Consider the following 72,089-nt stretch of genomic DNA (forward strand, 5'->3'; position numbering starts at 1 on the left):
CGTTTATCGGGGTTTGCGCTGTTGGTACAATTTTAGCCTTAATGTCCATATGATGCAGTTGCGCCTACGTCACGTGTAGTCACCGATTTTACGACGGTGCAAGTCCAACAATATATTATATTATATTATTATCATACAGCGAAAACTGACAGCCCGTGAGAAAGAGGGCGTATGGGTATAGGTACGGAGTTATATTATGTATACCAGCACTGCGAAATATACCCATATTATATACAGACGCGTTATAAAATAAAACATGTTAGCTTGCAGGCGAAGCGGAGGAGAGCGAAATGTCCATTGAATTAAATGCGTACACCCAATATTATAATGCTTACTGCGCATGTGTGTGTGTGTGTGTGTGTGGTGTGTGTGTGTGTGCGTGTGTAGTATACACAATGAAATATAAACGTCGACGGTCCACTCAATCAACCGAAAATCATTTCTCGACGTTCATCATAACACACACACGCACACTGCAATATATACCTATATAATGTATGTCTCTCTCTCTCTATATATATATATATATATATATATATATGGCCTATGGGTACCCAAGTGCCGGCGTATATCCGATACTTAGGTACACACCTTTCACTAATGGTGAGTGATTTTTGTTTTCCCCGTAATACGACAATGATTACTTTTTAAATAGCATACCGCGTCGTCTCTCCGCCCCCGACGGTCACCGCGAGCGTGCGTGTTTTCGCGGTCCGTTAGAAAGCCAGCTTTCGAAGCCGACTCGCGGGAAGTGTACAAGATGATATTACATTACCGGCCCTTAAATGTATTACATTTTTAATTTTAAAGCAAGCCATGAGCATTTTAAAACGCACAGACAATTTACGTATGAAAATATTCGTAACTCGCTTTAAAATTAAAATATAAAAAAAAAACCACCCGATGATAGGTTCGCTAGACAATATTCTCAGTTTTAAATTCGATAATAGGTCAATTCGTATCAATTTTAATCAGGGCTGGGCATTAACGAGTTAAAAAGTTAAAGTTAAGTTTAAAAGATAATTTTATGTTAACTTTTTAACTTAACTAGTTACTTTTGGCTTTTCATTAACTTAACTGTTAACTTACTAAATTTCTTTTTTAATTGACGTGTAATTAACGAATTCATTTTTCATTTTAGAAAGTAAGTTAAGTTCATTTATTTTGTTTTTAATTTAATTATATTTCACTATTTCAGTCAACTTCGTTTTCATGTCAAAAATATTTACCGTGAATCGTTTAAAGTTAAAAATGTATATCATTCGAATCTAACTGTATAAAGTATAAACACTATAGTCTACAGTTTAGTTTTGGGTTGGAAAAAAAATAAGTACGCTAGTGTTGTATAAACAAATTATTTTTTTTAACTTGATAAAAAATGTGTCTTAACTTTTAAATTATTTATTTAACTTATAGTTAAATTAACTTTTAAATTTTAACTTTTTGTTTATTGGTGCATATTTACTTAACTTAACTGAGTTAAAAAAAATATTAATTTGCCCATTCTTGATATTAATCGTAACAAAGTTAAATGGTTTGTTCAGAACGTACAATTTACCAATTTACCAATTTACATGTTACGCGTCTGGAAGACGGAAACAGCGCATGCGGGTGCGTTTTCGTAACACCGTTTTTGGGTCCATCGGCTAACGAAAGTTGTAGTAGGACACCGTAGACAAATTGTTCACATTTTTATTTCAACCTGTTTACTGTTATCACAAGTCTAACGAATGACAGAACAATTTTAAACGTCTTAGGTATATGTACCTATTTACGATTTCATTTGTTTCACTAATATCATAGCATTAGCTAATAATAATTAAACTATTTAAATATAATTTTTTCGTATTATACATATTACATAATATATTCTATAGAACTACAACATACGTATTAATTTTACTCTATTTTTTGTAATTTAATTTTTGTGATTTATATTCCAGATTTTTTAGAGCACTGAATAATTTACGTCAGTATACCCACAATTAAAAATATTTGGTACAAAAATATAAGTTATATAACAATATGTCCAAACCGGTTATTTTTGCCAAATGTTAACTAATATTTAATTAATGAATTAATGATTTAGACAACGTTATTCAAATTTTCATCAAAAACTTAGCGTAGCATTAGTATCCCAAAACTAAGCTATTCCTCCGTACAATCTAAAATAATTATAATAACACACACGCCTTACAAGTTCATAGGTACCAAAATAACAAAATAATTAATTATATTTTAATTGATCGGGAAAATGTCATGATCTACCTATACTGCCTATATACTTATATAGTTATATATTATCCATAATGTAACATAACAAGCTGTGATTAGTATGGGAGTTTATGATGATTGATTAGGCGATGATGAGGGGATATTATTAAAATACGATATCCCACAAAGTTGAAAAATTAAAAACAACTATCTCGACAAATCCGGCGTTTGTGGGTTCTATGACTTTTGGCCTCTTGTAACGACCGTCGATATTATATTAAACATACTGTTAACCGTATAGTTTCGTATATCGCACATGGTGATCGCTGCTGGCGATGACTGGGAAAACAAGACGTTTTTCTTCACGTTATACTTCTCGCAGTACGAATTTCCGCCGATGATAATAATAATACGGCACGTGTGGGCTCCGGGCGAGACGATTTTTTTTTTCATTAAAAAAGTAGCTGTCCGTTCGGATTTACGTCTTCTCCTCGGACGTTTGAAATCCACACCGGTGTCAGCGTCGAACGAATCCAGCGAAGAGTGCGCGCGTGTGTGTGTGTTTATTCGTGGTATACTCACATCATATTATACACTGCAACCAGCCAATTATAATAATATAATAATATGAGGAATTGAGGACGCGTCGACAGAATTTTTTCCTCTCATTCGATTCGTATTGCATACCGTGTCGTGGAGGGGTGATGGCGGTGCCGTACAGGTGGTCAATTGCTGCAGTGCGAATCCGCGAGATTTCCGCATACTCGATCGGATTAAAAAACTGAATCCGAGGCATGCTTACAGGTGTCGGTCGTATATAAAACGTCGACCGTGCTACTATCCCACGATATTTAGCCTATATATTATTGTTATGATATTATGGTAATGGACGCGTCGTGCACGAGATCAACTATAAAACATTTTCATGGATATATTTTAATTATTTAACGTATTTAATACCTACGTCTTAAAAAATTCGAGGATATAATATATAGGTTTATAGGTATTATAGGCATAGGTATGCACACAAAAATGTAAAATAACAGTCCTAATGTGTCACTTGTGTGTGTGTGTCTTAGACCAGGGATTAGTATAATTTCAAGGCGTTTAGAAATGTTCACCGAAATACTGTGTTCTACTGCTGGTGCACTGCTGCACGGTGATACAATAATATAATATACGAATTGAAATGCTATACCAGTATTAGCTTTTATTCCAGAAGCAGATGTAATAAAATGTTATAATGCATTACTATAGCTACAAGTTATTACACATGAAGATCTACTGGCGCCGCTGTTGGATTATTTCGAAAATACATGGGTAGGAAAATTAGATAGGAGAGGAAAAAGAAAACCACCAAAGTATATATGCGTTATAAATACCTATTGTTTACGGTCACTCAGTAGGTACTCTTTCTGAATTGCAAAAAAAAAGAAACCAAATCGTTTTTGTCAAAAACTTGTGTCGCGTAAAACACCTGCCCCTCCCTCAGTTTTTTCATAATAAGTTATTCTCAATTAATAACGAGAATGAGAAAAGTGTTCATTGCATGGATTTTCTATTTTTACTCTATAGTGTTTGGTTTTGTATACGTATACGATCATGACGTGTTGACCATTCGATATTACACCTATAATAATTACTGGTATAATATACCAGTATAATTTATAATCAATATTATAATATATTTATGAGGCTTGCTGTTATTACTGCTTATATAAATAATAAAAAAAAAATCACACGCACAATGTTCGTTAACATTTTTATTGTTTCTAGATGATTATTTAGGTCGTAACACAACCAGTTGTTAGCTAATAAAGCTCAAATCTCTATAATCTACAAGTCATATGGGTTATATACTTCTACAAATTTTCGTAGGTACTTAGCTCCACGCAGAATATTAAATTATTAGATTGTTAGGATAAAAAACACGTATGGTTGATTAAAATATTATGTAACAAAATAAAAATATATAATGCAACATTTACATTGTGCCCTTGTCTTGAAAATCCAAACTTATAATAGTCCTAAATTTAGTATCATAATATATATCATCATCGTGTTGCTATTTTACTTTTTAAACTAATTACTACTGAAATATGATTCATTATTTTTATCTTGTTTTTATTTTAAAGATTAATTATAACGGACAACTTTTTTCTTTTATTTTTATATAAAAAAAAAAAAAAAACTCCGTTTAGATAATAAACCAGAGAAGTTTCTATAACATTCTTAGTCATTTATATTAATATCGATAAATTAACTACAAATGTATATCATTAAAACTATAGTTACATATTTTTTTTTATCTCAATACATTTTTTTATATATATGTAATTTTTTTTTTTATTATCATCATTATTAAAGTAATAAAAAATATATAAAACGCTTATTTTTGTTTTAAGTTCAAATGTTAATAAATAATGTCTAAGTTGGTAAAGCCTAGTTAGCCAGATATCTAGAAATATAGAAAATCATAAATACAATCAACTTGTAAGTAAGTAGATTATTGTTGATGGATGATAAAATATAAAAGTCAGTATTTGCTGAGATCTCATATAGTGAGATGAATATTTTTTATTATATTTTAATGGCTACATTTTTATACATTTTATGTCATATTATAAATCATTCATATTAGTCTTGAAAGTACTATAACATTGATTGATTTTTTTATATTATTTTTTCACGCTGAAAAAAAAACTTAAAAGAAACCAAGTGCACAATATTATTGTACTACTCATTTGTTATAAAATTCGGATGCCATACGTTACGTTTGACATAAAATCGAAATGCTTAGGTACCTACCTGTTGTTTCGATTTCCATTCAAATTAATATAGGTAGTATCATTATTAATTATAGCATAAATAGTAATTATTACACGGAAAAGTAAAATACAGAAAATACATACATATAGGTGTAGGTACTCCAAAGACAAGAACATTATTACTTTGTTATTATCATTATTATAATACTATTGTAAGAGATATTATTTTGTACTACTTATATATATAGGTACCTAGCATTTTATAAAGTCTGTATAAGCTCTCAAGGCGCTTTAGCCTGTCCGTCTGCATAAATTAATTCATTACCGCGTGGTATATATCACTACAGCGGAAGTACAAATCTTCATACAGACTCAAAATAGCTGAGGCACAATATTATACTATCCTATGATAATTTTAACAACCATAGTCAATCCGTCAATACGTCACTCATGCGCTCCTTGACACTCAAAAAAAACGAATTTATAATTCAGAGTTATAATCAAACAATGTAATTGTAAGAATAAAAATGTATAGGCGATAATCCTCTAGGCTCTAGTCGGTAGTGTGTCGCTGCAGTGGCGTGCTCACAGGAGGGATGAGTGTTTAATATCTCCCATTTGGATTATTTTTTTTTATACAGAATATACGATAAAGCAATAAAAGTATAATATTTATATAAGTCCGTGATAGCACATATTATAATATCACAGAATATATGATTATATGAAACATAGGTATATATGTTTCATATTATTACACAAAGGTATTGGCAAGGCTGGACAAGTTAATGATTTTTTTTAACTCAGTTAAGTTAAGTTAATATGCACAAATAACAAAATGTTAAAAGTTAAAAGTTAATTTAACTATATAAGTTAACTCAGTTCAGTTAAAAGTTAATACACACTTTTTGTTAACTTTTCATTAAGTTAAAAAAAAGTTAATTTGTTTATAAAACGCTAGCGTACTTAATTTTTTTCCAACCCAAAACTAAATTATAGACTATAGTGTTTATACGTTCTATACAGTATTTCCATACAAGTTAAATTCGAATGATATAATTTTTTAACTTTAATAACAATTCATGGTAAATATTTTTTAACATGAAAACGAAATATTGAAATAAAATAAAATAAAAAACAAAATAAATTAACTTAACTTACTTCTTAAAATGAAAAATTAATTCATGTTTAGGAAACAAACAGTCCTAATTTCTCTGTTATCAAACTTGCCCAACGTTTACCGCTTTAGAATTTTCTCTAGGATTGGATTTTACTTTCTGGTATCTGCAATATAAGTTATAGCGCGTAGTATTTACTTGTATAAATTGTGGTTAACCACTATAGGTAAACACAAGATTCAGCCAATCACAGCTTAGATTGAAAGCGTTACATTTGTCAGTGGCGATGATATTTTCAAGCGTTTACTCGCACGATTCAAGCGGAGAGCAGAGCCTCCCAATAGGAGTTTTCACTTCAAAAATGCATATCCCCCCCCCCTTTCAAAAAAGCTGAGGACGACACACGATGCGTTTTTCAGTCGATTTAACCTTGGTGGATTTACAAAGTATTTATTCTTTATTACATAATTGTGCAAATGCATATTAAATGGGTGGATTATGTAATAATACTCTTATTGCTTAAATATATATATAATCTAAATTAATTGTATTTTTAACATGATATTCATTATTATTAAGTAGTATACGTAATAGTATTCTTAATCAATACATACCTATGCTTTAAAAAATCATAGTTTTAGGTTATTATATTTGTATATCATACTATGAATATAATCTATAGCATTCAACGACAGATTAAAATATACGAGCTTCGGTTATTATAATAAAAGCGATAAAATTCAAATTTCGCATTATATAAAATAGTCACGGTTGATCGGGTAATGAAGACCTTTAGTTGGCCATGACTCGACATGTTATACGGTATTAAACATTAAAATGCTTAGTTCGTAATTCATTAGTCATTGACATTTATATTCTATAGTGGACGAATACGAAAATATTGTTTATTTCATAATGTCAAATGTAATTTACTGCAAGAACGTCATGTTTTAAAAAAATGCATTTCGTTCATTAACATATTTTTGTACGTTTCGTGATAATAATATATGCAATATTTACAATAGTCGAAGTGCACTCATGGGTTAAGGGGCGTATATACTAGAAGGACCAAATCTCTTACTCCGCTGCCTTTTTTTTAGTATGATTTTATTAAAAACCCTTTAAATTATAAAATAACCAACAATAGGTACATAAAATATTACATAATGCTCATTATTGTAGCTCGTATTATACTCATTGCATAATAATTATTAATTACTGCATCATACAATTAAAAACAAAAATTAAAATCTGGAAAAGTCACTCTGGGACTGCTGTACAGAAGATTGATTCAAGTGTGTATCGTCGTCATTTGAGCATGTCACCGTAATGGATGTGTAACACTTGAAATCATTGCGAACGAAAAATGATTCTGAGCTGAGACGGTGTATCGTCCTTTTGTCCCCTACAGGGATATTATACAATATTTTTTTTTCTATTAAAGTAGTACCTATAATGTCCTATACCTACCTATACAGTAAGAACTAATTTTTACTGAACACAGAGAATATTATAAATTATAATATTATAATAAATAGCTTTAAAGTCGACTAAATATTTTTAAAATGTCATAATCTTTGGAAAACTTTAACTGAAGTAATGGAATATTTCAAGTTTCAATAATTTCAAAAAGAGTTAAAATATTTTCAAATTGTATAATGTCTAGATAATGCTGAAATAAACATTTTGTAAAAATATCAACTATTTAAGGACACTATTCATAGTGGCGAAGCATCTAATTAGGGCTTTAAATCGATATTGGATACCGATTTTGAATACGGGTTAAAACCAGGGCTTCAAAACGTTTTTATAAAGTTACCAGTACAACGTTACACAATTCAAAAAACGATTGAAATCGATAACGGATAACATATTGTTAAACGATAAACAATTTAAAGGTATAACGAATAACATACCGGTTAATGATAAACGATTGAAAACAGATAACGGATAGCGAAACAGAAACGATAAACGATTATAATTAATATCAAATAACGCAACAAAAAAATATTAATGATTGAAACATAACATTGCCAAAAAAAAAAAAAATTATAAAATTATAGCTACAAGTAAAATATATATAATTATTAAGGGTATTCTTGTAGTATTATATTTTTCAATCACTCTGGATCCATAAGATAACCCTAAACACTTCTTAACGTTTAAATTTACAAAACGTTTAAACGCATAAGTTGAATAACTTTTAAATTGTTACAACGTTTAAACGCATAAGTTGAATAACGTTTACATTTTTATAACGGTTGAACGCATAAATTGAATAACGTGAAAACTGAAAAACTGAAATCGAAAATAATCAAAACCGAAACTGAAATCGGAAAAAATAAAAACAGATATTCAAAACCAAAAACGAAATCGGAAAAAAACCAATAACCGAAACGGAAATCGAAATAGGAAAAACTTTTGTCTGTTTCCAGCATTGCATCTTAATGATAATGCGCCTTTAAAATAGAAAATAATATCATTTACTTAAAAAAAATCTTAATATTTTGTTTTAGATTATGCCATAATATTATGTTTAAAGGAAATCTTTTAATAAGCCATCGTTTCAACTTTGTGCATATTTCCCATACAAAATAACTTCGATGTTTCACGACGACTCACTTTTTTAATCTTATATCAATAAATTGTTTTGTTTTTACTGACCGGACGACACGCATAACCTATCCGTTGTTGTTCACCTGTAATCTATAATACGAGCCATTCGCTGTACAAATGTCTCATTAAAAAATATAGGCATTCTTTATTTTGTGAAAAAAAAACCAGACATTAATCAGACATAGTCCCGAGAGAGATTGTGCGATCGCGTAAAGTCCAAAAGCGCCACGTGATATGCGGCTGGACTTTGGAAAACTGTCTCGTGATCAAATCAATAATAAATAAAAAAAATATTAATCAAATTAGTGTAATATATTAATAATAATATATGATGGCGGCGGTGATATTAATATATTAATATTATTATAATAATCATAATTAGACTAAACTACGAGTGCAACTCCTCCGCTCCGCGGGTGATATTATAATTAATTGCTGTTGTTGTTGTTTTTAAAATTCGTTATCGCCACAACTTTGAAACTGAATATTTTATAACATTCAATATAAAGAAATATTTCAAATATAACACATTACCATGGATGACCTCATCGTTTAGGACGAATATTTGCGCAGGCACTTATCACAGGTAATATTATTACCGTATCCACACAATAAGCTGGTTTACTACACCTGTAGGTAAGTAACACCTGTAGGTAAGTACTATAGTGTACCACGACTGTACTTCTGTGGTAAGCCAAAAAAAGGCCTGATTCCAAAATATCGCATTTCTACTCAATTTCGGTTTAAAACACACGTTTAAAATAGTATAGTGTCCAAGAATTTTTATACAACCGAACTACCGTAGCATTTTCACTGTAAATCTAAATATATAATATAGAGGGAAAAAATAGGTGTAGAATAAACGTTAATGGGATGAAAACGCACGACATAGCAAATATTCGTTTACAGGTTCAATGGTGTGCTGTTAGTGATGATATTAAAGTGAATCGACCTATTATAAAACTTTTAGGTAAGAACATTTTATATATATTGTGCATGTGCGTCGGCGATTTTTCAATATTTTCATTTTCAAGCAAGATACGGGTATGTGAAATATCACGAATTGGAAATAATCGTATCTCGCTTAAAAATTAAAATATCGAATAAAAGCTGACGTCGAACCGCGGACAATGTTCTTGCCTAAAAGTTTGATAATAAGTCAATTCACTCTAATATCAAAACTTTCAGCACACTATTGAAACTAGTGAACGAAATTTTTTGTAAGTCACACGTGTGTAATACAGAAACGGAAAATGTGTATGGGTAGCGTCTTCTTAATTATACGTTCAAATACGATTGTGCAGGTGTTTCGCTTAAATATAACTCCCCCGCCCCCTCCACCATTTGGACGGAGAATTGTAAATTCCGCCCGAAAAAATTACAGGTACAAAAATGGATTTGTAAATTAAAATACATATTAAATAAATATTTTTAAACTATGCGTTTCGACCGTGGCGTGTTATAGAATTTGGAAATTACAAAATGTTCGAACAATCGTATATCAGACGACAATCGTCAATCATTTCTATTTTACGATTTTCATTAATAATTTATTATATATGACTCATATATTATTGATTATGATTATATTTTGACTCGTCTTTATTATAAATATTAGGTACTTTTTTTACGATTTTTATTAATTTTATTATATAAAGTGGCAATGTTATTGACTTAATATGTTAAATATATATTAATTTAAATACTTATAACGATTAATCTATGTTATTCCTCATATCATCATTATTAAAAACCAGGTACCTTTATTAAGTAATAAGAACTTTTTACTCATAGGCAGGATGTGATTATTAATTATAATTTTTTTACAGGGCGGAATTTACATGCGCTTATTAGGAATAGAATAATACAAAGAAACATTGCAATGCCTTATTAAACATTTTAATTATTTTTTTCATTGATATAAATATGACACAAATATAGTCCAACCTGTACAATTTTATAATTGTATTATTTTATCAAGAAGTACATCATTTTTTATTTCAAAATAAATTGTTTTTTTTTTTTTTTAATCCGTGCATGTCATTGTCATTTCAATTGATTAAAATAGGATAATTATTCTTTATTATAATTTATAATGTAGAATAAAAAACCGTTTGCGATAATTACTAGAACTTCTCATTGGTAGAAAGTGCTTGCCATTGATTGCAAATACTATATTATATACCTACAATTTCCTATTCGTTGTATAAGTACCCATAACACGGAACTCAACAAACTATTGATTGCGAGTAATTATTACCATTGATAGCGAGTACTTACCATTTATTGCAAGTACTTGCCTATATTATATACCTACAATTTCCTATTTATTGTATAAGTACCCATAACACGAAACTCAGCAAACTACAAATAGAATTTTTTGTTTTCCAACAAAAACGCTTATTCCAACTTACAATGTCTGACGATGTATAATATGAACATCAGACATGATACCACACAGTGGTATAAAACAACGACCGCTACGTATAAAATAATTATTGTAGTATGGTATCCAGATGTATATAGACGGATAAATATTTGTTCTTCCGTTTTGGTTTACACAACGACGAATTCTATTGTCCGTCTTATCGCAATGCATCGTCGTCCTGTTAAATAAATACGTTTCTAAATCTGTGTTAAAGAAGCGTGCGTATTGTTCCGCCTCAATGGTCAATATTGTAAGCACGACGGATCGAGCGACATACGTGCGCAGTGTGACTTTAGTGACATTCAACGAAGGCGGACAAAATAATTTTTTCAACAAAAATTCGTTTTAACTTAATTTTTTACTGTTATATAATATTATTATTGTATGCCCATAATAATGCTAAATTTAATATTTTACTTGTGAAATCTATAGAGTTATAGGTACCTATACTTATTTTTTTTTTTTATTAATAAGCATGTAAATAAAAATTATATCAAGTGTATGGTATTGGTATAGTTTTGGTTTAATTGATGTATTCGTTCTATTCATATTAATATCGTGTTTCACTTTCATTTTCAAAGTTATTATTAATAATTTATTACATCGTTATCTAATATTAAACTATAAGTATTCGAATAATTATCATCAATTCTCGATTGATGGATTTTTTTTTTTTACGTTACCTCTGGTCTCTGGATAATTTTCAAAAGAACAGACGCAAATCGACGCAAAGTAAATTGTGGAATCTTACTTGTCTTATGGGTACAGTAAAACAAATTGAACTAAATTAGATTTGGATGTTTTTTATTATTATTTCTGGTCGTTTTTCATTTACTTACATAACACGTCATAATATTGGTATTTAGATTAATTTGTAGTTATACTTACAGTATTAAAATTCGTATACACTATGTATACTCTGTTCAGGGAGGGTACACGAAAATTGGTTCTTCTGCGCATCCCCACGCGAAACATCTTGTCGTGGGGCACTGGTTTTGATAGCAGCGTTACGCGGAGGGGGAACCCCGCGTAGAAGAACCGATTTTTGTTGGTCTGGTATAGTAGGTATTTAAATAAATACTCAAGTTGAGATTTATTTATTTATCTTAATATTTCTCAATAAAAATTGAAATACTGGCTAGATTTTTTTAATCCATTTCTGAATACAAAAAGAACTAAACGAACGCATAAAGTTGAATGAAAAATATCATGTATTCGATAAAGTAAAATAAATAATATAATATTAATATTACTAATAATATTTATATATTTCTTTAATTTTATTTTTAGTTATTTTTAAATAAAAAATTCTTGTAGCGAAAACGGGTTCGCACGCGATATCGGAAGGGTAATCATAAAAAAATAATAATACACAATAGTATTCAAATGTGAGATCTGTTACAACAACGGGGTAATATTTTCAAATCAACTACAGCAGCAGCAGTAGTACACTTTAAAAAAATTGCACATAATAGTAAACTGCCTAACTGGACCACACCGGTTATAATGTATTATCATGTACATAAATTATAACATTATGTATAATGTAAATAAAATCATTTGATTATCGATTGTCTGTGCTGTACCTACACTTATTGCACCGTTCACGAGATCTCACATGGTTTTAGTTTATACTCAAAGAGATTACATTTTTCGGTCTAAATTGGATTTCACGAAGCACAGACGTGAAAAACTATAGCCTAAAAACCTAACCTAACCTTTTTTTTATAATACGCTTACCGTCAGCCACACACGCACGCACATAAATAATATGTTAAGACATTATATAAGTAGGTATGCCATTGCGATTACGAATCACAATGATATATCGATAGCCGATAAAATATAATATGTTTATAATAACATATTATAATTATTTTACGATCTCACGCCGTCGCTTCGAATGCGTTACAATTCAATAATAATATGTGTTCAGACGGTTTACAATAATATGATCATAGCCGGCGTGGACTGTGGACAACACACAAACGCGCGTGCACGCGGCCGAGTACATATTATTATTATTATTATCATTATTACGATAGGTATACAGGGCGATTCTCTTAATATCGAAGGTAAACATCGATAAGGCGTAGGTATCGGGGAGTATTTTTTTTGGATAATTTAAAAAATACATTTTTTGGAAAAAATATCATATTGCATTTTAACCGTCGTTGTACCTATAATGATATTTGAAAAAAAAAAAAAAAGACGTTAATACCATTTCGATAAATTGAGTGTTTGTCTTCAAGACAATCGCCGCGTATACATGACGTGTACTTGACTTTGGGTATGCGCGCGCCGCCCGATCACAGTTTCCCCGTGCGTGGTTTATTTATTGTTATTCTTTTTTCATATTTTTTTTTTTTTTTCGTTTTTTTGTTGAACCGCAACCTATCAATTATGAGCACGGGTGTACTATATTATACACAGAGATAAGGAAAGTGGTAGCGGTAACACTTATAACTATTATTATTACCTTATGCGTGTGTGTGTGACCGCAGCTCGTCCGAACCGAGATTAGAGGGACCGGGGATAAATATAATAGCCGGGGAACATCGGACCGAGACGACCAGTCATCTTGCGGACACGAAACACGCGGTCCACAGCATCCAACATCCATTATTCTGCAACAGCTGGACACACATTGTCGTGGTTTTCACCCGCACCCCTGTGGCAACGATCACTCGACAACAGTCCGTTTTCGGCCGCACTCGTCGTCGATACCATAGCATTTCATTTGCAAAGGACCGAATAGCCCACACGAGAAAATGTCGGAAGACGCATTCATCGTATCGCCAACCAAAAAACACACGGGCACCGTGAGTAACATAACATACAATATAATATTATAATAACAACAATAACTATTATGACATGATGTGTATTTGGATGCAACAGTATTATGCCGTCGCCAAAATCGACGAGAGCAATGATTAACATACTTGTTTATTATACACCTAAATTATAGTAATCGATTCGATTTTATGTTTTCAGATCATATTCTTGCACGGACTCGGCGAAAATGGGTACGTAAAAACACCGCTGAAATTTATATAGTATAATTTTTATAAAACCATCACAATAAATTTAAACACTTTTAAGGGCACTTATAGTGGCGTAATTTTGGTTTTTATTAAGAAGGGGCAAAATACGTATTGACCAGCCCATATTATGGTCTAAACAGCTCACTAGCTAATTTCCGAGGCAAAAATAGCCTAATTTATATAGCAAAAAAGACGTCGGATAATGATGGTACCTATACCGGCTGTCTCAGTCCAGTGGCATCATTTAGATTTTTCTAGAGGGGTCGAACAAAATATTAAATTAGGTACTGTAAAAATTAATTGAAAAATCAGAAAATTTTAAATAGGTACCTTCTATTATAGAGGCTTCTTAGAAATCGTGTATATACATTTAACTTAGATTGTTTTATTTTTAGAATTTATATTGTATCAGAAGACTAACGCGTCTATATTTTGAACTAAAAACTATAGTCGATATTAATTACTGTCTTGACAATATTTTTCTATAGTATCCTCACAATATTATGTTTCGTCAGTATTAAAATGATTGTTATGTTTTTTCACCAACAATTTGGCTGTTCTTAAAATCAGACGGGAGCAAATGCCCACCTTGCCCCCCTCAAATTACGCCACTGAGTCTTAAAGAGCCGAAGCCCACACGTAACCCTGTTATATGTACTTGCCTATAGTTATTAATACGGTCCGGAAGTTTATGCACTAAAAACTACCGAAATATGTATGCACTTATGCGCTTAATAAATATTTATTTTTTTAATTTATAAATATGAGGAAAAAACATTTTTATTTCAATTTCGTTGACTAGTGATTAAAAACATTATTTCATTAATTGATAGACATTTTAATTTTTCTTGTTGGCGTAGTGGTAATTAGCTGTTGAGTTGTATTTTTATTTTGACGATCAAAGGCTCCAACTTATATGTTTTTCAGTACTTAAGTGCTGAGTGACACTGAAACGTTTTTCGTTCTTTACCATTACCTCGCATATCTTACAAAATAATACACTCCCGTCGAACGCGAAAATATGTTCACCGAACTCACTAACGTAGTTTTTACCTCTACAAGTAGCTGATGTTTTTACTTTCGGCATTTTAACACAATTTAATCAAAAAAGACGGACACTCGATATTACCTCACGGAACACGTCAAACAATATAAACGAGAAATCAAGAACTGACTAGGTACATTTTATAATTTTACAAGAGGACGAAAGAATCGTTATCGGCGATACAGATAACAGATCTATATTACGATATTCGATAACTTATCGTAATGGAATATTATATTGAGCAAGTTAAACACGTTAAACGCCGACATCGATTCAGCAAGGGCGCGCCCGTCGATCGACGTAATAAGATAAAGCCAATAAAGCTAGCTGTAGTTAAAACTTATAAATATATAATATATTATATTAACCAATTGGGAAAAAATATTGTTTTTAATGTCAAATGGAAATATGAAAAATACGATATAAGAATATCTAGTAAGTTCTCTCAATATAAGTGTATTTATTTTTTTACTTGCGAATTTTCATACTGTATCCTGATAAATTATAAAATATGCTCTAAAAAATTGTAAAATTAAGAAATATGCTCTGAAATTTCAAAAACCACTAAATACGCAAAAATATGCACTATACATTTTTGATATGTTTTCCGTAGTGTCTTGGAATGCATTTCTAGCTCACTTGGCAATAAATCTAATGGTTCAAAAAAAACGTGCAAATGCATAAACTTCCGGGCCCCAGACTTATTATTATTGATAAGCGCGACGAGTTTTCGTCCGTCAAAACTCGTTGGTAACGCATTCGAACAATTTTTTTTCCTCTACGTTTCTACAACATACAATATTACAATAATATATAATATTATAATACAGGTACACCTATTTATTATGTTTTTTTTTAAGTTTTTAAACTTGTTTGTTTAGTTACCGTAAAATGTTCATTAATATTGTCTAAAGAGGTTTACACATTATATTAATATGTTACAAACCGGTAAATGTGCTTATAAAACGCTCACCGTAGTTCGTTTGTGGTTAAATAAATCGCAGTAATTATAATAATATGTATTATATACTTTTACTCACACACATACACTGCAACTCCATACATATTTATATATTGTGATTGCAACAGAGAAGATTAATCCTCGTGTGTAAATTATTTTTAAAAATATACACTTCATTTTTTATTTATTTTAATTGGGTCCAAGTGTTCTTTTTACTCATGTTGCTTTTTTTGCTGCGTTTATACAATAATGATTTATTTAAATCCCGAGGAGAAAAATTCAGAAATTAATGTGTTTTTTTTTTAAAAAAAAAATTATACTTAATTTATGTTTTTTAACAATATTATTATTAAATTCAATCCAGTATTTAAAACGTAATCGTGAAAAAAAACTGTTAGGCTCGTATGCCTAAGTACATATTATTATCATGATTTTTGAATTTAATTTCGCAAACTGTGCGCATTAATAATTTAATGAAATTCTAGAACAAGTTATGACAATATTATTATTGTACGACAATATGACATAATACATTGTATTATTTCTGTTTCGCGATGTTCACATAATATTATCATGATCAGACCAACGACGATGAAAATAAACACAACATATAGGGTAACCTTCTGTTCGTATAACGAATACTTACCGTTCTCTTGTTATAATGGTATAATAATTGAATGCTGCATACGAAAATATAGGTGACTATGTACTTTCGTTTAGTTTTACAAAATGTATTTCAAGTCACTTCAAGAAAAAGTGTTCAGAAATTATATTTCCATGATAAAGACTCTTATAATATAGTGCTTACGTTCAGTAACGTTGTTAGAACAATTTTTTATGCTCGAGCTATTTAACGACAATAATATTGACAAACCTCTGTTAATCCCTGCACAATTATTCGCTAAGTTCTCATACATTTGTGACTTATTTACCTTGACCAGACATTCGTGATTTCGATTATATCAAATTAACAAATTATAAAATGGCACAAAACAATAATACGCGTTACGTACACGTACTCGTAAATTATAATAGTATATAATATACGTGCATTTATAGCACCTACATATTGTGTTTTATTCAAATAAATCGAAAAACAACATTACCAATAATGTTATTATATTCTGTGATATTGCTGTGAAACTTCCACAGCTTAATTATATTTCAAATTAAATTAATCGGTTCTAATTTGGTTTCGTTTTCAAAAATGTTTTGTTAAACAGAACATTTTGCTGTACATTCATATGGTAGTTTCGCTGTATACCTGTAAAATAATATTACGTTAATAACATAATTATCATAATATATTTATATAACATCAAAGGACGTGACATGTGTAATAATCGATAAATCGCAATTGAATCGAAAATTGTTAACCAATTATTAAGTCTGGTACCGTTTTTTTCTATCGAACTCTGCACCCGAAAGTCTGATATCAGCTATACTGTTTACAGCTTAACAATAAATAGCGTCTCATTTTTAGCTGCAGGAATTATAGGTATTTATTGCCCTCTCATCGTATTATATTTTCGTGGACGACGAATTATTATCATTTTTCACGACTGGTTGTAAACGGTTTCACACCTCTCTACACAGCATAAAAATATTTCCTAACTGGGGTCAAAATATTTTCAGAAAAATAATTTAAGTGTCAAAATATTTATAAAAAGTTGCGTGAATAATTAAAAAATATTTTAGTTATATTTTTGGCCAAGAAGTACATATTTTTGAAAATATTTTATAAAAAACATTCACAAGACATTTTAATCATATATTTTCAAAAAATATTATTACGGAAACTAAAAGTATTAAGTCCACACTTTTATGCAATCATATAATACAATATTTCGTTATTATGAGGAGAAAATATTTATACAATATTATTAGCCATTATTCAAGCACTTTAAAATATTCACGAAATAGTGTCATTTTTCAAATGCTGCAGTGTGGGTCGTTGCCGTCACCTGGGTGAACTCTTCGCGTAAATTTAAACGAGGCAGAGGACGTCCACAATTTCGTCGGATTATCGGTTTTATTTTACAGCACGGCAACCGACAGTTATACTGCTAACCGTATTACTGCTCTTATAGTGTTTCTCGTTTTAGTTTATCACCCATAATGGTCTTACTCTATACGTTTTTCTAAGCGTGCTAAAAGTTATCTCCCGATTATGCAACAGTCAATAATCAGTCTGAACTTTGGCGCTTTATCGCGGTGTAAGTGTGGTATAGTGCGGATATCAACGCGAACAGAATATAATATTTAAAACATTATGCACTGAAAACGCGTTAGACCGTGTTGAAAAATAGCGAAAAATATACGCGTGGGTATAATACGACCATTGATTTATCGATATACCTACTATTATGATTCGAATGAGATGGGACGATGGATTTAATTGTTTGTAACGTTGAAGCGTGTGTTACGCAATATACACCAGCTATACCCGTGCGATAGGGCCCGAGGTTGTGCGGTTGAAACCACGTTTTAAATTCCTAAGAAAAAAACTCTCATACATATGGGTAACGATATTATATAATAATGTGTGTAGGTGGGATCCGCGCGAATAGACATAAAATAGTGGTCAAAAGATAATATAGTGTGACAATAGTTAGTGGACAAGAGGTAGTGGACAATAGATCGCGCGACAACTTACCGCACGTAGTGCAGGCGCGGATAGACAAATATTATTATTTAAATCCCAGTTTATCAGTACAATAAAATATATAAAATTATTAGATAATTAATAATAAGTGATCACACAACAAAATCCTTTCGTCTTTTAAATAATTAGATAAGTAATATAAATTGTTTAATTAATAATGATACGTAATATATAATAAATAATAATTAATAATAAAATATAATAAATATTAAAAAATTATCACAGAACAAAATCCATTCGTCTTTTAGATTTGGCAAATTCGTCAATTACTTCTTCACAGTCAATACTAATATTTCTATAACAATTAAGTAATGCAAGTCCATTTAAGCGTTCTTCGGATATTCTTGATCGCATCCAAGTTTTTAGTCGGCGAAGAGAAGAAAACTTTCGTTCCGCAGTTGCTGAAGTGGCTGGTAATGTCAGGAGTATAAGAAAACTCTTCCATCATCGCGATGACCACGTAAAGCAATATTTTGCCGCCCGAGAAAAATCAAACTTTCAACTATAGGTTTTAGTCTAGATCTATTTTCATTAAATTGTTTTAGGCGCTGTGAATTTATTTGGTTTACTACTTCTAGCTCTGGATTATTGTACGATTTTAAAAATTGTTTTCCGTTCAGTACAGAATTTTTATGGTACAAATTATTATCATGCGTTTCGAGGTAACCATCATTTCCTAATAACTTAGCGAATTTCTTTAAAGGCTCAACTACTAATGACTTTAATTGAGTATGGTTATTGAATCCATGACCAGTTTTATTGTGAAAAATAGAACAATAAATACAAAATAATCCACTTTCTGAAGGCGAAAAAACAAGCCAGAAATATTTATTTATATGTTCTTGTTTCAAAAATCGTTTACGAAGAATTCCATTTTTTGTGTGACTTGAATAAGGAAAATTGTAACCTATTGGTGGTTTCCAATGATTTTCAAGTAACTGTTTTTTAGTAAAATCATCAATTGTTCATTTTGAACTTAATGCAATACCAATATCTATAATTATATTTTCTACAGTACCTTTGTTTTGATTTGATGTTGGATCAATGTCTACATTTTTCATAGGTTGATTTGACGAAATGGGAGCTGGGTCGTCTACCATTTCATTGTCTTCAATGACGCATTTTTTTTCTTAAGAAAATTTTGCATAAAATCGGCACTACGCTTTGACATTTTAATAAAATAATAATACAACTATACACGTGTCACGTTTGATGTTGATTATCGACAGTTACAGCGGCTGTGTGCGTATTGTATCATAACTATAATATGTCAACTAACAAATTATCATTAGACAATAAATATCGTCAATAATAAAATAGATAGGTACTACAAACAGCCAGACATTTTATTGCATCAAACAAGTTTAAATATTCGATTAGATTAGATTAGCTTTTTGATGGCGAACGATGAAAACGGACACGGCCGAAACGCTATCGGCAAAACCAATACATTTTATCGGCTGCCGAAAATAGATATAATAGAAAATCTACCAGTCTACGGGGGGGGGGGGGGCATGGCCCCTTGCCCCCCCCCCTTGGATCCGCGCCTGACATAGTGTGTACGACAATAATCGTTGATAGTGTCATAACTCATAAAACAAACTGTGTATAAAGTTTAGATTTTATTAACTATGTGCTATAAATAAATACAATTAGGTACCTACTTACATATACATACTTATAGAAAAAGTCATTTCAAAGTCCCGTCGAGTGGATTGCGGCTATTAGGATAATCCGGGTAAAAGGCTTGAATGCGTGTACGGAAAACGGTTGATCAGTCCGTTTAAAAATAATTAAATTATGAAAAAATAGAAACGCATAAGGCACATAGGTAAATCGTCTTTCCACGCGGTGGTCGGATAAGGTCGGCTATAGGCTTAAAAGTTAGCCGGGTTCAAAAGCTCATTGTCTGTTCGCCGTGTAAAAGACTTAACGTGTGGGGCACGTCTTTATCACTGATCGGATTCTATAGCTATAATATAATTTGCCGTGAGAATGCAGATACAATTTATGGCATAGTAAGTTACACATAAGTCTTATTTGCAACAAGGATTCCAAGTATACTATAATAAATTGTGCGCTTCATAACTTCGCATATTATAATACAAACCATTTTAGATTTTCGGTGATATTTCCGCAGTTTGTGGTTCTATTTTTTGTTTTGATTGTAAATCAAATCGTGTTTATTTAATGTTGTTCGTGGATCATAAAGAAAGTGAGGAGGGAAAAAAGTGAACACGCATAACTAATTTACACGGAAATTTGTTTTTCAGAAAATGTCGAATAGCATATTGGGCTCATAATTTGATTGCTTTGATGATCAGCGTAATATATTTTTATTTGCATTGTTATTTATGATATTTAACTCAAAACAATTAATCACATAATGATTGTTCTTGGCAACAATTCAAATCTAGAATGTACCTATTGTACATTGTATAATAAGTAAAAAAAAAATCACTATTTTATTATCATTTTTCCTATTTTCTATAGATGTTTATGGTACTTAGGTATATTATGTTATAGTTCTTAAAATATATGGTTTCTCTATAGTCGCTAAAAATTGCTATAAAGTCCGTGACATGGTTATTATATTTTTATATTTTTTTTTCGTTTCACGATCGCAGCGCACGTCGCTCGGAAAATAGGTTGTATTCAAAACAAAATTTAAAAAATGAAAAAAATGCTGATAAACGTCAAACGAAAAAAATACCAAAAAATCCGCACCTGTTTAAAACACTAAAAAAATTACACAGCTCACTATAACAATTCGCCCAGGTCCAACTTTACCGATTATGAGTTTTTATCTATAATATTATAACGACGAGAATTCAATTGAAAACTGTCGGCGCGTTGTGTGCGTGTGTGTGCGGCGCGTTATCGAATATTATTAATAACTCGCGTTTTAAAAATATGATCTCCGATTCGAACGTATTATAGCAACACACTGCACCAGCTTTTTTACTATTATATTGTTCTATAATTTTGTGTTGTTCGTTACCCGCGGATCTGCGAGCAAGTACAATAGACGGAGACGGAAGATTGTTTCACAGTTTTCGTGTGCGCGCAGTGATCGGATGCAAACGCAACCATTCCCCGTGCCCGATAATATTTTTCGTATTACAATATCACATCATTATTACTGACGTGATAACAATAATATTAATCGCACGACTTTGAGAACTCGATGGGTTAAATCAGTCGTTACACTTTGAGTCGCGTTTCTGTATAAAAAAAAAAAAATAATATTATACATAACATAATGTTATATTATTAAATGTAATAATATTATACGTCTACGCTAATTATTATATTATGATACATTGATTATAATATTATTATTATTATTATTATTGTAATAATTACTATTACTCGCCATGAGACGTCAGGCTGAATTATTAGGTGTAGGCGATTTTGTATTATTGTATCGTTATAATAATAATAATAATAATAATAATAACATTAAAGACGATTTATAATTTGAAATATTTTATTAATACCTAAATATCAATAGCGTATTGGTACCATATTATTTTATTCTGTGCCATAACTTTACTGTGTTTTGTTTTACAGGGAAAACTGGAAGCTCTTGCTCTCCAAAATGGTCAAGCCCAACGTCAAAGTGATCTGCCTTAACGCGTGAGTATGACGTCCCATCCCCGTTTCGGTAGAAAACCGTTAGAACAAACTTAAGATAAAAATATGCTCTTGTTCAGTGTCAAAGCACAAATCACTCGGATAAAATTGCCAAACTTAACATATTATCGTCATTACACTCATTAGTAAAATCAATAATTCGAATAAAAAAATTATTGGAAAAATGCATAAGCAAAAAAATAATTTTTAAATAATCATTGGTATTGAAAAATTTAGTTTAACAAGCATATTTTATTCCAAACGACTTAAACAAATTCAAGTTTAAAGCGGAACGCAAGATGAAGTTGTCATTAATATGTTTTGTTGAGTCATACTCATGTAATTTGATTAACTTTATTAACACAAATGCATTAGTACATGCCATAGAACTAAACACCATATTGATATGCAAGTGCAAGTTGACATGCGCACAAAATATGGTCCATCGGCGTTTAAAATGTGCGATCAAACAGATGATTGATACCGTTTATTCACTCGGTACCGGTCGCGGCTCTGTCTCAAATCACCCTACCTTTTTTAAAAATATTGTTTTCTTTATTTCCGATACGCACGTGTAACGAATATCAAAACAAACTGTGAAAAAAAAATTTTAATAATCGTCCATATTTTGAAAATGCGTTAACGTTAGTTCTAACGTCCACAGGTGGTTGCGAAATCATGTTCGCCGTTTTCCTTGACTAAGGAGGGAAAGCTCACGCGCGTCACTAAAATATGTACTAATATTTCTCTCTGACCCACAGGAAGAAAATTCCACTCACGCTGAACAAGGGTTTCCCGACGGCTGCGTGGTTTGACCTGGCGTCGCTGGACGAGAACAAGATGGAAGACGAGTCGAGCATCATGCGGGCCGTGGACAAACTGCACGACATCATCGACGAGGAGATCGCTTCGTCCAAAGTGTCGTCCACCAAAACCATGTTGGCCGGTTTCTCTCAAGGTGGCGCCCTGGCAATGTATGCCGCACTCACCTACCACAAACGGCTGGCCGCCGTGATGGCCATGTCCAGCTGGCCGGTGATCCGGCATACCATGCCTGATGTGAGTACTTATACGATTTGGGCTCTGTAAAATGGGTGATGACTTGAATAATTGTAAGTTAAAAATAAAATACGCGGCAACTATCCATTTGAAATGATCAAAATTTAAAAAAAAAATCAATCTTCCCTATTTATATACACTTTTCATCGAAGGAACACACCGCGGACTAACGAAAATCGATTCTTCTGGGCATCCCCACGTGACACTCTATCATAGGAAACCCGGTTTCATGGGCAGGATGACGCGAGGGGATGCGCAGAATCGGGGTGTTCTCTAGCTGATCATAGTATAGATTACTCCAACGTCTATATTTTGTTCGGTGTCAGATCGAGGTCCTAACTTAAACCATTCGTCTCCCAATGCATTTTTATCTCGATCACAGTTTTCGTATTTTTGTATTTGATTACTTAACGCCAATCCAGCAATTACAAATTTTGGTAAAAAGTTACAAGTTATATAATTATAATTTCAATGGATGTACAGTGTGTGCGAGCAGTAGTAGAATGACACAGGTTAATAATAATAAGTAATAACAGTAAAAGTGAGAACAAAAAACATTAAAAAGAAGAAAAAAACTAAGCAAATTAAAGCAGTCTTTTATACATAAATTACAAATTATAGTGTGAATGTGACAAATAATACTGAGGTAGAGGATAGGTGTTAATGGTATACGTATATCAAATGAAAAAACAAAGTTAAAGCGAGTTACAGAAATGCGTTATGCCATTCTGCGTACAGGGCGGTTGTAATTCATAGAATGAGAATGGGCGTACAACAATGATAGTGTCTCTTGTTCCATTGACGGAGACACTAAAAGAGATAGAAGAGGAGATGAAATTAGTATAATTTTGCACTCGCCACATCGTTCACACAAATCCTTCGTTTTCTTTTGTGGCCAATACAAATATTTAAAAATTACACAATTGTTATTACATTCGATGGCGTGCGACGTAACCCACTCAGGTCCATCGACCTGATCCCAAAACTACAATAGCATCTGCCACCGCGGTCATTTGATAATATTAATTGTCTTCTGTTTTCGTATCAGGCGGCCATCAACAACACCAACATACCGATGTTGCAGTGCCACGGGACCGAAGACCCGGTCATTTTCTACAAATGGGGATTGATTTTGTCCGATGCCCTCAAGGAGATGAACCCTAACAAGTACGAGTTTAAGTCGTACGAGGGTTTGATGCACGCCGTCAACGATCAGGTACGAAAAAATCGCGATATAATAAACTAATCAACAGTTGATATATGCAGTTATTACTATTACTTACTGTACCATTTTAGAGAGGAAATAAAATATTAATTTCGTTTCGCCGATATGGACCTCGTATATAATAGGTATAGCGTGTTATACGAGTGTTATGGTTGATTTAGTCGTAAATAATGTTTTTAATGAACGCCTAAATCCATCGTACCATGATGGATAGATCAAACCTCCCCACTAATTCTACTAGTGACCTAATGAGTACATAATATTGAAATGTTCTCAGTTAATAATATTAAAAAATGGGTAAGTGGACATCCTGACGGAATCAAATACAATTTTTTTTTTATCAATTACATTTTAGTTTTTCAGTAACTCGTTTCATTTTCAAACGCGATAAACGAATTTTATAAAGCCTTTACGTTTTTATTATTGGGTGATATATTTTACTGATACATCACTAGAAATAATTAAAGATTTATTTTTCACCTTCATCCGGGGTGCTAGGGTATATACCATAATTATGGTCATGTCAATTCGAAAAAAATTCACCACACCACCGTTTGTTTTGTGTATCAGTCAGCTATTACTTGGTTACCTACACGACACAAAATGTTTTCACTTATTAGCACCTATACTGTATTATTTGTAATATCATATATTTCTGTGACACAACATGGTGATTGGGGTGACCGATGACTTATGAGAGCTAAAATCGTGGGTGTGCAAATTTGGACTGAAAATATACTAATGATGATTATTATGCCTTTCGCATTATTTCGTAGCTACGTAACATCCTTCACGTTGAATTAGACGTCGTACATTATAGAATATAATATATTATAATATTAATATTATTAGTAATTACCAATAGGTACGCATTTATTCGGGTACCCGAAATTCTTACTGACCCATAACCGCGTTTGCGCAACACGTTAACAGTTTTGTACCAGTTGTTGTAAAATCATGTGGCCGACACACAACAACTGCATATTTTCTATAAATTATTTTTTTTTATGTATTTTTAGGAGTTAGAAGATGTCAAAAATTTCATCAACAAAATATTCCCGTGACCGAATGAATATAACCAAACAGGAAAATTGATGTAGAATGAATTTTTAGTTCAAAAACGTCTGCGCACATGCAAATTTATATTAGTTGTACATTTTTCATTATATATTATGTTTAAGAGTACGATATTTGTGCTCATATATTATTATTTGTGTTATTTTATTACCATTCATGTTTTGACTAGGCATCCGTGCAATTATATTTAATATGTTTCAGTGACAAAATATCAATAAAAATGTGAAATATAAAAACATATTATGTGTCTTTTTTCTCACACCCGAGTATTCGAAAATTCGATGCTGAAAAATACAAATTTCAAAATAATTAACCATTATCATATAGATTTAAACCGAAAATATGATATTGATTATCCCGTCGGTAACAACGAGACAATGCGTTTACAAAAAAAAAAAATAAATAAAAGTTACCCGGTTGATGTTTCAAATAACTTGTTTTGATATTACTATACATATATACTAATTCTATAATGTTGAGCAATTTATATTTTATCTCGAAAATAATATACACTAATATTATTATTATTATTATTATTCGTTTCGCAGGCTGGTCTAATTGCATTTAACATTATTACACTGTTTATAAAACGTTATAAATCAATAACACATTTTGGGAGGAAAAAAACAACGTTTCCAACGCATTAAAAAAAAAAAAAAAATCAATTTTTCGTTTTCTAGAGAAGCGATTTTTTAACACGACATACGTACGTAGGTTACCCACGTGATAAATCATTATAAATTATTGCCGCCTGTGCATATCATTATTAATAATATTTAATTTGGATAGGTAGGCTATTATACGCGCACTGTACACATGGGCGGTGGCCTGCGGACTAATTATAAACATGTTTAGATAAGTTTTTCAATCGGTAAATATCTCACGCTCGACGAACGACGACGACTTGCGCAACAATGTAAGTAATCATAATTATTATTATATTATTATTATAAGGCCATAAGCGAGATGATTATGGTTATTTGCGATTTTTTTTTTTTCACCAAACCTACCATCGTTTGCGCTGCAGGTGGGTCGTTTTGGGTTAGCCAGCACATATACCTACATCGTAGGTATTTTGTGTAATACTCGGTGGGTGCTATATAATATTATTATGTAACCTGCGCCTTCGCCGGGTGGAAAAGCGAACAGAAATGTGCAGGTAACTGCGGACGTGACCACGGTTAATGCCCTGCTTCTTCCAATAATATAATATGGGAGACCTGGAAACATCCACTCGGGGTGCCGGGGTGGGATATAGAAAAAAAAAAACCGCAAAAACTCTCAATCACTCCACAGACGTCACCTCGTTGAAACCGTAAAATTTTATCATCGGGCGGCAGTGACCGTGAGACATTGAATCCGCTGCAGATACGAGTTCCCGACTTCCCGTAGACTTTTTACATTAATATAGACATTTAGACATTTATAGACATTAAGTCTTATCGCAACCGTGGTTTTAGTAGGTATCAATATTGGAATGCAAAATGGACGTTAAATAATTTATTATTATACTGTTGTAGGCGAGACGTTATTAAATATTAGTCTGGGGCAGGGGTCATCAAATGGTGGCGTGAGTTTTTTTACAGATAATCAAAAATTCAATATTTTAGAACAAATCAAATCTAAAAAGATTTAATACATAATAATATTTACCGAACAAAATATAACGCATACCGTAAACTTTTCTTCAGATTGTATTTTTAATTAGAAAAGTTTTTTTTGACATTGATTAACGATATCATTGAATCATTCATCCTGGCATAATAATGCATTTCTTTCAAACGATGAAATAAAACTAAATAATAATAATAATATAATAGAACCTATTAAATAGACAATATTATAATCAATAGGTAAAATTGGCCTTTATAAAAACCAAATGAGCTCCTAAATTATTATAGAGACGGGTCTTCAAATATTAACAAATAAATAATTTAATTTTTTTTAGATTTTAAAGCTTCGACGACTGAGGTCATTAGCCTGTAAGGTTGGTTAGTAGGGTCGGTGCAGTAGGGTTGGGACTGTTGGTACGGTCGGTTAGGAACACGTGTATGTGTGACAAGGTTTTTGCGCACAACGAACCCAGATGGTCACCCATCCGAGAACTAGTGGCATCGGCCGTTGCTTACTCTTAATCACGTCGCGTGATTGATTTCAGCCACTGCGCCGCGCCGAGTCACATAAATAATTTTGTTATACACGCGGTTGGGAACACTTCTGATTTATTTCGGACATTTTCAAAAAAAATATTTCCAGCCGCTTATTGCACAGCAGCTAGGCATGTCCAACACGTGACTCTCGGCTCATTTTTTTTATGGCCCACGAATTAAAATATTAATGAAATAATTAATCGTAAAAAAAAAAACTTTACAACCTTCATTTTATGTCACAACTTACTATGTTAGTGAGAGGCATATAAGCGTATTATGTTACTTTTCTGTTCTACATCTCCCGATAAACTGTAATTGAATAAGTGTTTTTGTTTCTTTTGTTATATATTTATTCATACGCCTTAGGTTATTGTATATTGTATTGTACGTAATGAATACAATTCAAAATGTTATAAAATATTTATTTTTTTTCGATACATTTTAGATTCTGAGCGGAGCGAAGAAGCTATAGTGGTTTTACAATAGTGTTTATTTTTTTTTTTATCTTGTGTACAAAATTTCTACCAGAGGGAGGGCTTCAATTTCAACATATAGTATCTTATCTTTTAGCAAATTGGATCAAGATGGTACTATTTAAACAGGTCATTTTTCTATTTTCTCAATAATTATTTAATGCAACGGAAAAAACCACCGATAAATCACAAAAATATAGCTAAAATGGGATTTTAATTTCTAACGCTTTGTTTATCACCATAGAAACGAATAAAAAAAAAAATAATATTATAATATTAATTCAACTTATGGGATATAATAAATAGTAACAATATCAAATATCCAGACTGACAAACCATCTCTAACTAAGGATAATTATAGTACTCAAAAATGGTTTTACAAATATATAAAATAGATTTAATGTTGGATCTAGTATTTATTATACTTGGATCCTTTTTAAAAATATTATAAAATATATTGATAGATTAGGATTAACTACTGACTAACATTTTCAAATCACCTTCGTCTCCATATTATCTTCTAATCCTATAATAATTATAGAATTATTAAAGAATTATTATAGAACTATTATCCTGAGTGCACAAAACTAAATAACTCAAGATTACTCTATCCGATTTTGATTTGTCAACATTTTCAGAAAAACCATAGCATATGTTCCTCGATGTTTTTCCTCTACATGGAAAATCTATGTATAATATTATATATGTTTTTGTTAATAAGTTACCATGACAAAGAAAACCTTACGAAAAATCCGATGGAAAATAATAAGTTGTATCCAGCCTAAAAACATAAATAATATGTTAAAATTATCAGCCAAATAATTTACTGTTAAAAGGTCAAAGGATGTTCTGGTTTGAATAACAAAAGATTATATCCTAACCTAACCTAACATCAGGATAGTCGTTTCAAGTAGAACAGGAGAGAATTTTGAAACAATATAACGTCTATAGGTGTATGTATATAAAATTTCCAAAAATCAGATTTTGAACAGCTGCATGGTTGTTTGTTGATGAAAAAAAAGGAGGAGGTGAACGTGCTCGGTGAATCACTCTGTAGATATAGGTACACCATTCATAATATATGGTTTTACAAAACGTGTGTTTATCGTTATCGGTTCTGATGACTCTACGCATCTACAGTGTTTTAATATACCTACTTAATATATAATAATATTATAGTATTATCATTATTATTATTATTATTATTATTTTTTTTTTTTTTTTTGTTAAGGACGTGCCGGGTCGTTGTGGTTCCGTCGGCCACTCTGAGTCGTGCGAGGTCTGACTCTCGGGTGCTCGCGTATTATTAATTTATTATTGAGGTTCGTTTTACTATTTTAGTATTATAGACATTGTACCCACTTCTCCTCTACCATCACGTGCACAGGTAATGTATATTATATCAAAAAAACGGTGCTACAGACAATACTTTATCATATAAATTATAATTTATAACTCATACCTAAATTAATCGACTATGCGATTTTCTATTAGTCTTACTAACGCTGCAGTGCGATTTCCGAATTCGGCAAGAGTGCTATAATGTTGTATTATGCTATTGCATGTAACCTTCACAATATTCTTTAAAAATAACGACTTGTAAATTCGGGTGAGTGTAACACCCACTTAGGTTAAATATATATATATATATATATTTATGAATTATATTGGGCTCACTGCCCGTAATTAAATTAAATAAATAAAAATAAATAATATATTTTATCGGAAATAAAGCACCTGCAAAATTAGGTTTTTTTATAACGCACGTGTGCACACTTTTTGGACGAATCTGAATTAAAAACTTTGGGTATATTATCTGTCAACTGCCCGTTTTAAGTTTGATTAGGCACTTCTTATCTGCAGGCCCTCAACTATTCGAAAACTCGGTACTTACTTATCCTTTATCTCGATTACCACTCGATGCCGTGACTACCGTGTTATAATAATATAAAAAACCCAGACACAAAGTTTAAAAAAAATTCAAAATTATTTTTTTTTGATTTTTAAGTTATCGATGTTTTTTTTTATAAAACTTCAAATCTAAACTACGAAATAGACACTAACATTTTCAATATACCAACCATTGGACAACTTTTTTTTCAAATTAAAATAACATTTTTAAATAAAATAATAATATGAATAATTGCCTAGAAATACTCCAGTGAGCATACATTTTTGAATCAATTCAAGACATTTTCGAAAAACTTATTAACTATAAAAAATGTAAGTATACCTAGTATATTGTATTATGTAACCAGGGATGGAAACTGAAAACATTAATCCTATTTCGATTTCGGCTTCGGATATCGGTGTTTATTTCTTCTGATTTCGTTTTTACTTTTTAATTTTGAATACCAGTATTCGTTGTTTTCAATTTCGTTTTCGGTTTCAAATTTCGGTAAGTGTTTACTTTTTGAGATTTCGATTTCAGTTTTGTATATCCGTAGGTATATATTATGTATATTTTTTTCCGATTTCAATTTCAGTTTTGATTGTAACGGTAGGTACTGATTTTTTTTGATTTCGCTTTCTGCAGTTGCGATATCAAATTCTGGTTTTAACGGCTTTAACTGGTATTGAAAAATCGGTATCCGGTATCAGTATTAGTCCTGTATGTAACCACTTCATACTTGTAGAATTCGCTGTCGAATATTCTAATGTTAATTATGAAAGCTGGTATTTTTTTGTAAAATATAAATTTTTTAATACATCTTTAACAGAATTTAATTGATATTTAAGTAATGGGAAGTAAAATATGTATAATATGTTAATATGAGAACACGAATAAATGTGAATTATTTTAGTTTGTATTTATGGATATTTATTTTATTTTTTTACCTATCTAATTATGAGTATTTTTTAATATAAAACATACTACATTATAGGTACATTAGAAATGTAAATAGAATACTGTACCTTAAATAAAAGTTATAATTATAATAATAATAATATGTATTCTGCGATTATTTCCCCAAAACATATACAATATTATACATAATAATAATATATCGTAACCAATTTGTAAAATCGATCTTTTCGTGAAATTACTTTTCACACTTCGGATAACACAATAATATTTCACAAAATAATCACTCTGAATATTAAATTGACATCGTAGAATTTTTTTCTACGATATGGTCGTGGTCAGTCTTTTTCCACGACTACCTATTATTTATTAACTAATATTTATGACGTACCTATTAGCACACCAATTTTTCATACGAATTTACGTTAAGTACACTTTTGTTTATAAATAATTTAATAGTTACGCATAGTTGTTAAACATAGGTACATATTATTATGTCGCGTCTTATAAATCTCTACGACTGTTTTTGTATTAATTCTTATGTTTGAAATTATATTACGAATTAATTAGAACTTTGATTTTTGGAATTTTTAAGCACCTTTGCTTCCAGACCATAAAATTGTAAAATACCTATATTCTTATAGATTTTAACTGCATTTAAGGACTGTCCTGAAGTGAGATATAATATATAATATCGATATAGGCACCTATATACTTGGTGGTGCTGATGGTACAATAAATAATTATTTATTCCATAGTTAAATCTAATAGGACTTATAATATTTGTTTATCTGAAACAAACAACAAATATATATATACCAATAATATAACTAATACATTTATCAGTAGTTATTACGGTCATTAGATTAATGACAGGTCCGTTTTCACCTAATTTAGACAGATAACATCATTATATTTTAATCCTTTTGCAGGAACAGCCGTCGGATCGTAGTTAGACGGTTCCGGTGTTGTTGAATATTTATCAGTGCTCTGTGTACCTATATTATAACTAATACTTAAGTATAATAACGACGATGATTATAATAATATAATAATAATATTATTGTGTTCTTGAATAATAATATATGAATAATAAGTAATAACAATATAATGCTATCGAATAGGTATTAAAAACCTAATATTGAAGTGGGCGCATTATATTATTATTATTATTATTATTACACAGGCGGGTGCGGTGCGATGGTGACTCGTCAGTCCAGTGATGTATTGGTAATTTTTTTCTAGGGTATACGCTCAGCAAATAAGCGTATATTGGGGGGGGGAGGGGAGAGCTTAATCCCGAGTCGTCGTGGTAAGTCACCATAATATTAGCTCGTTATTAATTATAATAGGTAATTATCGTTAATTTATGATACCGCGATTATAATAACGATATCGTAACCTGCGGACTATATTATCGTCTATCGAGCAGACAGTTTAACACCTCTATCAATGGGAAAACTATTGGGTTAGGTTATCGTCGACTATAGCAGTCGCGACGTATACGAATTCTCATACTGTATTATATATATATATATATATATGTATAAGGTATGTACTTAAAATACGAAAATATAATATTATTGTATAACATACCTCCGTGGAATACCCGACATCAATCGCATTAAAGGTCATCGTTTAATGCGCGTAATATTGTAAATATTGTATAAATTATAATAAATCTCGCTTTCAAAGGCAGGCCAGTAGTCGTTACCATAAAAAAAAATGTCAATCTCGAAACCCACGAACACTCAAAAATACGTTGAGGCATAACCATGGTATCGTTATTTTGTGCGTTTACGCAGCATAACTATACCATCATTTCACTAAGATAAAAAAGGTTATAAGTACGTTGGATAACCTCTGATCCATATGCGCACAACAAGAACAAATTAAAGTTATGACTTGAGGAAATCCTTTGGCTACTGCGGTATATATAGGTATATACCTAAAATTGTATAGTATAATAACATATAACCTTTAATTGATATATAGATAAATATTCCATATTTATAATGTTGTTTTCGGTGGCTATTGATCTTTTGCCGACCTCGGTTATCATTTAAAAGCACATTCTACAGGTGTCGTGCTCGCAGTCGTGTGATCGCGTGTCGGCCGTAACTACGATAGTCACGAGCCTTTGCGACGGTATCGTGGGATAATATTGGTATATAGTTGATCTCATTTGGTCACCCGCTTACCCGTCACAATAATGCAGTGGTCGATGGTCACGTGTCTGTGCGTGGTCCTGCTCCTGCAGCTGCAGGGGCCGGAGGTGGACTCCGGTCTCTTGGCCTTCCTTCGGGTGCCTGAGCTGCTATCGAAGTCGATCGTGCAGGCGATCGCCAGTGGCGAAGAGACGGTGCGACAGACGGAGAACAACTTCCTCAGTCAGATGCCACCGGTGTCCCCGATCAATTCGGCCTCAAGGGTGGCACGGAACAAGGGGATGTACGTTTCGAATAATTCCAAAACGGTTGTGGGCTGGTGGTCGGCTACATTATTTTTTAAAATAATCAGCACATTCCTAACTAAAAAATATTGATTTTTATTATTTTCATTAACTTGGTAGAAATACAGAGTAAAATAATGTCGTGGTGAAAACACTTTTAAATTCGTAATGATTTTTTCTATGATAACTAATTTAAAAATGATCCATATATTTTTTTTAATAATTAGCACATTTAGCTTGTTATAATTTAAAATATATCATATTTATTTTTTTAAACAAAAGAATAGTTTTAATTTTATAATATATTAAAAATATAATATCAAAAAACTGTGATGGAGTACAAATTATTTAAACAATGCATTATTAAAATAAAATTTTGATAACCATTCGTCTATGTCTATTTTCTATAGTTTGCAGAAGGTCCTCATTTAATCTAGAGATACCTATTATAGTAAATAATATAATATAATATATAATAATGTGTATAAATCAAGTGATCAACAAAGTGAATACCTACTAAATATATATCAGGTGTTTGTGGCATAAAAAAGCCATTTTTTTAATATTAATAACTTTTTTGGGGAAGGCAGTTAAATTATTTCTCTGGTTATTGTTATACTAGTTTAATATCAGCTACTTATCACTTACTATCTTACGAGTTTATAAACAGTAAACCACTACCTGTTTTAGATTCTGAGCTGAAAAATTGTACAATGATGTGTGTTTTTTATTTTTAATTATTTATTTTTGTGTCTGTCATCACCGTTTGGGACAGTAAAACTACTCCAACTTTCTTCAACAATATCATGTTCGATGGGGATGTGAATATAGTTGGTGAACTTGGGAGGTCAAAATTTAAAATTCCCAATAGTTTTCAAAAGCGCCATTTTTACGCAAAATCGGTTTTTGACAAAATCTATTTTGGTTGTAGGTGAAACTCTAAAAAAAATCAGCAATATGATACATGCCATTTTCAATGGTTGTTTATATTCCTATTTTCTATACCTACACGATAAAATATTCAAAATACTTTGATTTGTTTTCAACTGTTTACGGAAATATTCAGTTACCAATTGTTTTAATTTTTTTTTCTGTGTATGTTAATGAATATTTATAACCATTATGCAATAATTTACAATCACTCACAACATCCGTTTGTATTATTTTTATTTTAAATGGGGAATTTAAAATATCTGATAAGATATGCACTATATTATTCTGTTCAATAGTAATAATATAAGTAATACAATTTTAATTGTCTTGAATTTTGAATTTTTATAAATTAATACTACATAATTACTTAAATAAATTGTCTTTTTTTTGTATTTAACTATACACAATGACCAATCTACTTGGCCAATACAATCACACAAATAATACTGATTGTAAAATTTAAGACAATTTATTAAAATAACAAACAGCAATTTAAAATGTTTTCATAGCATTTATACAAGGCTGGGCATTAACTAGTTACTTTCGGCTTTTAATTAATTTAACTGTTACCTTATTAAATGTCTTTTTTAATTAACAAATTGATTTTTCATATTAAGAAGTAAGTTAAGTTAATTTATTTTGTTTTTATTTTATTATATTTAACTATTTTCGTCTATTTTGTTTTCATGTCTAAAAATATTTACCGTAAATTTTATAAAGTAAAAAATGTATATCATTCGAATCTAACTTATATGGAAATACTGTATAAAGCATAATTACACTATAACACTATAGTCTATAATTTAGTTGTGGAAAGTACGCTAGCATTGTATAAACAAATTATTTTTTTTTTAAATTAATAAAAAGTTAACAAAAAGCGTGTATTAACTTTTAACTTAACAGAGTTAACCTATAGTTAAATTAACTTTTAACTTTTTGTTATCGGTGCGTATTAACTAAACTTAACTGAGTTAAAAAAAATCATAAACTTGCTCAGCCTTGCATTTATTTAATTAAAACTCGTTTGTTGTACTATAGGTATTTATTCCAAAAACCTATACCTATACGATATATCTGTATACGTTTTTGTATATTATGTAAAAATCATAGGTATAGTAATAACGTAAAAAATATTTGAGATTTTTATATGAGTTTATTTTTCATCAAGTATATAACAGTAACAGTGTGATAGACGACATTTCGTAAAATTACATAATTACCAACCCCCTTCTCGGTGTCTTGACAGCACTGATTACATGTAAGCCCATCATGACCCAAGCGACGAGTTTGACATCGAACAATTTCGCCTCAATGTCGTCCTATCGGTCCGCGAACGCCTCTAAGCCGCCCTCGATGCGCGTCCGCAGCGGCTTGTACTGAGGTTTCGCCGCAATGTCCACGAACTAGCCCTTGATCGCATCAAAGTGTTCGCCAACAGACTTCTTTGCCGGATACTCATTAATATCCGGTGTGAGGCGTATGACGGCATTGCCCTCCGTGTGCTCCGCGTCCGCCACCAGACCGACCACGGTGCCGGTGCACCTGGTGAGTCTATGTTCCTCCTTGCCCATGGTGTGGCCCACCACCAGCATGTCGTCCTCTGACCTTTTGCCGGCGGCCATTTCCGAGGCCAAATTGGTCTTCAACACCCGCGGTGGAAACTGAAGGAGGAAATAGTTCTCCGTCTGTCGCACCACATTGTCATCGTCGTTCGCCTGCATGGTCGACCACTTTTGCGTCACCATCGACGAAAAATTGAAAAAGTCCCAGAAACTGGCGTCCACCGCCGGACCATGAAGCTGCAGGAGCAGGACCGCGCACAGATACGCGCCCGTCGACCATTGCATTATTTTGATGGGTAAATGAGTGACCGAATGAGATCAAATATATACCAATATTATACCTCGATACCGTCTCAAAGGCTCACGACTATCGTAGTTACGGCCGACGCGCGATCGCACGACTGCTAGCACGACACCTGTAGAATGTGCTTTTAAACGATGGCCGAGGTCGGCCAAAGATAACCAGCAACCGAAAACAACATTATAATGGAATATTTATGTATTTTATCTATCCATCATTTATGGGCTAAATGTTTATATTATGCTATAACATGTTAGGTACCTATATTTCAGTGAAGCAGTACCCAAAGTAAATATGTAATGGGATTTCCCCAAGTCGTAACTTTCATTCGTTCATTTTGTGGTACAGACGTAGGTATCAGAGGTTATCTCACGCAGCTATATAACCTTTTTTTTTATCTTAGTGGAATGTTTATCTTTTTTTAAAGGTTAAAAAGGTTGGCAATCAGTAGCGTACACAGGATTTTAGTTCGGTTAGGGTTTTTCCTAACCTATTTTTTTCTTAACAGTTTTTATATAAATAGGTATAACAAATAATAGTTATAGTCTACATTTAGAACATCCAATTGCTTAACCTGAACACATGATTATCTATAGAACCGCTTCGGCTCGGAATAAACGTGGTAACAATTGATGGACGATGATAAATGATAATACGACGATTTCGGCAGACGTTTGGCACTGTTCTAAATCAACCAAAAAACTGAAACTAGGAGTATCGACGTCTTCGTCGTGTTTAAAAATTAATTTTAAAAAATACCAACAAATTGTTGACTCTATAGTAAAGCCTAAATATGAATAACGTACCCGCAAATAAATATATTCAGGTTTGTTTTATTATTTTAACAAATTAAATACATAAAAATTTTTTTTAAAAATATTTCAGGTGAATAGCACTGCAAAATTCAAATTCAATCAATATTTTTATTTTTTTTTTTTATTAAATAAACACATTTTTTTCCATGTAAAATGTAATGTACTAATGTAGAATATCAATATAAATATATACATATAAATTAAATTAAAAACCATTTTAAGTGCATTTTATACTATTATTTTTGATATTTTATATTGCATTTTAGATTCTGAGTGGAACGATGAATGTATTGATTTTACAATGATGTGTGTTTTTTTTTTTATTTTTTTTTTTTTTTGTGTCTGTCATCACCCTTTAGGACAGTAAAAGTGCTTGGATTTTCTTCAACAGTAACTTTTCTGATAGGAAAGTGAATATAGTTGGTACTTTGGGGGGTCAAAAGTAAAATTTCCAAGTAATTATCAAAAGCGACGTGAAAAACAAAAGAAAAATTAAGGAAAAACGGGAATTTTTACGCAAAATCTGTTTTCGAGAAAATCGATTTTGGTTTTTGGTGTAACTCTAAAACAAATTACCGTAGGGACATGAAATTTTGACTGAATGTTTACAATTGCATTTCCTATATACCATAACATTTTCCAAATATTTTGACTTATTTTGAGCTGTTTACGGACATCGTCAATTTCCATTTTTTTTTAGTTTTTTTTTCTATAAATATCAATAAAATTTTATCTGTTGAGTAAAAAAACTTGAAAATTTAATAGATGGCTCCTAAGTTATTGTTTCAAAGGCAGATGAAAAAAATTAAAAATCCTTTGTCACAGTTTTTATTTATAAGCATTTAAAGTTCAAATTTTGATAAAATACGGAAAAATTACGAAAATTAGCAAATTATTTTGTGTGGAGAATTCATAAAAATTTTTCTTTTTAAATCTAAGATTTGAAAATGTAATATAAGATTACTCATAAGTTTGTCTTCTACCTTTATCAAAAAAAAAATGTCTACAAGAAAATGAAATAAAATTTTTATGAGCGTTTGAAATTTATATTTTTACAACATTTGATATTTACTCGATTTCTCATGTAACGATTTTCTAAAGTAAGTATGACTGTAGATACTTGAAAATTTCACTGAATGTTTATATTAGCATTTTCTATACACGATAAAATTTTGAAAATAATTTGATTATTTTTGAGCTGTTTACGGACATTGTCAGTTTTCAATTTTTTTAGTTTTTTTTTCTACAAATATCAGTACAATTTTATTTGTTGAGTAAAAAAGCGTGAAAATTTAATATAAGGCTCCTGATATATCGTTCTAATAGCAGTTGAAAAATATTAAAAATACATACGTACAATTTTTTTGTATAAGCATTTAAAAATGTTGTCAAATGTTGCCAAATTTATCAAATTTTAAATTTAATAATTATTTTGTAGTTAAAAATTTATAAAATATTCAAATTTTATAGCTAAGGATCGAAAATTGAAAACCAGGCTCCACGAAAATAGGTTATATATAAATTACCTTTTCACAATAATATCATCAAATATACTTGGTAATATCATAGGTTGACTGACCGTTTTCCCTCAGAAACGTATTCCTTATACAATGATATTATATCATTGAATTCAAATTTAACACCATCCACTACAGTGACCCACTTGCAACCCACTGTACAGCAGAGCGACATCCACTTACCCACCTTTTTTTGCATTTTAAGTGCATTTTTTATAGAATTCTTTTGACATTTTTAAGGTTTTTTAATGCATTAAATTATTCACAGCCTTGGTAATAATATACGTACGGTTTCAATTCTCTTGTATGTTGCAATCACACAAATAATACCGATTGTTATAACTAAGACAATTTATTAAAATAATAAACAGCCTTATAGAAAAACATCCAAGTCTTGTTTGTTGTACTGTAGGTAATTATTCCAAAAACATATCAAAAACCCATCAAAGACATATATACCTATCTCATATATGTGTATAAGTTCTTGTATACCTATTAGGTAAAATTCATAGGTAGTAATAACATAAAAAAACATTTGAGTCTTTATATATGAGTTTATTTTTCATCAATTATATTAACAGCGTGATAGACGACAGTTCAGAAAATTACATATAATGACCAATCCCCGTCTCGGCGTCTTGACATCATTGATTATACGTAACAAGGCTGGGCATTAACGAGTTAAAAAGTTAAAGTTAAGTTAAAAAGTTAATTTAATTTTAACTTTTTAACTTACCTAGTAACTTTTAGCATTTCATTACTTACTAAATTTCTTTTTTAATTAACGTGAAATCAACGAATTAGTTTTTCATTTTTAGAAGTAAGGACCAGGCCGCTGGTGACCGCAACCACCGGTCCACCCGGTTCGCCACCAACCACAGCGCCGGTGTACCTGGTGTGCCCGTGTTCCTCGTTGCCCTTGATGTGGCCGACCACCAGCGGGCCGTCCACCTACGTTTTTCAGGTGGCCACGTTCGAGGCCAAATTGGTCTTTGACCGCGGTGGCATACGAATGAGGAAATACTTCTCCGTCTGCCGCACCACCTTGCCACTGACGACCGCCTGCATGGTCGACCGCATTTTCGTCATCATCAACGGAAAGTTGAAACAGCCCCAGAAACTGGCGTCCACCGCCGGACCATGAAGCTGCAGGAGCAGGATCGCGCACAGACACGCGCCCGTCGACCATTGCATTATTTTGATGGGTAAGTGGGTGACCAAATGAGATCAAATATATACCAATATTATACCTCGATACCGTCTCAAAGGCTCACGACTATCGTAGTTACGGCCGACACGCGATCGCACGACTACTAGCACGACACCTGTAGAATGTGCTTTTAAACGATGACCGAGGTATGTAATGATAACTAGCCACCGAAAACGACATTATAGTGGAATATTTATGTATTTTATCTATCCATTATTTAAGGGCTAAATGTTTATATTATGGTATAACATGTTAGGTACCTATATTTCAGTGTCGCAGTACCCAAAGTAATTATGTAATGGGATTTCCCCAAGTCGTAACTTTCATTCGTTCATTTTTTGGTACAGACGTATCAGAGGTTATCCCACGCACCTATATAACCTTTATTATCTTAGTGGAATGTTTAAAGGTTAAAAAGGTTGGCAATCAGTAGCGTACACAGGATTTTAGTTCGGTTAGGGTTTTACCTAACCTATTTTTTTTTCAGTCCTTTCGATCGAACTTCGTTCGCGTAACCATCCAATTCACCGCCGAATGCGTCTCGCAAACGAACACCCTTATCTCGCCTCAATTTTAAACCTGCAATTATGTAATCATATTAATTTTAATTTCTCAAATGTGTATGTCGACTAGACAACAGTTTACATTGTACCTGATAATATTATTACCGTTATTGTTATTAACCGTAATTATAATAATATTGTATATTGGACATAATGATTTTGTGTACGTTAGTTCAGTTGAATTAGATAAATTAAAATAAATACTATTGTGCACCTATTTTGTTCATCATTGAAACTTCACAATATTGTATGATAATAATATTATGGAGTCCGCAGAATATAAATAATCACACGGCGAATCGATTAAAATATGTATAACGTTGTCGTAGGTAATGCGACTTAAACATAATGTATTATATATTATTATACTATGCACTTACCAATTTATGAACTTATGTGCATATTATTGTAACGATATCGAATGTCATCCGGTTTTTGCCGCCATCGTCGTCGTCGCGGACAAATGAAAACGAATACCAACAATCGCCGTTTATTACGCGTTATAAGTCGTTGGAAAAAATTATCTGTTCCCTTTTCATATGTATAATATATCGACACGCCAATATAATATATTATAATAGACGTAAGCAAAATAATAAATAAATAAATAAAAATGGGTATCTACGTCTTATAACAGCTTTTGTTCGCCGCGTGAAAGTCGTCGTCTCGCGGTCGGCCAACACGTCATAAGGACAAACGTTTTCCCTGCAGACGATCTCGTTCGACACATATTTTAATAATAATATACAATATTTACCTACACAGTTTGATGTGATATTATACGCGTTCAACAATATTATAATATTATTGTAAATGTTAATATTAATATATAACTATATAATAGTAATATAAGCCATCAGGTTAACACGATGCCGATGCAATATTTCTGGTCTGCGGTTGTTTCTGAGACGATTCCGTTATTGTCGTATCGAAGCATCCGAGGCGATATACTTGAATAATACACCAATATTACGTGAGTGATATGGGCGGTTTGAATTTGGGCGAATTTTTAAAAAATGCATTTTGTTTGGGCAATTTAGCATAGTGCGTTTGGGCGAGTGGTTTTAAAACATTGAAATGTGTTTGGGCGATCTTTTTTAATATCCTGGGATGCTGTATTTTATCAATCCATTTTCTCTTTCATTTTGACGGACCTGAGTTGTTCACGAATTCCACGGGTATGATTAAAAGTGGATTGTATTTGTGTGTGTGTGTGTGTGTGTGTGTGTGTGTGTGTGTGTGTGTGTGTGTGTGTGTGATTAGAAATTGGAATTATTGAAAATCAAGTAAAAATTTAATTCAATCTACTGCATCAATAGTAAAATAAATTATTCTAACAGAAATAATATTATAAAATATACATAGTAATATATAGGGTGACCAGTGACAGCCCGTCTTCGCTCAAAATCGTTTTTCACACACAATGATTTTGTATCATTGAATTCAAATTTAACTATTACACTATTACAGTGACCCTTCTACAGACATTATTATTATTGATGACAATACAGCGGAGCGGTACGAACTTGAACACCTTTTGTCCCTTCATACAATAGAAAGACTCTACTCTAATAGAGCAGACAGACTCTAGTTTTGAAAATAAAATTAGTTATATATCAAATGTATCTATTTATACTTATTCAATAGTTTTTAATCATCATAACAACCTAATGAATAATGATAACCGCCTTTTTTTCCCAGTTAATTGTTGATCAGATCACTTATTTTTTGTAAATATTGTTGTATCTAGAGCTAGACTATAAAATTAAAAGACAGTTATTATTTGAATGTGTGTACCTATTAATAGAATAATATAGATTTAGTAGATATGATGATTTTAAAATTAATTATTACTTATCCATCAACACAATTTTACAATTGGAGGACAGAGTGACCGAGCGAACTAAGGTGTCGGTTGCGACGTGCACCGACGCCGGTTTGATCCCGGCTACGGATGGCATTTTTCTTCCGGCAGTCACGGTGCCCGGAGAGAAAGGCCGCCATCCCTCAACCGGCCATGGTAGATGATAAAATTTCTATATGAAGATGCAGCTTCTCGTTGAGCACTACTTTAAAAAGCAATAATTCTTTCTTCGACATCATTGTCAAATAATAAAAATTGGTAATTGTTACCAAATTGTGAAATATCATCGGGTATAATTATTTCTTCTTTCGAATTTGGATCTAATGTATTACGAAGTGTCCTTTATTTAATCCTATTTAAAGTTGTCTTGGCGGAAGCGTAAGTAGGAATATTCGTAACGTGGTCATAGCCTTTTTGGAATAAAGGGGACATCTTTTGACGGAAAATTTGAGATGATGTATATGAAGACTCTTCTCGCACTCTTTTTCTTGCATTATCAAATTGTTTTTTTACTTCGCTTGCTGCCACATCAGGTTTACATAAATTATCGGAAAAATTAATTATTTCTAAATTTTTAGTTCTCATACGACCCGTACACTTATCCTTTTTTCATTCAAACATACCCAAACTGTCCCATTTTCATTTTGTCTGTATTTTCTGAATTGATAACCATTAAAAATTGCGAAAGGCTTACCTTTTGTTGTTTCGATTATTTCTATTTCTTGGCCTACTGCATCTGTGCCGGAATACATTTCTTACTCTGTGTGGCCTATCTCGTTTTGTCTACAACTGATAAACAAATGTATCGAAAAACATGACTTGCCCACCGTAGTCACAATGTGCGATAATAATCATTATTATCGCATTGACATCGATAATGTAATAAAAACGTATATAAAAATAACAGAAAAGAAGGAAAGTTTGGTTTTACTCTAGTACAAGTTATTATTATTAATATTAATATTTTATATTATTATGTCAGTATTGTAAAACCAGTTCATAGGTATAAACAAAATAGTGACCGCAAGTGCCACCAAAAAGGTATTGACCGCAACTGTGCCGACCGCATCTGTGCCGACACCATGGCAGATACTTACAAGTGTCCACTTAAAAATTCTGCCAAACACAAATACCCAAGTGTAAAAACTCACCGTTTCAAACTCTACCACCACCACACTACAACCCTACAAACAGCTAATGGCCATAGATGCCGGGCTTATGGATAAAAAAAAAAAATTTTCAATTTCTTAAAATTGTCTTAGTACCCTCAGTGGTATTATGTGAGTACTACCTCTGTAGATTAGATATTACAACTATTTTATTTTTGTAATACCATTTTTAAGGACTATTATCCTTAAAGTTTACAGTATAGGCTCACCAAATACGCTCACCGCTTTTTTTTTCTTCAAATAAGAATGCAGTTATTCAAAATTTGATTTTTTGAATTTGTAAATATTCTTATAAAGACATTTCAAATTCTTGAAAGTTTTTGTGCCACTTAAAGAGTGCCATGTGGAGGTATGAACTTCTGTTTTTCAAATAATAATCTTTTCAACCAATTTCTACTGTAAATTATTTAGCTGATAGTTTTTCAGAAAATGTTGACATATCAGAATCAAAATTCCAACGAGTAGTTTTTAAGTTATTTGACTTTCTGTAGTAATGATGATAAGTTCGTGATAATGGGTTTGAAAGATATGGGGGCTATGGTAATTTGAAATTTTTAGTGATTAATATTAAATATAAATCAACATTAATAATTTGTAAAAATGGTTCAAACTTCAAGTATAAAATCAAATGCTAGATCCAATATTACATCTATTTTATATTTTTGTAAAATAATTTTAAAAAACTATATTATGCTTAGCATAAAAATTTTAATAACTGAGATACTATTCGTTTAAATTTTGAATTAGGTACGTCAAAGTGTTTGTAAAATGTACCCACTAAATAATTTAGAGTATAAAAGGGGATCTCGTTTGAAAATTTTTGAAAGTCTGTATCACCACAAATGACACTCCTCGTGCAGAACACAAACATTTAAGAATTTTAAATATGTATAACAGTATATTTAAAAATTTGAAAAATCAGAATTTGAATAAATTCATTATTGAAGGAAAACATAGGGGTAATCGTGTCTGGTGAATCGTCTTGTACATTTTATTAACTCAGAAACTACTCTTTTGAATTTCGATATGGGTACATGCTACTAAGTTTTCAAAAAATGCATCTGCTCAACAACAATTAACTTTACAGTAAAAAGAATTGCCGTTCTAGTCTTGAAAAAAAAGTTTGTATTACGCCACAGGACACTCTTTGAATGGTATAAAATATCTACATTTTTAAAATGTCTCGGTCCTCTCGAGACGCGCGCTTCAAAATTTTAAGAAAAAAAAACAGAATTCAAATAAATTCCTTTTTTGAAATGATGGCGAAGATCGTCGTCGTGCTCAGCGAATCGTCCTGTATATACCATACAAACCGATTTCACTGGGCATGAAATAAATGATAAAGTGGAACCAATGTGGTCGATTCTCGGCAAGCCGATAACTCATAATATTTTATATCATTATAATAATTATTATTATAATATTATATTATTATTATATTATACGGCACGCGCTTCGTAACTAGTTTTCCGCCGACCATGGCGGGTTTCAAACGATTGCTATTCGTATTGCTCAAATGGTCTGTGTGTGTGTGTGTGTGTGTGTGTGTGTGTGTGTGTAATGGGTTGTTTCCTTTGCGCTATTATAATATTATTTTATTATTATTATTACCATCGTCGTCGTCTGTTACGCCGCCGCCGACATCGCCGCCACGTCTCGACGATTTACGACGACGATCTACAAACGGCACCATATGATAATAATAATTATTATTATTATCATCGTCGTTAATATTTTTCTCGGTCTTCTACCTTATACCCATATATATATATTATATATTCGTCCACGAACACGTGTGATTCCAGAAATGCGGTTTTTTTACTTCTCGGCGGCGCGCGCGCACGGCGGCGGAACCGATTCCATCGTCGCCGGCGGTTTCGAAATAATTTGTAGTGTTTTTTTTATATATATTTTTTTTAATTTATTGCCGCGATTAGGCCGATATTTCACTCGTGATAAACGGCCGCCGTCGTGCCGCAACCACCTGTGCGCGCGCTCGACTGCGCGGTGTCGACGACGTTCCAACCTCCGTACCTGTACAATCGCGACCCGCGATTGATAAATTATTATATTATCGTATTATGGCGGCCTCTCCCCCCCCCCCCCCCCCCCACAAGCGCGCTTCTAATCGTCAAGCAGGAACCGCGAACTCCTCAAAATGCCAAAAACGTTTTTACAAAGATAAGATTCAATATTGCTATCCCCAATAGTTTAGATGCATACGACTCTGCAGACTGCGCAGAGACTCTTTGCGGTGATCGTGGTTGACGGGGGAGGGGGGCTTAAATTTCAGACAATTATAAAGCTGTCTATTTGGGTGGAAGAGGGGGAGGCTAAGGAATATTTGGGAGCTTAGCCTCCCCCCATTCAGTCCACCCGATTTCCACCTAGTATGGCATAGGTCCTATGCTTTAGTCTCTAAGTTCAACTATAACCTCTATCCGTCTAGATATTATAATATAGTATCGATTCTCTCGAACATGACACGCCCTTCTGTTCCCTGTTCTCAGGCGAATCGGCAGCTACGATAGGTATATATACGCGAACCGGTGCAAAGTAGTATACCTATACGTAACCGATATTTACCATTATGTTGTTGGAGATTCGTGGATTCCGCACATCTATAGGCGTATTGAGTAACTGTCTTATCCGCGGCCATCCAGGCCTGTAACTCGATTAGCTATAATCGCGAACAAATCTATACTCGACAAAAATATGTTTTATTCGGATAAAACTGCAGACCCCGTTTGGGTTTGAGTGCTCCGATAAATGGGGTGGCCAGCCATTATATGTTTATATACCTATGGGTACACATCGCACAAGATCATCGCGGTATATTATTAAAGCGCCTGAGTTTAGGTATGTGCACGGGTCGCGCCAAGTGCTTAGAAAATCGTAAGACTATTTTTCTCGGTTGGATTTCACCCGCGATAAATAGTAATAATAATAATACGTACTCACCACAATAATATTATGATCGCGGTGAAAGGGTTACGCACTTAGCGATGCCAGATGCGGCAGGTATTGTATATAAATACATTATACACATATCTACATGGTGTGTGTGCAACATCGAGGATCACATACGATCGGCCGAGCGATAGCTGTTAACGGACTTAACCTCTTATGTAGTTATATATTATACCTATGCATACTCGGATTATTATTATTATTATTATTATTATTATTCTACATAATATAAATATATATACGCCGCACATTATAATATTATTATTATTATTATTATATTATACGGCGATATAACCTGTTGATGTATAGGTGTATATATATATATATATATATTATTATAAGCGCGACGTGTGTTTGTGTTTAACGTAGTGCCCGCGTCGTTATTTTCAAGCAGAAAAGTGGAATTAAAACATGTTTGGCTGTGTTATAATGTAATATATATAGGTGTATGATTTATCAGTCATCGTCATGCGTTCGACACTCCTCGGGTAAGGTACCTATTATATTATTTTATATTTTTACAGGAAAACATCGCGACGAGTGAAAAGTTTTAAATATATTATCATTATCTCATCATTGCCATATTCACGCGAAACACTATAATAATAATAATAATAATAGACAAATCGGTAAACCGCCGCGTTCGGATATTACGATGATAATATATATGTAGGTATATAGGAGCTAAGCATATACCTACACAGAGCTAATGGGTCAGAGCTGGTACCTTATTATTATATGGTTCGTTATAATAATATTGTACATCGTAATTGATTGCTCGCCCAATTTAAAGTGTATGGGTGGGTATAACATAATAATATATAGACGATTCCACACTTTTGTTTTTTTTCGTCGGAAATACAAGACCTCGACAATTTTACGCACGCTGGGTCGACGAGTATAATATTATGAAAGTGCAATAATTATATTATTATAGTATATCTATATAATATTTAACATATGGATATTATTTTTTTGGGCTGGAGGCAATTTTTGGTTTTCTCACCGATTTTCGTAACGCTTATTGTTTATTGTAATAATTATGGTACGCAAATCTACGATAAAAACAAAAAAAAATTCAATTCCCTTCCTAACCTTTAATTTTCACCGTCAATCTCGAGATTCTCGTTTTACCACCGCCTTAAAAATGCGAATATCGGAAAATCCTTTCATATTGCACGTCATCTAGATCCATAACAGTGAGCCACTTGTAACCTTCTGTACAGCAGAGCGACATCCACTTGCCCCCTCCCCCCTTTTTACTGTCGATTTGCGTTTCTACGGCAATGCACAAAGCCCTGACACGTATACATTAGCTAACCGTCAGGCCTCAAAAATATTATATTATTATTATGGACATAAATTCGCAGATATCGCGACTCGCCAGTTGAGAATGGACAACGTTTGCGGTTTGTTATATGCCCCCGGAATACGGTGTGGACGACATAATAAATACTGTCTGACACCGAGCCACTGCGGAGTTATGGGCCAACTGACAGTGTTATCATAATCACTTACCGCCTACCGAGGTACCTAACAGCTCAATCGTCACAGGACTTCCTACATACAAGTATTATGGGTAGTAACTAGTAGTTATTATATACACTACGGCGCCGGTAGAACCGCGTGTACCTATATTTTTAGTCAGAATGACTACTTTCAACTTCGCATTTTTATATCCTGATATTTCGAAAAGTCTGAAAAGTAACACAGAAATATATAAAAGTTTACGAGGCCATTTTGAACATTTTGAACGGTTAGGTCCAATATATATGTATATTATAAAAAATAGTAATATAGTAATATAATGTACTCGGCGCAGTCATAAAGTACTTTTAATTTATAACATGCATGTTTTATATTTTATCCACGGCTCGGAAAAACGTTGAATCATATTATAATATATTATGGTTTTGGTTGTAACGTGAAACAAGCTTCACGAAATCGTTTAGAAAATAATCGATGTAATTGTACTTATTGTTTGGTTGACCTTGGCCAACTGTACCTATATTAAGCCTGTATATTAATACCTATATTATAATTTTAGGCGTGCGCACAGGTTTGGCCTGTATATAGGGCTATATAGCCACATCAAAAGTTTACTTTTCAAGTAGGCGCGCCAGAAAACACTATCCCCTAAATAACAGGGATGGTAAATACGTGGGACGTGAAAAAAAGTAAGTCGAGGGTGCGGACAATTAGAGTAGGTACGTATATTATTCTATTATATTTTTAATGATAAATAATAAGACCGCTATTTGTTTCTTATTTATATAATTTATTTATTTCGTAATTTAATAGCACGCAAGAAGAAAAAAACGTGATAATTTTTGGGGCGTAACGTTAGAGCCATTTGCCTTTCCTGCCCTTAAGTCTTTTCCACCCAGCTGCCGGAATTTGAAAGTATTATCACAATGAAGACATCGCATTCAGAGAGATGCGTTATTTAATATATACATTAGGTTTTAACTTTCTGTTGAGAATACATTTTTTAGTATTTATACTTTTTCGCTGGCGGGAAGTGTGGTCAAAAAATAGTAGCCACATCTGCAACAAAAGTCTGCACACGTCTATATGCTATATTTGTTAATATGAGATATGTATCGCTTAAATCGACGAGACACCGTATTTATGTCCTATATCTTCTACGACGGTGGAACAAATTGGATATAAATAATTAATAAATGCATCGATAATAGTATTGGGTATTGTTGGACTTTTTTTAAGGTAAATATATGCGATCTAGATGTATAATATATTAATATTAAACGCAAGAGTGGTACGTCGAGAGTGACGTTATCAAACAATTAAATTGATATATAATCTCAAGCATCGACAACTATGGCCATTAGCTTTTTGCAAGGCTGGGCAAGTTAATGATATTTTTTAACTCAGTTAAGTCGCTAGTTCATTATTATTTTTTCAATTGAGTTAATAGACATTTTTAATACATGAATTAAGTTTAAAATTAAGTTGTCAAATACCATTAGGTAACTTACCTAACTTCAATAATTAATAAGTTAATAGTCAATAATTATAATAAAAAAAAAAAATGAATTTATGAGGTATTATTTAATAAATGTTAAAGTTAAGTTAATTGAAACACCGAACTAATAAGTTAAAATCAACTCAACTTCTGACTTATTAACTATAGTTAATGCCCAGTCTCGGCTTTATGCGGGGTGAGAATTCATCACCATCAGAACCCGGGTTGTCACACATCCGGGAACTAGCGACGTCGACCGATGCTTGACCTCTGAACACGCGTTAATGACTGAGGCAGACCGCCGAGTCACACTGGGCCCCATATTGTTAAAAAGTGCGTTATTATAATATTACGTATAAACATAGAATACGATTTACCGTTAAACACGACGACAAGCACGCAGACAACAACGCAATATATATATATAGGTAGGTACGAGCAGACTTGGGTAGTATTTCCAATACAGTATTCGGAATACTGTATTTGGAATATTTTTTTTTTGTATTCCGAATACTTTTTAAATACTTTTTTTTTGAAAGTATTCAATACGGTATTTTTAATACTTTTTACAAGTATTCCGAGTACAGTATTCGGATTACTTTTTTCTTACATAGGTGTACTCTTATGTATTACTAATTATTACTTATTAATTATATTAATTTGAATATGATTTATAACTAACTGCAGATAGGTGTGTATTATCGAGATTATAATAATGTTTATTTATAAACACAGAATTGAAAAAATAATACTTTAGCTATTTCAAATCTAAATCTACTGGAAAAAAAGTATTCGAAAAATATTTGTAATACTTTTTGTGAAGTATTCCAAATACTTAGGGATATTATTAGCATAAAGTATTCGAATTCATATATTATTCCGAATACTTTTTATTTAAGTATTCGGAGCATATATCTGAAATACTTTTAAAAAGTATTTTACCCAAGTCTGGGTACGAGTATAAATGAATATTACTAGCGTCGACGAGTTGCCCAATAAGAATTGTTGTTGATCCTTCCTTATTGGCATGTCGAAATTTCTCCTGTATAATATTATTACACCACGTGACTATTACGACTGTCACTACCGATCGTAGTTGTAGGTTTTGATCGTTTTGGTTTTGCCTTCTCGATTTCCGACCGGAATAAATTTCGACCGGTCGGCAAAACACGCGGGTATGTAACCTAGGTATAATAATATAATATCACGATAATATGATGTAGCTGGTATCTGGTATTACAATATTATTGTCATGTACCTGCGTCGACGCGGTTCCCGTCCAGATATGGTTAGGTTGTGACGATGTGCTTCGCGAAACGGATAGGTAGGCGCGCGCCCGGACAAAGGGTTTTCGCGAGACAAACCGAGAAGGTGGAAAAAAAGCGAAACGAAACAAAACCGTCTCGGAGGCCGCGAAAAGAGAATACTACACCACACAATATACTGTACAGATAAACGCGTATAATATACGCGCGTTTCGATTGTTTTCTGCGCGGCCTCGAGAACAATGCGCCGAGCCGCCGCCGCCGTTAAAAACGCGCTTTCCGGTATAATATCGTTTCCGATAAATAATATGTACGGTCGTCTCTCTCTCTCTCTCTCTCACACACACTCTGTCGCTCCGTCTCCGTCAGCCAGCCGCTCTCTCCCGCTCGCTCGCTCGTTCTCTCTCCGTCGCGTTTATACCACATTATATTATATAGGTACTATTATATTATTACGTGTATTGGTATACGCTTTATTTATGCTATATTATTATAATATTATAATATATATAATACGGTTTTATATTATTCTACTATCCCGAGGAAAGCGGCGGCGGCGGCGGCGTTGTTTCGCCCGTCGGATCGGATCTGCGGAAGAGATGAAAAAGAAGAACTGCACCGCGGGGAGAGGCACAAAAGAGCGCGTATTATAGACGCACCTAACGCGTGATAATAAAAACGACGAGGAGATTGCCAGCCACGGCCGGGCGCATTGTTGTCGTGTGTCCGACGGGCGGCGGGGAAGAATAGGAGGCGTATTGTTGCGGTCGTGTTGTAGAGGTGTCGTGTCGCATCGCGTTCAACAGGTGCCGGCCGAGCATTTCGTAACCGTCGCTCGACGGACGTACTACTCTGCCGACGACGACGCGTGACGACCACACTGTATAATTTATAATAGCAGTACACGTTATATTATTATTGTGTCCGCTGAGACCGCTAAGTCGGCGCCAGAGATTTATCGAAATTCGTTATATTATTATTATTTTAATCTCGGAACGCGTTACGTCCGGCAAATTTGAATAACTGTAATATATATTGTAATATCTACGCGGTTTTTGCATTTTTCGTGATAGATCAATTCATAAGAGGTTTCGATATAGCATAATGATTTGTTCCTGCCTACGTTCAATACGCAATAACGCACTCAAACACTTGCCTTGACGATATTGATATTATAATTTTGTGATTTATGACGTTTTAAAATAAAATATAATATAAATCTATGTAGCGGATATTTTCAGCGTTACACAATTTATTATTTGCAGTGAAAATTTCGTGAAAACATTATAAATATTAATTATATCGTTATCTCACGACGCGTACGAAATAAATATGAGGTCAGGTGGGGTAAGTGAAGAACTGGGGCAAGTGGCTAATTGAGTTCTATAAAATACTAAAATATCATTGAACCAAAAGTTACGCTGTAATATAAATATACAATGTCTTTGGAATACCGCAAAAATAATGATTACACTCTATTATCTATACAATCTATGTTATCGCATAATCAAAATCTGGTCCGTTATCATAACGTATTTTTTTTATTTTTTTTTTTGACTATCATTCAAAATTTTTTTAGATTCTGAGTGAAACGATGAATGTATTGATTTTACAATGATGTGTGTTTTTTTTTTTATTTTTTTTTTTTTTATTTTTTTTTTTATTTTTTTATTTTTGTGTCTGTGTACACGATAAGTAGTCGAAATAATGCTTCGATTTTCGACTTCAGTATCTTGTTCGATGGGAAAGTGAATATCGTTGGTGCATTGGGGAGGTCAAAATTTTAATTTCCCAGTAGTTTTCAAAAGCGATGTGAAAAACAAAAGAAAAATTAAGGAAAAACGGGAATTTTTACGCAAAATCGATTTCTAACAAAATCGATTTTGGTTATTGGTGTAACTCTAAAACAATTGACCGTAGATGCATGAAATTTTCACTGGTTGTTTATATTTGCATTTTCTATACACCATAAAATTTACAAAATATTTTGACTCTTTTTGAGCTGTTTACGGCCATTGTCAGTTTTCAATTTTCTTAGTTTTTTTTTCTATAAATATCAATAAAATTTTATCTGTTGAGTAAAAAAGCTTGAAAATTTAATAGAAGGCTCCTAGGTTATTGTTTCAAAGGCAGATGAAAAAAATTAAAAATCCTTAGTCACAGTTTTTAATTATAAGCATTTAAAGTTCAAATTTTGACAAAATACGGAAAAATCACGAAAAATAGCAAATTATTTTGATGAGAATTCATAAAAATTTTTCTTTTCAAATCTAAGATTTGAAAATATAATATAAGATTACTCATAAGTTTGTCTACCTTTATCAAAAAAAAAATGTCTAGAAGAAACTTAAATTAAATTTTTATGAGCGTCTGAAATTTATATTTTTACAACATTTGATATTTACTCGATTTCTCATGTCGAGTTTTTTATTTTATTGTAATTAAAAAACGAATGACTGTAGATACTTGAAAATTTCACTGAATGTTTATATTAGCATTTTCTATACACCATAAAATGTTGAAAATATTTTGACTCTTTTTGAGCTGTTTACGGACATTGTCAGTTTTCAATTTTTTTAGTTTTTTTTCTATAAATATCAATAAATTTTTATTTGTTGGGTAAAAAAGCGTGAAAATTTAATATAAGGCTCCTGATATATCGTTCTAATAGCAGTTGAAAAATATTAAAAATACATAGGCACAATTTTTTTTTATAAGCATTTAAAGTTCAAATGTTGACAACATTTATCAAATTTATAATTTATTAATTATTTTGTAGTTAAAAATTTATAAATTTTTAACTTTTATGGCTAAGGATTGAAAATTTAAAACAAGGCTCCACGTAAATAGGTTATATTTAAATTACTTTATTCACAATAATATCATCAAATATACTTGGTAAAATCATAGGCTGACTGACCGTTTTCGCTCAGAATCGTTTTTCTTATACAATGATATTATATCATTGAATTCAAATTTAACACCATCCATTACAGCGACCCACTTGTAACCTACCGTACAGCAGAGCGACATCCACTTATCCACCTTTTTCACAATGAATTGTTAAAAAACTAGATCTCCGAAACTTAGTAAGTATATGTTATTTTATTTGCAGTTTACTGTGTGACGATAAAAATTACTCTTTTTTGTAATTTTCTGATATGATTGATCAATTATTCACTTTCACCACAAAACAGAGTATTGGGGCAAGTGAGACAAGTGTGATAATTTTTAATTCAACAAGTTTATATTTTGATATAATTTTATAAAATTTCTAAGAAACTTACAAGAGAATACAAGATTGAAAATATATATTTAATAATTTAAGAGTTGTTTTAACTTAGTCATTATGCTATGTTAATAAATTTGTTAAACAGTTATTAATTTGAATAAATGTAAACTACGTATTAATGGTTAAAAGTAACCTAACAAAATTATGTTATAAAATATAAAATGTCAAATGTGTTGTCATTTTTTTATGAATCGTGATAATTTAACTCTAAAAATACCATTTTGTAGTTTAAAAAATACAGTTTTATACACTTGCCCCATAAACTGAAATATAAATGTCAGGTACTAGTTAGTTGACTATTTTTCACTTGCCCCATCCACTGAGGCAAGTGCATAATTGTAAAATATTTTTTAAAATGTTTTTTTTGGTTTTGAGTAATGAAAGTAACTCAGTTGTAAGAACAGATTTAAATTCTTAGTACCTATCTTATATAATGGATATCCTCCACTACTAAGTTCATAAATACTAAAATATAAATGTATTAATCAGTTAAAGTTGAACTTGTAAATTCGGTGTTTCACTAAACCTTACAACTTTATTTTATTATTTCTAAGTCCAGTGTAGAAATCAATTTTTTTTAGACACAACTTATTGACTCTTGGACTAAACGTATAATATAACATTTTTAATTTTGATTTTTAAAACCGAAAATAAAAAATTTGTAATCTGATTTAAATTTTTTTTGAAAAATTTAAATTGTTCAATTTGTAAAACTGGTTTTTAGAAAAATGCGGATTCTAAAAACCTTTGTTTAAGTCATGTGGTCTATTTTAAAAATGTTTTGAATTTTCATTATTTTTGTTAAGTAGGTAATGTATTGATCCAGTCATAAATAACATTTTAAATTCAAAAAATATAGACTTTTATAACATTAAAAACATTAAAGCGTAATTATAAACACCTAAAGTACCTTCTGTCTACTCGTTGAAATCTAAATATGTTTTTAAAAAGTTACTACTTTTCAAATAAATGAATCTTACTTAAAAAAATAAAATGCATGACTTAAATATTGTTATACAATCAAAAATTTTCTCAAAACCAGATTTACAAATTGACTATTTTTAATGTTTCAAAAAACATTTAAATCAAATTTAAAATGTTTTACTTTCAGTATTAAATAATAAAAAATGTTATAATATATAAAACATGCAGCACATTATGATATAATATAAGAAAAAAATTTAAAATATTGCGGATTACAATCAAAGTTATTTCATTTGTCAAGCCATCCAGTTCCACACTTACACCCTGTATTATATCATCGATACTATTTATGCAACTATATATTGGATGTTATCGACTGGACCCTCGGAAATCTCGCCAGTATGCCACTCTGAATGCAGTGGTGCAGAACGACATCACTTTACCCATCGACAATCTCGAGTGTTAGGTGTATATAATATATAGTATCTACAAATTGTTTATCATCTGATGGCTCGAGGGTCGGGGCGTTTTAGAAGAAAAAAAATTGCATACATTAGAGACCGGGACGAGAAGAACACTAAGCCCGCGAAAACTTTCAGGCGAATAACGAATCGTATAAATATTATGATAACAACGCTGTAACGACATATCGTTGTATAATCGACGGCCATTTGACCGAAGCGAGCTGCGCGTATACCTTTCAGATGATTGATGGACAACGGCGACGACAAATTTGCGAAATTGAAAAGTACGCGAACGATCACACGGTGACGACTTTTTTTTATATTTCCCTTCGTGTGCCGACGACGGACGGGCGGACGCATCCCATGTGCAAACGTGCGATTTACATAAAAACCTCATTAAAGTTTCTTTTCGTTCAACCCGTCGCTCGTTCGTTAATACCCACGAAGTCTGCAGCGCAGACATGACCCTGTAACACGGGGCTGACGTGATAATAATATTATGCATAACGCGAATACACCGATAGGGACGGCGAGAAAATATGGAATAATAATAATATCACGTGATGCGCGCGAGAGTGACAAATGACAAACGGTCGTCTCCGCGAAACAATAATTATTATGACGATCGCTAATGCTCTCGATTTATCGTTATAAATTATTATAATTCATAAAATTATATACGAGGGATGTGGTTAATCGGCACGTCTCCCTTACATTTTCTCGTTTCGTCGCTAATACGTTTTGGGTTTGTTGTACAAAAATACGAGACTAAGTCGTAAGTTGCTATACGACCACTAGTTTTCGAGAAAATATTATGATAAATTACAAAGAGTTTTAAAACAAACGCTTATAAGTTTACCGAATACTGTCAGAGTTGTAATTCAAACATATTAAAAAGTTATGATGATTTTATGCAACATCATATTTATCGTCTTCCAATCAGGTGTGAACCTAACCTAACTTGCAGGATTAACTATTGTGTTGGAAAATAAAAGTATTATTTATAAAATAATAATATAACATTGTATTTTTTTTTTTTATTAAGGTAATTTTGTTTTTTAATAAACTAATATTATATGTAATATAGGTAGGTTATGTGTTATGTTTGATTCAAATAAAAATCGTTTGAAATCAAACATGGGAGCCAAATATAATATTATGGTAATGTTTTTTTTTTAAATCTATTTTTATGATATTATGTTATTACGATAAAAAAATTAAATAATACTTATTCTACTGTATGGTTCTCAAAATGTGATACGTAGGAGACAACACAGTATTACGCGGAAGAACGTGTGGTGGTATTTTTGAAAATAAATTAATTAATATGTTCACTAATGTTTGCAATAGATCTAATATTATTTTATGTTTTGGGTAGGTACCTACTACATACCTGCCTACTGTTAGTTTACAAAAATCCAAGCCTGGGCACGTTACTGATAAATTTTAATTGAGTTAAGTTAAGTTGGTAGAAAATATTTTTAAGAGTTTACAGTTAATAGTGATTCTAATTTTTTTTAAATTTATAATTAGCCAGTAACATGTAATAAAAAATACGTACATACATCAACAAAAATCAGTTGACTTAACTTAATTTAACTTTAACTTCGCTGGAACTTAACTTTAATTTGCTTGAAACTTAATTTAATTCGAACTTAACTATAACTTCACTGGAACTTTACTTAGTTGGAACTTATGTTTAGTTTACATGGGACTCAATTTAGTTGCAACTTAACTTTAATTTAATTTGAACTTGACTTTAACTTCACTGGAACTTTTCTTATAATTTACTCGGAACCTAACTTTAATTTACATGGAACTTAACTTTAGCCGGAAATTTACTGTAGTCGGAACTTGACTTTAATTTACTCGGAACTCAACTTTAATTGGAACTTAATTTAGTTGGAACTTAACTTTAATGTAACTTTAACTTAACCTTAACTTAACTTTATAATAATAAACTAAACTAACTACACATAATATCGTTTAATATTTTAATACGTACCTATAATATGTAATGCTGATGTAAATTTTTGTTTCTAAAGTATTTTTGTATGATGTTATGTTTATTTAATTATATCATATTTTTATTTGTATAAGTATTTTACTTTAAACAAATTGTAATATCGTTGAACTCCGTATACCAGATACGAGCCTTTAGCTCAGTTGGTATTCGTATCAGTTGTTAATAATTTATTTTATTATGGCCGCCGCGAGACGACCGTCCAATAGTATACCCACCTACTTGACATTGACAGACGAACCGAACTGCGGGTAATTAGCTGCCCCGGTGGATGACATTAATATTATGTTGAATTGTGTAAGACCGACCGGTCATGCACCCATCGGACGGATCGTCTTGATAGTCCCAAAATTCCAAAAATTCCAGTAACACGTGCGCGACCAGGACGGCATTCCGATCGATGCGAAACGTATTATAACGATATAGTTATATTATAATATACGACTATATAATATTATAAGCGAATTGGACAGTAGTCATAATAATATTTCTCATACAATTAATTAAGCCCGCGTTCCAAAATTATTATACTTTTCGGTGCCCACATTATCTGGAACCGGTACCGACATTATTTGAAACTGATACCTTTATTTTTTTTTTTTATCAAAAACCCGGAACAGTTATTTTATTTTTGGAGAACCGGTACCGCGGAACCGATGTCGATAAATTCAAAAGGTTCCTGTCCCCGAATAAGACAAACGAGTGATATCGAATTCAATATGAAATAATAGTAGCCGGTATTCTGGTATATTATCTGTAGTGGGAATCTACGATAAAATTTTTTGAAAAGTGATTAGCGAATATCGGTGCGATCGAAAAAGACCGCAGAGACGGTTACACCTATAGGTGTATAGGTAATCGATGCGTGCTCGCTACACTATACAAACAAATTAGGCGAAATCTCGCTATTGATCGTAAAATATTAATATGTACGTCACTATATTATATTATATAGGTGCGTGTAAATCGGACAGCGGCTGCAGTAATACCCACCTATACAGGTGTATTGCGTAGTAAAATAATAAAATCACTTTATACCTCTATACGATTACGAGATCATTATCTGACGGTATATTATATATTCGGTGTAATAAAAATAATATAGTGGATACCTATTATATTCTGAACCGTTCGCTGTACGCACGAATCAGCGTTTCAAAATATCCACCCAGACGGACTGACGAGTTTTCCTGATTTCCGCAAGCCCAGTCCGGCCCGCGGTCAGACAAATGTTTGTATTGGGTTTAATGAAGGTATAAAAACAAATGTCGCGTGACATAAGCGCCAAATGTGTAAAAATTACATATCTGCATTTGCGCCAAAATCGGTGGGATATAAGCGCCGATATACCTTTAGTAATATTATAGTAATCGTCAAGGCTGGGTAAGTTAACGATTTTTTAAATTTTTTTTTAACTCGTTAAGTTAATTTATTTTAAAATAATAAAGTTAAGTTAAGTTAAAAGTTACTCGTATTTTTATATTCGTTAACTCGTTAAGTTAAGAATTAACTTTGAAAAAAAAGTAACTTAACTATTAGTGTAAAGTTAAAATTTGGTAATTTTCAAAAAATAAAAAATTCCAGACACATAATATGGTTTACTAGATAGTTTTTCTTTACACTCAAGAAAATTACTGGAGAAATTTGAAATGATACATCAAAGTAAAAACCTATTAAAAAATTTGCATTATTCTCCGGACGAAAATTAACTGAATTTAGATACTTTTGAAATAAAATGAACTTGAAGTTTACACGTTAATGTTGAAAAAAAAGAAACTTATTAAGTTAAAAGTGAATTTGAAAAAAAAAGTAACGATCTAATTAACTTAACGTTTTAACTTAATTTTAACTTTTAGCTCTTTAATGCCCAGCCTTGGTAATCGTACCATAGATGTAAGAGATTAATAAGAAACGTTATTAAACAAAGAGTACCTAGTGAGAAACAAAAACGAAAAACCGCTCTGTACAACGATAGCAAAAATATACCAAAAACCGAAAATATATTATAAAAACGAAAACGAAAATCAATTTAACCACGATAAAAAATATGCATAGATTATTATATCTATATATTCTATATTTTTGTTCGTTAAACAGAATACCTTTGTTTGTAATTGTTTTCGTAAAATTATTAGTGTACGGTGATAGATTATGCGAATGCTTACCAAGTACCAACAATATAATATTGTAATGTTATAACTTGTAACATAAAAACTCTGTCGCTCATCGTAATCAGATAGTAAATCTGTCACAAACGTATCTGAGATTTATGCGCTTTTATACGATTTATTTGTTGCTCTTCTCGTATCGGCGCTATCATGTCTTCAACTGAAAAAATATTTATAATTTTTCAACTCGTAAAGTATACTACAACGTATTATATAATAATCAAACCATTTCAAACCAATAAAATGTCAACGGTATGTGAATCATCTGCATAAAACGATTTTTTATTAATATTGTAATGAATGATAATATGGTATACATAATATAACACTACGATAGGTATAGGCAAGGCTGAGCAAGTTAATGATTTTTTTTAACTCAGTTAAGTTAAGTTAATATGCACCAATAACAAAAAGTTAAAAGTTAAAAGTTAATTTAACTCTAAGTTAACTCAGTTAAGTTAAAAGTTATAACATACTTTTTGTTAACTTTTTATTAAGTTAAAAAAAAGTTTATTTGTTTATACAACGCTAGCGTACTTCATACAGTATTTCCATATAAGTTAGATTCGAATGATATAAATTTTTAACTTTAAACAATTTACGATACATATTTTTTGACAAGAAAACGAAATAGACTGAAATAGTGAAATATTATAAAATTAAAAACAAAATAAATTAACTTATAACTTACTTCTTAAAATGAAAAATTAACTCGTTAATTTCGCGTTTATTAAGAAAGAAATTTAGTAAGTTAACAGTTAAGTTAATGAAAAGCCAAAAGTAACTAGTTAAGTTAAAAAGTTAAAATAAAATTAACTTTAACTTTTTAACTCGTTAATGCCCAGCCTTGGGTATAGGCAAACACAATACTATTTTAATATTATGGTTTTCAATTATGGTCACCTAAAACAACGTTTTTTTTATCATACTCTCGAATTCTCTAAATGCGATATTTTTTGCTACGAAAAACTGTTGCTCTTTACGGGTTTTGTGGCTGCACCCGAATAACGGCAGGTCTACGCTCGATTCGTACTCCGCGACGGTATCACGCGTTAGATGACTTGATAATGTCACCTGTCGCGACACTATCGTTTTTTTTTTTTTCGCACATTAATATAATAATAATATTATAATATATATTATTCTATTTTATACACACGCGGTCAAACACCTCCGCCTGCACCTCCAACGGCCCGCCGTTCGTCCGCCACGCCACCTCCACCGAATAACACGACGGGGAAGGTCTCTCGACGGCGGCGGCATATACGTCTACAATATAGGTATATACCTACATTTTATTCTTTTGTTTTTTCCTTCCTCCCTCTCTCTCTCTCTCTCTCTCTCTCTCTCCGTCTCTCCCCCCGTCTCTCCCCGTCGTCCGAGCGTGTGTGTCATGTCGTTCCGGGCGAACACGAGAAATGCGGCGAAGATGTGTCGCAGATAGGCTGGCACCGGGCCAACGAGCTGTGTTCGTCCGCCGCCGCTCGCGGAACTCAGGCGCGTTGCCCGTGGCTTGCGCGGCACGTACAGCTCGGCGGAGGAATGTCGGACGCGGACGACAGCAGCAGCTGCCGCAGCAGTATACGCCTTGCCCATAGGTATAATATGCCTATTATATGCCCCAAAGGCGTGTGTGTGTCGTGGCAGTGGTGATGTGCAGTGTTGGTCGAGTAAAAGTATTTGAGCATTCAAGTATGCTTTTCAAGTAGAAGGTATAGTACTTTATCAATAACTCGAGTACACGTATTTCGAATACTTTTGATAAAAGTATATATAGGTACTCCAACAAAGTATTGATTGAAATTTTTTTTTTTTTCGAAGCACCGCTATATTTTAAATCGAATAGGTATGTCAATATTTTCAAATAGGTTAATAGTTCTCTTTAGTTTAGGTATATTTTCTGTTTTAATTTCGTGAGATAAAAATAAAAATTGAGAATGAAGTAATGGTAAATTTTTTTTACTGTGATTTGTAGGTAAACGCTCAACCGAAAATCAAATAATTGGTCAGAGAAAACAGTCGAGTGTTTTAAAGTTCCGCCAAATTATGTGGTGTTAAATGTATGCTCTATATACACGCAAGACATGAAAATCTATTCAGTTAATTTATAACGTACAAAAAAAATATCTTATATAAAATTTGAAAGTATACATAAATACTTTTTTGCTGAGCATTGAAATACGTATTTTAAATACTTTTCAAAATGTCTATCTTTTACAAGACTGAGGGGGGGGGGGGGGGGGATGGCAGGGTCTATATTATGTGATATTATGAAAGAATACCAGCTATAATAGTAATCGGTAGGCACGAGGAATCACACTTTTTGTATAAATGCGTTTATGATAATATAGTCGTAAACGAAATTCGAAAAAAGAGAAACTTAAAACAATTTATTCGGTCAATATATTATTATTATGTACCTTTTAAAAATGAAATACGAAACGGTTGTGGCGACGATCATATTAAAATAATATGTTTTTTTTTACGGCGGCGGTGATCGTTTTAAAGGTAGGTATATAGTATGTAGGTCCGTACGTATACGCCATATTGTTTAAAGTAGGTTTATAAGGTGAAATTGTAAACCGATATAAAATATCTGCATAATATTATAAGACGAGGTGATCCATTTAACGCGAGACATTCGTTATTTCAGAAAACACCAAAGTATTATTGAAAATATGTCTTTCACATAATATTTCAAGTCGTTACAAACCAAAATTTTATTAAGAAAAAATTCTACTTTTGTCTACTTTTCATGGTTTTCGTTTTTTTACTCATTTTTATTAGGCACGACGTCCATTTTTAATTTCATATTATTCTGAGTATTTCTAACTGTAGAAATCAAATTTCGGACAAACTATTTAGTTATGACGTTTATAAGTATTTAAGGTTCATAGTACCTATTATATTATGTGGAATAGTTGATCGACATATATGTTGCGGGGTACCTCATCTGTACCTACAGCCATTCCACTCGGCTCATCTATAATCTTTAAACCCTTAAAACGATAATCCACTCGTCCAAAATTTATCCGCCTAAAAATTGTGTTCTAAAAACCAGAATTCGAGTAAACGATGTACTATAAAGGGAAAAATGGGACGTGAAAGCACGTTCAAAAAAATCGGTGGAGTACGATTGCGCCCGTTTTACCTTTTTGGGCACACGATTGCTGGCAGTGCCGGATTAACAAAGAACATGATTTTGAATATTCAAAAGCGTACGATTGCGCGTGAAATGTGATGCGACGTTGCCAAATTGTTTGTAACAAATTTCAGTTATTTCGTAATTCATTTTTATATTTAAATACAGATACAAATTAATCCATGTAGGAAGTTTTTAAATACATTTACTTAAATACTTATTATTATAAAAAAAAATTAAAATTAAATATACGTAAATAACACAAAATAAAACAAACACTTTATAAAAAAAAATATTCATAAACAATGGTTAAATATTCGAATAGATAAATAAATTAAAAAGTAAATAATTAAAAAAAGTCAACAAATTGCATTTAATATTTCTAAGTTAAATTTTAGAGCCCGATATTATTATATTATCGCGATGCCGATTTCCAACTATGGCTAAAAACCTAAGTAAATTTTCTGTCGTTTTATTTTTTTATACCCTTCGTATTGCTTACACATAAATTCTATTTTCTTAAGTCTTCCTTCGATATTCACCGTGCACCTAAATATTTGGCAACGTCGCTTAGAAGTTAAAATAATTTAGCGCGCGCAATCGTACGCCTAAAAAGGCACCGCTGATAAGGACCGCACGCGCAATCGTATTGCACCCCAAAAAAAAAAATCGCCCTGTAGATCTATACACAACCGCGGACGCGTATCTGCCACCTATTACTTTTCGAAACTATTGAAACTCTCGTCGTCGTCGTCGTCTTGAACACAATATTATAATAATATAATATAATATTATTATGCGTTTGAAATGTATTTAAATATCGCACTGCTGACCGAAGCGAATGATAATGAGATGGAGTGACGCGACCCTGTACCGGACTCACGTATTATGACTATTTATAAGTATTATAATAATATAATATAGTATAAGGTAATATAGTATTATTATGCGCTGGGTACGGCGTCAAAGTGATTATGACCTGCGCGCGATTCCATTATGTTCACGCGCGTGTACGTACACATAATATTATGTTAATGCGTTTAGAATAAATGTTTAAATTGACAATTTAATACGAGTCTAATAATAAAAACATATAATATTATCATATTATTACATATATATAGCATAATGGGTGTAGTTAATTGAAAATAAAATCGCGGTGATCTTAGAGGTTTGCAACCGCAGTTGTATAGTTACGTCGATACACGCGGGCACATCGCGAACCACCTGCAGCGGAACTCCGGTGTAATTAAATTTATTTTCCTAATTGTACCGTTCCACATAATAATAATATTATATTATTATGTATACGCATGCGCGGATGTTCCAATTGTAGGTACTCGTCTGTGTATACCATTAGTTGTATGTATATAATGGGTACACACATAACGATATCGTTTACCTTTTAGACATTGGTAGGTACAATAATATAATAATATATATACAGGTACGAGTGTAATATACGCGCGCGAGCACACATCTCAATGTAAAGATATATAATATAATATATATTTTTTTTAAATTTTATAGTGCAAATGCATTTTCCCTACGAACCATTAAATGATTAACTAGAAAAGGAAAAAAACGAAACCGGTTTTTTCACACAACGTTAAAAAAAAAAATACTTTGATACAAATCTTTTTTTTTTTTTATTATTATTATTTATTTTTTTTTTTTTTTTATAATCCGCGCGCCCGACACACGCGGCTAGGCCGCTATAGGGTATCTCGTTATTCGACGTGTCTATTTTAAATCACATAATATATATGCGAGCGCGCGCACATAATTTATATATTATTACTATATTATGTACAATATATATTATAATATGTATAATAAATAGTAGAGTTGTATTGTAGGTAGGTAGGTAGGTAGGTACGCCGCTAACGGGGCAGTGTTATTGCGTTCTCATTCGCGTGTGCATTGTGACCATCACGGACGAACCGGGTATCTGGTTCGGAACACGCGAGTTTCCAATAATAAAAATATATTATATTAAACGAACACGGTGGTTATTTATTATATTATAGTTCCCGAAGTATTATTATAGGTAGGTTATATAGGTACCTATATGTATGCGGTGCGGGATGACGAAAACCTGACGACTGATATTAGGTAGGTGCGATAAGCAAATATACTATAAAAACTTACTATAAAAAAGTAAAGGGATAGTCAAATATTACACTTCTACTCAAAACTAAACGGTCGAATTATTACTCTCGTGTTGAAAAAGAATGACGTAATGTGGTCGGACTGCACGCGGGTTAAAAAAATATATATTATATTTTAAAGAAATTATATTTTGTAAAAATCAAAAGAAAGTGAATCACGACATAGTATTACAATTAGTAATAAAACCGCAGACACGTATAAAAAATGCATGTTTAAAATAATTTGTGAAAATTGCTTAACGAATAGGGTTTGATTGAATATTTATGCCAAATTTATAACAATTTCGTTAAAACACCTTTATTGAATCCGAGCGCAGTTCGACCATTGCCTGCTTTTTACCCGAGAGCAGTCCGACCAAGACCAAGACTCCCGAGGGCGGACCGCTCGGCGACGTGATGCGCGTGCAGAAGTGTTGGATACCGACACCGAGCCGCTCAAGGGTATGGCTGTGATGAATAGTTTCGGTGAGTTGACTGGACCCGGCGGCAGTAACCGGAAAATGCGATCCACCTCATCGTATAGGAACAGGTTTTCCACGAGGTGGAAACGCGTCAAACGCATTTTCCGTGCCTCGTGCTGCTGCCGATGAGAAACCGCCCGAAGCTCACACTAATACAGCCCCTCGAGCCGAAGACGATGGCGACGCAAAGGAGGGTACCCGGGGGCAGCGGTGGAGACCTTGGCACGGGGGTGAGTGGTGTGTACCCACACGCGCTAGGAACAAGTACGTCAGCTGTGCCTGATGCGCGCGGGAACTTAACCGTTTCAGGGTCTGGTGGCTCCCGACTCCACCACGGCGGTCGTTGGACGGAGACCGAAGGGACAACGGCAGGGCGAAAATTACGAAGGGTTGAGGATCGTGGTGCGGTCCACTGACACTCGCCTTTTCGCCCCCGCGGCAATCCCAAACCGGAAGCAACGCTTGTCCTGCAGTGGCCCCCGCCGGTTCCGCAGCACAAAACCTCGCTCCGCGTCTTGGCCTCCACCGTCCGTCGTCGGCAGAGTCGTCACCGTCGACGAGCACGACATCGCGCACTAGTCACCGCCAACCGCAGTCGCGGCCGACCCGGTCTGGCCTCGCCGGCTGGGCAAGGTCGTCACGAAAACGCGCCAGCGACACATCGTCGACCCGCGGGACCGGTCGTGAGCACGTCACAGTCTGTTGTGACAAGAGTAGGCCATACAACTCTGCATATCCGCACCGATTCGCCATCATACGTACCCTCCCCTCCTGGTTTATTGTGTCTCCTGTCCGTCAAATTTTTTTTCCCTTAAATTATCTCAAATCGTTCACTTTGTACATTTCGTTTTTTTCGTCATTGTCCGCCCTTTTTACGAACTTAATAATATAAAATATTAATGATGGCCAATGTGCTAATTTTTTCAAACAAAAAACCGCTTCTTTTTGGAAAAAAATTGTTCACCTTTGTGTATTGTTTTTATTTAATTAATATAAGTATTTTTTTTTTTTATTTTGTCGAGTGTATAGATCAATTGTTACAGATTTAACGTCAAAAAATTCGTTAGAACATTGTATATTTTAAATCAAAAAAAACTCGTTGGTCGATTATACAGAGTATTATAATGACCGTGTAGAGCTGCAGTATAAACGCTACACGGAAATTATAATGTGTTCCGAGAAATATCTAAGCCATCAGTAATACTAAATGCGACGAAAACTGCTGAATAAATCATAAATTAACGCATTACACTGGCGGATACGACATGGACGGCTATATTATAAACTATATACAAGAGTTGTAATATGTACTTAATTAATATATTATTTAATAATAATATGTATCGTGTATAACGTGCGAACGTCAATACAGTCGAATAGTTTATACAAAATAATATTTAATAAAATTCAAAATATATTCTACATAGGTGCATATATAGCTGCATGTCGAAAAATAATATTGTTTGAAAATATTTTGGTTGAGGTTTGAACCTTTAAATCCCCGTGTATATACCGATATCATATTTTCTATATAATTATTGACTTGAGTTGAAATAATATCTTACTCTGAATAAATCTTGTAACGAGTACCTACCAGGTACCTGCCTATCTTCTGTATTATAGGAAATCACTTATCGACGGTATGTGAATTTTGACAGTTGTACAATAATATTGTAATAATTATAGGTATAACCACACAATAGGTGGTACGACCTAGTTTATCGAGTGGAAAATGTAATACGTTTGAGTAGCCCGTATATAACATAAATACATAATGAATAATTTATAATCATTTTCAAATTGTAATAATTTACAACTTACATAATATTATTATACATTAAAATGTCATATAATAGCTAACGCATAGGGTAGGTAATGTTCTTAACTCAAAGTTTGATTATAGCTGAATTCATTCTATAATATTAAAAGTAATACCACATGGTTGGTTCTAGTGATCGTAAATTTGCAGTGTCACGCGTTGGTCAGAGAGAGAGAGAGAGACGACAAATAGTTTACCTACTGACCTCCTCATAATTGTAAGTTGTGAGTTGTGACGTAGAAAGTTAAAGTTAAGTCAAAAAGTTAATTTGTTTAACTTTTTAACTTAAATATGTAGTTAACTATTTTTGTTTTTAACTTATTAACTTATGCAGTTAAAATGTTTATTGTTGTAACTTAACTTTTTATACTTAATTATACCAATCATTGTCGTAATAATCTTAATGTTTTACACAGTCTAAAACGTCTTGATAAATGTTTGTGTAAATCAAAATGCTTATGATTTAAAAATATTGTAACTTGAAAAAAAATTAATTTTTTTTCAACCGAGTTAAGTAAGGTTTATTACTTGCCCACCTTTGCAGTGTGATTGTTTTCCATTCGATATAATATTATAGCCAGCGCATATAATATTGAAAAACGTGCAAATCGACTTCTTTGCCGCGCACCGTTCACTTGGTGCTTGTGTTATGCGTGCGCTGTACGATACGTTTAATATTATTATCAATATCAAATCTTCTCGTTTTTCTTTCTTGAGCGGGGAGGGTTGTGCAGCTGATGTACGAGACGGGACGAAATGGTGTCAAAACATAATATTCTATTAATATTCGAAACGTCGTCGAACCGCGAGCATAATATATTATTATATGCGACGATTAGTCACTCGGCGCTCGCGCTTTCCACGGCGGACGAAATAATGATATTATTGTAATTTTTTTTTTCCTTATTCGTCATTACAACATCGCCGTGTTTATTATTGCTATCGTATTATCATTCCGACTGTACAATAAGGCTCGTATTATTATCGTAATTCCGGTGACGCCTCGTCGACGGCGACGATGGCGACAACGGGCGAGTCGCATGTGAACCGCGAATAACACGTATTACGCGCGCTCATACATTTATATGTATTATAAATATATAAATATATATATATTATTATTATGCATATGCATAAAACGATTATGATAATACGAGGCGACGCGTAAAACCGATAAACACGTATATTTATTACGGCGAGGGGTCCAATGCCATTCAGTACGTATATAATAATAATAATAATATGTGCTGATGATATTATTATAGTACCGGCAATGCGAACGGCGCGAGTATAAGGCGCTCGTCATGATAATATTACGCATAGACGATGTGTGTTTCAGATTTTTATTTCGACGTCCGACACCCTATAATATAGTATACTGACTGGATGGAATTTAAAATTAAAATCAAAAATCGGGTAAGTGCATGTCGCTCTGCTGCACAGTAGGTTACAAGCGGGTCTCGCTGTGCAACGGACGGTGTTGGATTTGAATTCAACGACATAGTAATAATATCATTGTATACGAATAAAACGATTCCGAGCGGAGACGGTCTGTCGGCCAAGGATATTTTATGTTATTATTTTTTATATATTATTTTATGTTAATGCGGTAGCCGGTAAGTCGAATCAATAATAATATACTTTATACGTTTCATAACTTCATATGATCATAATAACCGCGCGAAAAACGATACGAAAGCTCCTTATTAAAAAACCTCACCCGTTCGGACGATCGCGCCAGTGAATGATAATAATATTATAATGACATAGATGAATATTATACCGGTCTTCGGGAACAATGTCGCATTAACAGTAACTCGTCCGCCGCCGTCGTCGTCGTCGTCGCGCGTTTCGATCTACCCGCAGGTGCCTAATATAATATTATATTATTATTATACCTCGCTGCGTACACCTACTATAAAGACGGAGAGACGCGGACCGGCTGCGGTGACAATATAATACGACGGATATATCGACGGAGAGACGATTATTACGACGATAATAATAATAACAATAATAAGCTTATACGATTATTTTATGCTAAAAAAAAAAAAAAAATAAACACAGCGCGGCGAATCGGTCGGATGATCTGTTTATCGTCGTGCGCGTATAATATTATAATAATAATAATATTATATTACATAGTCGGTCCGTTATTACCGTTTCGTGTATAGGTATAGGTACATTCGACGAAAGAATAATAATAATATATTAATATAATAATGACGCGACGGACGGAAAGAAAACTCGCATTTGTGTGTGTGTGTGTGTGTCCCACCGACGCTTCAACACCACCCTACACCCACACCGTCGCTTCGACGCGATGACGTGAAAACGAGTTCCGTCCCACCCATCTATGCGTATGCGTTACGGATGGGTATTCGCTGCAGCAGACCGTACGGGTCGGGCGGCGCCAATGATTTAGACTGTTTATTGCACACCCGTCGTGGGATAATGTCGACGACGACCACGTGCACAACACTCACAATATGTCAGTGAAGTTGGCCCCCCGACTTAATCCGATCAATTTCAAACCTGCACAAATATTTTGCAAATACTCTGCGTTAATTTGCAAATCTACGTTTAGAATTTGCAAACCTCAACTTTAGCCGTGGGATTTATTTCAAAATTGGGGGGCGGGGGGTGAGCAACTTCGCGTAGCCCCCCCCCCCACCTATATACCGAAGGCGGGCATTGACTTGTTAAAAAGAAAAGTTAAGTTGAAAAATTAATTTTTTTTTAACTTTTTAACTCTACTTGTTAACATTTTTGTTTTTAACTATTATTAACTTCTTCGGTTAAAATTGTTATTGTTGTAACTAAACTTTTTATAGTTAATCGTCATTGTCGTGCAGTTAAGTGAATTTTCTTTTCGTGTCATGCGTAATCAACTAACTATAGACAATACTGATTCGTTGACTCTCTTTCGATTTTGTTCATTATTATTTTAGAATTATATATTATAATAACCTAATTTTTTACACAGTGTTAAACGTATTTGTTAATGTTTGTGTGTAACAAAATACTAGGGCAGATAATGACTTAAAAATATTGTAACTTGAAAAAAAAATATTTTTTTTTAAATGAGTTAAGTTAATTTTGTCTTAACTTTAAACTTAACTGAAGGCAATTTAATTGAATTAACTTAACTTTCCACCGATAATTATTTTCATTAGCTTGCCCACCTTTGCTGGATAGGTACCTCCTTATCATAAAACAATATATAATACGAATATAATATTGCAATGCCCAGCCGTTGCGGTCTTATCGAGCGGTTTCACAATGATTTCACGTACCTGAATAATATATAAACCTATTCTCGGTAGGACGAATCGCGTTGACTTACCCGACCCGATATTGTTCATTTTCTGAGCTTTTCAAAGTGTTTTTCCTCAATTTATGGGCCAATCCGATAAAAGGCTCGAATATATTTTAGTACGAAACTATCCTCGTAGGCGGTTCTCACATGAATGTATAATTAATACTGAAAATACATAATATGCACACTTATTTATGGGCATTTGTTAATTTCGAAAGTTCAAACTTTTAAACTAACTATTGACATTTCGCGTTTGTTTCGCGTTTCTTCCCGCTAATCTATTTTTGTAACTCGGGTGCAAACAATGTCTAACCTGGAAAAGTTTCGTAACTCTTATGCGGTATATGCCTATATCTATTGGTTATCCTCCTCTGGAACCATTTATTTCTTCCTCATCCGTTATGTTTAAAATAAATTTATTGTGCACATAATGTATGCAATAAAAATGTCTTTATTCCTGTTTCTATCATTTTTATTCTTTGGATTGGCACAACCATCAATTTCAGATTTCATTTCATTTCCGTCAAGGCGCATCCTCGTATATTCGAGCCATGTCCATAATGACACTATGATTGCTTTCGATGTATGCCATCATATCTTTGCGTTTGGGGTAATATGAATATGTCCGAATAAGATTATGTCAATGCCCTATACGACCCACTTAGTCACTTAACCACGTCCAATATGTACCTACTATGTCCCAAACGAAAGTTAAATAACCATAATAGTAATTAACTTCCTGGTTATAATTTATATGTGCTTGATATTACTTTGTTTCTTAATTTTTTTTTCCCCGTTTGTTTTAACTCTTATGGTTGTAAACTTACTATTTTTATTGCTCTTTCAATGGAGAACAATATTGAGGGTGATAAACCTTGTTTTACCTACTCATTTTCTGAGCAAAGCATTATTTCAGTTTAATTTTATTGCTGTTTATTTATATAGTTAACACGATTAACTAACTTATAGTTAATTACGATAGTTGGTAAATAACTTCGTTGTTTTAATTAATATCGAAACAAAAATTAATAACGATTTTGGTTATCTTGACGTATGCAATTCAAAAACTATTGACCGTATGGACTATAAAATAATATTGTTAAAAAATTATGCAATAGTGCACTTGGGGTCTCGAAACATATAATATAGCCTGCACAGCACTGTAGCGCATATTACATATTATTACTCGTCAAGACGGATACGCGAGTTGCTGACTTACGAGCCCTCTGCAGGTGGTAGTTTAGCAATAAAATATCAACAATATTAATTATTGTCTTCCTCGCCATACCCGTTGGAATAAATCACACATCCCCTGCAGCAGATCGTAAATGTTTATAAATACGCCACCGAGGCCGTTCCGATGACTGCATAATATTATTATCGGATCGCAACGAAGTGTGTGCGATGTGAG

General features: G+C 32.5%; 2 protein-coding genes across 3 annotated transcripts; one reads left to right on the forward strand and one right to left on the reverse strand.

The window, feature by feature from the left end:
• Positions 1–13,685: 13,685 nt before the first annotated feature.
• Positions 13,686–26,097, forward strand: LOC132945385 (acyl-protein thioesterase 1-like). The gene is made up of 6 exons (XM_061015114.1): positions 13,686–13,966; positions 14,142–14,173; positions 22,436–22,501; positions 23,260–23,557; positions 24,606–24,773; positions 25,802–26,097. The coding sequence occupies exons 1-6, from the start codon at positions 13,916–13,918 to the stop codon at positions 25,844–25,846; spliced, it is 660 nt and encodes a 219-aa protein (XP_060871097.1). The 5' UTR covers positions 13,686–13,915; the 3' UTR covers positions 25,847–26,097.
• Positions 26,098–33,252: 7,155 nt separating this feature from the next.
• Positions 33,253–36,687, reverse strand: LOC132945376 (uncharacterized). 2 transcript variants are annotated; one of them, XM_061015100.1, is made up of 2 exons: positions 35,898–36,687; positions 33,253–33,819 (listed from the first exon to the last, which is right to left on the reverse strand). In XM_061015100.1, the coding sequence occupies exon 1, from the start codon at positions 36,518–36,520 to the stop codon at positions 36,077–36,079; it is 444 nt and encodes a 147-aa protein (XP_060871083.1). In that variant the 5' UTR covers positions 36,521–36,687; the 3' UTR covers positions 33,253–33,819; positions 35,898–36,076. The 2 variants fall into 2 exon arrangements, with proteins under 2 accessions (XP_060871083.1, XP_060871082.1); XM_061015099.1 differs by having other exon boundaries at positions 35,894–36,687.
• Positions 36,688–72,089: the final 35,402 nt, after the last annotated feature.

The sequence above is a fragment of the Metopolophium dirhodum genome, chromosome 5, assembly GCF_019925205.1.
Source record: "Metopolophium dirhodum isolate CAU chromosome 5, ASM1992520v1, whole genome shotgun sequence".
NCBI classification, from domain to species: Eukaryota; Metazoa; Arthropoda; class Insecta; order Hemiptera; family Aphididae; genus Metopolophium; species Metopolophium dirhodum.

Bases quoted from the DNA above. Each gene is read 5' to 3' on its own strand.
- LOC132945385 (XM_061015114.1), top strand. From the start codon at position 13,916: ATGTCGGAAGACGCATTCATCGTATCGCCAACCAAAAAACACACGGGC. The intron at 13,967-14,141 runs GTGAGTAACATA...TTATGTTTTCAG, and splicing joins CCAAAAAACACACGGGCACC to ATCATATTCTTGCACGGACT. The intron at 22,502-23,259 runs GTGAGTATGACG...TCTGACCCACAG, and splicing joins AAAGTGATCTGCCTTAACGC to GAAGAAAATTCCACTCACGC.
- LOC132945376 (XM_061015100.1), bottom strand. From the start codon at position 36,520: ATGCAATGGTCGACGGGCGCGTATCTGTGCGCGGTCCTGCTCCTGCAG.